Raw genomic sequence first — 72089 nt, forward strand, 5'->3', positions numbered from 1 at the left:
TAATGTATTCCTTGTATAAGTTGCAAAGTTTCCTGTAATTATAATGAAGTGTAAAAGTTTTAATCAGTTCAGTTATTGAGCAATGTTTCCTTATGCCATGGCCATGTAACATACATGTTCATAAAGACATTTATGAAGAGTACTTAAATTGGCTTATAATATATTTCTTTAATTTTTAAGTATTGCTTGCACTAACACATAAGTAGTTAAATATGTTGAAATTTGAAATATTAGTGAGAATAAAGAAATGTCCTTATTATTTGAGTGACAGGAATGAAATAACGTAACTTAATATGTTTACTAATAGTGCAGTATAGTAGGGTATGAGTAATAGTTTTTTTTTCCAGGTCTGCCACCATGTTCAACACCGGAAACTATAACACTTATGAGGGTACTCATCCTGTTGTGCTTTATGGTGCTTCTTTGTTCTTGCGTGGGCGTGCTTATCAACGTCACTAGCCTTAATAGTAAAGTAATCAAGATGTTGAGAAGGAATGCAGTCCCGAGCATAATGTGCGTGTTTTGGGTCATAGCTATTGTGGGAGTTTGTTACTACACAACTGTGGTATTGGGGATGGCAAACAACAACGATCCCAATACTATACAAGTGGATTACGAGTATGGTTTTTACACAATCACTGGAGCAGGTAAGTCAACCAACTGTTTGACTCATTGCATGAAAGTGTAATGAATGGTTACTCATAATTTGTAACTGGAAATAAAATAAAAATGTTACCTAAGTTAAAACATGTATTGTAACAAAAAAAATATTTTTTCCTCATTACAGGTGCTCTGGCTCTGTTAGCATCGGCTGCTAATTTGTGGGGAGCACCTTTATCTAACGAGGAGGATATTCAGCGGCGAAATTTAATGGAGGACTGGGATGGTTATGAGGCCCATAGTGTGGGGCCTACGCCGGCTGTGCCAACCCTGCCGCCTTATACGCCGAGCGCGGACTACGTCCCTTCAGCGAACCCTACATACGCGCCCCCAATCCTCGGCGCGCAACAATATTTTCCGTTTGATGACCTTTCCATACTTCCACCACCACCGCCTTATACCCCTTAAATTAATCGTTACATTACCCGTCTTGTCTCTGTTCTTAACATCTGGTATGATACTACTTATGAAAAGTTTTAAATAACAGTTTGCTTAATTTTGATATGGTATCAATTCTCAGTTATAAAACATTTTGTAAACATACTTTGTTGCTCTCTTGTAAACTGCAAAACATTTCGAACGACCTAACGTTAGTCTGCAGGGCTACTACGAAATTCGAAAGTCGAAGTTCGTATCGTACCGTCCCGCCGACGCTTATATTATTTAATACGAGAGTGAGAGGAACGGTACGATACGAACTTCGAATTTCGTAGTAGTCCTGTTGTCTTGTCTACGAAAGTGATGAGAAGTTACTTTTGCCTTAGTTACGATATAACTAAACTACATAATATTATACTCTATAATTGTAGCTAGATATCTGTAAAGTATGCCCCCAAAAACTAGAAAAGTTTGAAAATATGTATTATATACCACTAGACTAGCAGTCCAGGTCGAAGAAAATATGAAATAAAAGTAGTTTTAATGTTATAATTAAAGATAGTTATAGTTTATTTCTAAAACGTGCGTTAAATCTGCATCAGATCTCAAAGATGTGAGTCTCCATTTAGATAATGAAAAAAAATTGTTCCAAACAGACTTCACCGTTTTTGATGCAAGGCAAATAAATATTACAATATAAAAATTAAATGTTATTTATGTGTAGGAGAAAGCATAATACAATATTGTTCTCTTTTTGTATATGTATATGTGGTTGTGAGTTGATTACTCTTCACTTCAAATATGTGATTTGCCATTTTAGTGCCTATTCATGTCGTACTTCTTGAAATGCTTTAAAAATTATATTTAAAATGATTATCAATTTGGTTTTTTGTGTACATATAGGTAGCATATATACTCAGCGGCACAAAATTTGGCCCACCCTTCATACAAAATTACCTATTTTGCATACATTTGAGGGCCAGATTTTTTGCCGCTCAGCATATTTTAACCCTATTGTAATTAAGTATCTAAATTTTTATTTTTTAGCGTAAGTTGTGACGAAACAAGCATTTTCTCATAGTATAGCTCTGCTGTGTATTTGAATAGTATTGTGTTAGCATGTATTTGACAGTAATTATTGGTGTCGTATGATTGGAACTCTGTTTATGTGTTATACATGCAAGAAGTTTCAAGGCGTCTGCTACTATAAGCGGGTGCATGGCGCGGACGCCCGCACAGCGAGCTGTTTAATGTCATCTAATATAGCAGCGCTGCATAAGGCAGGTCATCGCAACGCAGCGCTGCTCTATTAGATGACATAAACAGCACACAGCGCTCAAAGCAGTGGACGTCCTTATACCTATAAATTTTAAGATGTCCTGATAATAGTTCATTCAACATATCTAAAAGCTATATGGATTGTTTTAGGAACTGTATCTTAATTATTAGCAAAATAACGCTACTGATGTCTTGGTTATTTTACCATCAGCAGACTGCTGCAGTTACTTATGGATGAAGACCAAAAAGTTTGACCAAGATAAAAGGTAGCTATCCAAATAACAACTGACTGGGAAATTAATCTGTTCTGACACGAAAATTACCTGATTTTTTAGTTAATTTTCATGTCACAACAGAATTTTTATACAAATATTAACTATCGGCGTTAAGGCATCGAACTTTTTGAACTCCACCCTTAGGTATGTGTCTACTGGTTGTAACTGGGTCTGTAACAAGTCATTAAATTCTCGCATTGCCAATCATTAATATTGTTGGACCTTGCAATCACATTCAGTCTTGTTCTATTATGTATTTTTGTTTAATGTAAGTGTTGTCGGAATCGGGTAGAATCGATGGAGTTACATTTCCAAAAATCGAATTGAGTTGAAATAATTTGACTATTTGAATCTGGTTTCACAATGTGTTTGCTGTGTGATTGGATTTCTAAGAGCTTCTAGAATAAGTATCTATTAAATTATGCTCCTGTCACAGATTCATCTGCATAAATTAATAAATCATTAAGCACCACAGCAATTCATTGTAGGGCCGTTCCTATATTAGGCAAGTATTAAAATAATATGTTTGTTAAGGGAGTTCAAATTTTAATTAATTACTGTCATAAAATTACATTAAAAATAACAGGATATGTAATGTAGCGCAGGTAGTGTTGGCAGTATGATATTCCATGTTACCAAAAATATATAATTGTTATTAGTTTAATTAATTGTTAATGTATAGATTTATTTTAGGTGTAAGGTATAGTTATTCCTGGTTACACAGTCAGGAAGTTTATTTTTACATGTAAAGCAAAAGTAAGATTTTATTTTTGTGTAAGACCAATATGCAATACATATCTATAAAACACTGGGGTTTTTATTTACATAAAATATTCCACATTATGATAGAAAAAAACTTCAGTAAGATGATAATAAAATTTTCAAAAATAAATAACCAGAAATTAATTATAACAACTAAGACTTTTTCGGTATCAGAGTAATTAGTTTATCGTTCAATTCTTGTTTCGTCTCTTTCTGTATTCCTCATACATTCTTTTTTCGTCTTGTTCGTTATCTGTCCCTATCTTCCTAAGTCCAATTCTGTGACTTTTTTTTCGTCACCGTCTTCCTAGGGCTATGTTTTTGTTTGTCGCTCTCGTTTTTAGTGTCATTCGCACTTTGTCTTTAGTCACATTCTTTTTTTGGCGTTTTTGGCAACTCGTCTTGTTCTTTTTTTGGCACTTTCGCTACTCGTCCCGTTCGATATACGTCTTTTCTTGGTCTTTTCGCTGTTCATATATTTTTGGACCGAATCGGCTATTCATATTTCATACTTAATAAACCAATTGAATTTTTGGATTTTTGAATTTGCCTATTTATGAAAAACCCGGGTGGTACAACCCGGGGGTCATAATTAATTTGTTTGTTTTTATCACGTCTTAACCACTGAACCGATTTAGATGAAATTCAGTATACAGATAGTTTGAGCCCTGGAGAAGGACATAGGATAGCTTTTATCCCGGGTAATAATTGCATAGATCGCGCGGGATAGGCATAAACGAATTCTACGCGGATGGAGCCGCGGGTAGCGGTTAGTACAAATGTAAAAAAATAAATTTAGTCATGATTGTATGTTGCACTCTGGTAACCTATCTACTTGGTAAATTTTCTTTTTAATGTTTACACATCCACACAAGATGAATAAAGAATGAGTGACAAATACAGAATGAGACAAAACAAGAATTGAACAAAAAACAAATGAGACAAATAATAATAAATTACTCTGATACCACTTTTTCTTCATCTCAAAAATATGGGTGCTGTTAAAGTAGGAGACAACCAAGAATGAATGCCAATGATACTTCACAATTGCATGAGGGTTAGAATTATCTTAGTTCATTCCAGGTTGATAGTTACAAGTTGTACTTTAACCACACTTAGAAATACTTTTATACATCTTGGGGCTGGGGCATGTGACTACAGCCATAGGCCAAAAAAACACCATGTTTTTATTGATTTCCATTGACTTCAACAGACAGCTCAGTTCATTGATTGAAACAATGTGATAGTTAACTTTTGGGACACATGGATTCTTTTTGCATAGGTGCATAATAATAATAAAGTTCACAATCATTGTAAAGATGAAATGAGGGCTATCGTTTTTTGTCTCACTAGATGGCGCACTGTTGCGTGAGGTTTTTAAGTGTCGCTTTCAGAGTCTGTTAATACGGACGTTAAAACAAAGTTTAGATTAAAATCATATTGAATACACCTTATAACCGTACCATAAAAATATCCAGCAACCACAGTGTTGCTTAGTCCCGTTTTGTTCGGAAAAAAAGGGAGGACAAAAGTTTCCGAAAGACAAAACTGTCTCAAAACACAGACATTCATTGCCCCGTAACGCATAATTGCCATAATTAATTTCAGGTAATGCAAAATATTCACAAAATTATTCTAATTATAAATAAACCCGCCCACCCAAAAACTATGAGATTTGACATTTCGGAGACCTCACGCTACACTAGCGCCTCTAGCGGCGAATTCATTCGCGATAGCCCTCATTGCAATAGTCACAAACTTGCCAAGTGACATATATGTGAATAAACTCACTTCTTTGGCTAAATATGTATCTTTGCATTAAAATCTTTTAGTTAGACTTGAATAAAGAAGCTATTACACTTCATTATCTTTTGAACAGTAAGAGCCAGGTCACTAGTGTAATATTCTTAGTAGTTAACTACTTTTGACATATATGTTTGGTTTAGCTAGTCTCAAAAATATGTACAAACACAACTACTCACAAAAAACTCAAGGTCACAAAAATGTGGTAAATATATAGAAAACACATTTTCTAACATTAGGTGGATCTATGTATATTGTTGCTTTTAGCTACACATTATTTAGGAATATTACTTTAGCTCGGGCAATTCAGTGAATCGTTCTTTTAATGCAGTAAGATCGAAGTTTGCATCCATCTTTGCTGCTGAGGTGGTTTGTGTTGGTGCTACAGGAGCCCTTTGGGCAGACTCTTTAGGGAAGCTCTCTGTGGCCATACTTAGAGTAGAGAAGTTATTTTCATGAATTAAATCACTGCTTGTCGGAAGATTTAAGTACCTCACTCTTTCTTTTTCTAAATAATTGACTCGCTCTTTAAGTGTCATGTTTTCATCCTTAAGTACTTCCACTTGCAGCACCAACTGATCTACAAGAGAGTGCAGGTTTTGGCTAAGAATCTGCAATTCTTCTACAACAGTTTGTTGTGATTTTTCAGTTTTTAAACCATCTGTAACATCTCCCTTAGATACTATATCTTTTAACAATCCTTGACCCACCGGACTATTATCATTATGTGTTAAAAAGTGTAAAAGAGAGTCCGTTTCATTAATAGCTCTGTAGATGGCTACTTGCAATTTTGCATATTCATGACCCTGGAGGTTTGTAAATGGGTCTTTACCAAGCCATTTTATGTTGTCCATGGCTTTTTTAACTCGTGCATATTGCTCTTTCTTATTCTTTATGAGGTCTTTTTGCTTGAGGTGATAACTATGTTGCAGTGTGATGGACTCTAGTGCCACTGTAGAAGTGGTCGATTTCATAGCGTCCAGTAATAACTCTGCTGCGTGGTGGTGGCATTGCATGGCCTCGTCATATCTATTGCTAATGAGGTGAGCGTCTGCGCGGCGATGTTGCTGGTGTGCCTATAATTAAAAACCAATATAATAGAAACAATATTGCACATTGCACATAATATTTCGCATTTGCTAATTTAGAAAATATTGTTTAGTTTACTTACCAAATTGAGGGGGTGTGATTCCATTTCAACTAAATTAAATAAAGTTCAAGTTTCTGGTTGCCTAAAATGATATAACAGTATAACTTTAAATGGCCATTATATATTTCAAATTAAGTTTTTCTTATAACAAAAACAAGGTACTTTTCAAGCGAACGTCACGTCATACAATTTTAGGGTGACACTTTTTCCCGGCCCGGATAATACCGGGATGGAAATACCGACCCTGTTGTTCGTGTACACGCCCATAGAAGCTCCTGTCAGTTTCTATGGGCGTGTACACAAAAAACAGAGCCGGTATTTCCATGTCGGTGTTATCCGGGCCGGGAAAGAGTGTCACCACAATTTTATTCTGCTCTGCTGTCATGCTGTCATGGTCTTGTCTGTCATGGTACTATAACTACTAAGCTGTCATGGCTGGCATGTTGTCTGTCATCTCATTGTCCATTAAGCTACCGTTACATATGCTCGATACTAGCATGCCACTAATGAGCATACTCATGGATTGTTTACATTATTTTTCTAGTAATAAGCATGCTAGTTTTGAGTATGCTCCTAAATTGTTCCTATTGCATAAATTTTGACTTAGATTTAAGTAAGTATATTCTTCTTTTGCTTTCAATTATTATTATTGAATTGAATTCTACTTTGACATTCTAAATTTATTTTTTTATTTTTTATTCTGTCTGACAATTTATTGTAATAAGTTTTTTATTTTTGTATACATTTGACGATCCTTTTGTGAATTTCTTGTAATTAACTGACATGTGTTTATAATGTATTTTTTCAAAAGGTAATAAATAAATCTAATCTAATCTAATCTAATAAGCATGCTCAAAACAAACACTCCGATAGAAAAAGGGCGGGAAATCTCGAACTGAGCGCGCGTGTTTTTTCTAGCTCTTCATTTTTTACATTAATTAGTGGTCAGCGTAGTGTAAATACGGTGTATATTTTTAATTATTTATTGTAAATACCTTTATTTGTGTACATTTCTTCTTTTTTGGTAAGTTTTTTAATATATTTCGATGGAGGAGCCCGATGACCCTGGGGGCGGTGTCCCCCAGGTTCATCACACCGTAACTATTAGTTCAATTAATAAACCAGAACCAGATAACGGTATGGATACTGACCATACAGATAGTTCCGTAACATCGGATAAAAATAGAAAACGAGTTTGCCCGTCAAGGAAAATATGCCGCCATTGCAATAAAAAAAGGCGCAGAAATAAAAATAAAAATCCGGACTATATTTTGACTGAAAATGATTGTAATTGCACTAATGATTCTGTAAACAAAGTTGATATTCAACCAATACCTACAACAACTATTAACAACTCTACCACAAATATGAACTCTCCATCTCCACCTCAGCCCACAGACACATTCAGAAAAGTTTATGTAAATACTGATTGCTCACCATTTGTAGTGCATGTACAGAGAATGCAAGATGCACCGAATGACGGTACCTCTATTCATCCCATTTCCTTTGGAAATTTCTTAAAGAAAAAGTCATTTAAGAACATCATTAATGGTAGTGTGAAAAGAATTGGGAGGAATAGAGTCACATTGTCATTTTCTCATCTTGACGATGCTAACAAATTTTTGAATGATAAAACCCTCACTGATAATAAATATAAAGCTTTTATCCCATCCTTCAGTGTAATGAGAATGGGAATAGTTAAGGGTGTTCCGGCTGAGTGGTCCCTAGAGGAGATCCTGTTGAACGTTTCTGTACCTTTAGGTACAGGAAAAGTAATTAAAGCAAGAAGACTGAATTACAAAACAATAGTAGATGGTTCAGCAGTTTGGAAACCATCCCAAACAGTGGTGTTAACATTTGATGGTCAAGTTTTGCCTAAAAGAATATTCATCTGTTATAATGCTCTACCCGTAGATCTGTACATATTTCCAACAATCCAATGTTACAATTGTTGCCGATATGGTCACACAAAAACACAATGCCGATCCAAACCATGCTGCTACAAGTGTGGCCAGGGTCACTCTGGGTCTACATGTGATGTTGAGGAGGACTGTGTTTCTTGCTTTTTATGTACTGGACACCATTTTGCAATAAGTAAACAGTGTCCAGAATTTGAAAGACAAAAAAATATTAAATTATCTATGGCACAAAGTTGTTTGTCTTACGCTGAGGCATCAAAGCTGCATCATCCAGTCAGCAAACCTTATGCAGATGTTCTATTATCTCCTCCACCACATCAAATTAATCAGTCTCAAATTAAACAGCCCAATCATCAGACTAACACACCAACATCATCATATTCATACAAAAAACAGTTTTTCTCAAGCCTCGAGATAAACCTCAATATCAAAAAGGTTATGATAAAAGTGCTCATAATGATCTCATTAAAGAATATGATATGCCTTCTACATCTGGCAATGGTACTGCCATTCAGAAAGAAAAACCCAACAACAACCAACCCTCCATTAGTGAGCTCATCCTTGAGCTTATCAAATTACTATCTTCTTCAAACATAATACCGAACAACGTTGCAGATATAATTAGTTTTATTTCAAATATTATAAATGTCAATAATGGCCAACAGCAGCCACATTCTGCAGTGGAACTGTCGCAGCATAAAGAATAAAAAATCAGATTTACTATATTTAATAAATAAACTAAATCCTTTTCTTATAGCATTAAGTGAAACATGGCTCAGAGCAGACTCATGTTTCAAAATTCCTGGCTATGCATGCCTCCGTGAAGATAGGTCAGACGGACATGGCGGTGTAGCTATTCTTGTAAAAAATTCATTTCATTTTACATATCATCCAATACCATCCCATAGCAGCAATTTCTCTATAATTGCTGCAATTGTAAATAATATCTGTATAGTTTCATTGTATATTCCTCATCCATCATTAGTTATACTTAGGGAAATAAAATCCATCTTAGTTTCACTTCCTTCTCCTCTTGTCATCCTAGGAGATTTTAATTGTCATCATCAAGCATGGGGATGTAGCGATTCAAGTGACTTCGGTGATGAAATTTTAGACATTGTTGACTCTCTTAATCTCTGCATACTGAACACTGGTGCACCCACACGCCAAACAGCTCCACATGAAAATACAAGTGCTATTGACTTATCAATAAGTAGTTCCTCAATCGCCAGTACATTGTCTTGGGATGTACTTCCATGTACCTATGGCAGTGACCATTTTCCAGTGATAGTTTCATTCCCTTTCAAAAATAAACCGTTCTTAAAAAGGACTTCTATGTTAAAGCATGTAATAATTAAAAATAAATGGGATGATTTTAAAAAACAATTGGACGATAAATTCAGTATCTTGCCAGATTTAAGACATCCTAGCCAAATTATAGAATCCTCCAATGCATTTGCCAAATTACTGACTGAAGCAGCAACTGAAGTTTTCCCAGTTAAAAAATCTTCTGGTGCTAGGATTCCCTGTCCACCATGGTGGGATTCTGAATGCAGTACAGCTGTAAAAAGGCGAAAAGAAATGGAGTTAAGATATAGGGCTAACATGAACGAGGAAAACTACAACGATTTAGTGACCATAATAAAAGAAACTAAAAAGCTTTTGAAGAAAAAGAAAGTAGATAGCTGGAGAAATTTTTGCGCTTCCCTATCTCCTAATACACACACCTCTGAAATCTGGAGGAAAATAAGGATGTTTAGAGGGGCTTTTGTTGATAACACTGCAACTAAAATAGAGCCTTCAGTAGTTGAAAAATTCTTAGATAAACTCGCTCCTCCATTTGTCACAACAATCCCATTGAAAATAGAGTCAGTTTCTTGCGACAGCGATAGCCAACATTTAAACAGTCTATTTTCACTATCTGAGCTGAAAAGTGTACTATCGTATGTAATTGACTCTGCACCGGGATGCGATGGCATTCCGTATTCATTTTTAGCAAATTCCAGCGACCAAATCCTAACCTATTACTTAAACCTTCTTAACTTCATTTTCATTTCAGGCAATATTCCTCCAGAATGGAAAACACAGTTGGTGTTGCCATTACCTAAACCAAATAAACCCGGAATGATCATAATTCACTCCGGCCAATAGCTTTATCGACCGTTTTACTTAAAATATTGGAACATATGGTTAAAAACCGCCTAGAGTGGTTATTTGAAACAAAAAAAACTCTACCGGACAACCAATTCGGTTTCCGCAAAAATAAAAGCACATCAGATTGCGTTGGTTTACTGGTTTCGGATATATTATTAGCTTTTTCTCAGAATAAATCGGTAGTAGCATGTTTTCTGGACATAAATTCGGCATATGACAATGTAAATATAGAGATACTTATAAATAAATTGGTAAAATTGGGTGTTCCGACACGCCTCATTAATATAATTTCAGCAATGTTTCACGAAAGGATTATAAAATTAGTCTTAGATTCTGATACTTTATACAGAACTGTTTGGAAAGGTTTACCACAAGGTTCCGTTTTAAGCCCATTACTCTTTAATGTATATACTCATGATTTTCCGTCTATTCTAGTAAACCCTGTATTATCCATACAATACGCTGATGATTTGGTACTGTACTGTGCAGATAGCAGTGTCAGTGACGCTTGCGCAGTATTAAATACCAATCTTAAGCAACTGAAGTGCTACTTAGATACAAATGGTCTGGAGCTATCCATCACTAAAACAACAGCGGTCTTATTCTCAACCAGAACAAGGAAGTGTGATTTGAATCTAGTTTATGATGGTGCATTTATTCCACTTAACAACGAAGCTAAATATTTAGGTGTAGTTTTTGACAGTAGACTCTCGGCCAAAGCTCATTGCACATATGTAAAGATTAGATGTGAACGGTCCCTAAATATTTTAAGATGTCTGGCTGGAGTTTGGTGGGGTAGTCATCCATTTTACCTAAAACTAGTGTACAATGCTGTCATTAGAAGTGTATTGGATTACGGGTCTTTTTTGCTTCGTCCAGGTACAGATACCGCATTTGAAATTCTTAATAAAATCCAAAACAAGGCATTAAGAATAATACTGGGAGCCATGAAAACTAGCCCTGTTAATGCGATGCAGGTGGAATGTGTCGATCCACCGTTACATTTACGACAGCAATTCCTAGCAGATAGGTTTATTTTCCGTTCCATGCAATTCTCAAATCATCCCATTATACCTAAATTATCTTCTCTTCAAAAAGAAATAGAAACATCTTCACACTGGCGCAATAAGAGTCCTCCTTTTATCATCAACAGTTACTTAAAATTTCTACCTCTGTCAAGTTCTACCCATCGATACACAACTCTTCCTTTATATAGTGTTAAATTTGAAGTTTTATTACTTAAGCCAGCGGTATTTCTTGATTTGGGTCTTATAAAGAATACTTCAAGTGCAAAGTCATTATTCAACCATTTCCTTGATGTCCGTTGGTCTGGGTGGCATTATATATACACAGATGCATCCAAACCTACATTATCTAGCTGTGTGGGAGTTGGAGTGTATCACCACCAGTTCAATATTGTGCAAAAAATTAAACTTCCCCCAGAATCCTCAGTTTTTACTGGTGAAGCTTATGGGCTTTTTAAAGCTATTGAATATATTCATTTGATGAAATTAGGAAAATCCGTAATTTTTTCAGACTCAAAAAGTAGCTTACAAGCATTACTACATCCTCCATTTAAACTAAAAAATATATATCCCATATTTTTTGATATTAGAGCTCTGTTACACGAGTGCAGTATCAAAGGTCTCGAGATTCAGTTTGTCTGGGTGCCAAGTCATTCTGGGATTTATGGAAATGAGAAAGCTGACAATCTGGCTCTCGAGGCCGTTCATTCCGGGGATCTTTTCCCCTATAAAAATTACACCCATGATCTCCTAGCCCTTCCTAAAAGGTATTTACGGAACTCCTGGGAGTTCTTTTGGTTTTGGAGTTCTCTAGAGACCGGAAATTATTATTATAATTTACAACAAAAAATTCCACTGAGACCATGGTTTTATAATTCAAAATTAGGCAGAAGAGAAACATCCATATTGACTCGTATGAGACTGGGCCATACGTGCGCCCCTTCTCATCTGTTTAGATTCAACATAATCAATAGTGAAGCATGTGAATGTGGAGCCGCGGTGGCTGACCTAAATCACATCTTTCTATCCTGTCCATTATATGACAGAACTTCGTTTTTGGAATCATTAGTATCCCACAATATACCTCTACCTACAAGCATATTTTCCTTGCTCACCTTTCCCAATATATATAATATAATTGCATCCTTTATTTCTAAAAATGGTATTAAAGTATAGTATTTACAAATTTATGTAATTTATTTTGCCTTTGTGTTCTACCTACCCTGACCTTCTATATTCCAAATTCCGTCTACCAAACTACCCCTTTCCCGCGTCCAATTTCCCTAACTTGAAAATGGCTAAGGGCAACACTAAAGCCCAAGTCCAGTAACAAAAAAAAAAAAAAAAAAAAACACTCCGATACACATACCTTTGGATAGCATGCTCCTGTCAGTAGAGATGGGTAAATCCGGAGAGAGCATGCCACTAAAAATCATGCTCGATAGTAGCATGTCCTGTTCACACATGCTAGTAGGTAGCATTTCTTCGATAGTAGCATGCTCTCGTGCTACTAACGAGCATGTGTAACAGTGGCTTTAGAAAAAATAATTAAGTTTCAGAAATTTAATGGTGTATTTGACTCAACCCGAGATCTTATTTTAACTGCCTGAACAGTCCAATAAGACATTCTCACATGGTCGCGCCAATCGTCAAAGAACAAAAAAAACGACAACTTCAAATTAAGGTAGACACATTATTGAAACGCGACACCATGCCACGCCACCAGTCGCCAGGGTCATATCAAAATTTAGGTATCTTTATCTCTATCTTCTTTAATCCCAATCTTTTCGATCCACTGGGATCATTATTTGTGTACTTATTTACCTCTCCTTCTCAAATAGTCCGTGTCCATTGGTGGTATGAACACTATCCTCTTTGTCTTAGCAATTTAACAAAAATTATCTCAACTGTCAATGTCATGTCGACTGGAAGTGGAAGAAAATCAAAATGTTGTCGATTCGATTTGTCGTCTGTGCATGGCATGGCATATTGGCATAAGGGCATTTTTACGGAATCACCAGACAAAAATATGACTTTTGTGATGGAACATTCGCTAAATGTGCATTGTGATTTTCCTCTCGTAATGAAGCAACATAGCAGGTATATTTGGAACTATTTTAACTCAAATTATGATAATAAATTCACTGAGTATGAAAGTTACCATTCTGTCAATAATTATCTTCTTGTTTCAGTAAATAAAATCATCGGTTCGTACGCGCAAAACGAGTGTGTTAATTGAAACATAAATAGTGTTCCGTAATAGTTATCATTATGGCGCGTCATCGAAACATTCGCAACAGGAGTTATTCCGACGACTACGACTATGATGATGTTTATGGTCATTCGGTGGAAGAAGACAGCTGTTTGTCACCAAACGATGCATCCCAGTTTCTGTATGATCGCTCTCGAAACCAGCAAGCCATATCTAGCTTCCTAGAAAGCCATGACAATATTGAGGAAGAAAATGAGGATGGTGCTGATTCTCAACAGTCTGTGTTCGAACGCCGTGAGTCCGTCGACTTACGCGCTTTGAATCTCACTGAGATTGATGAAGCCAGGCTAATGTCTTGCTTGGATGAATTAAGGAATGTTCTAGATGATACAGTACCAGAAAATATTCTTGTACAATCGGTTTTGAAGCACAATTTCGATTATAACACAGCTTTGGATGAAATATTAAATAGTACAAAGAAAAATGATCCTCCTAAACCAAAAGATTCAACAAGACAACCTGTAACTCTTAGTAATCTTAAGGCTCCAGTTCTTCCCATAGCTGATGTGATTCCTAAGGTTATTACTACAAATATAGAACCTAAGGCTATTGGTGCTATAAAAGGCTTTAAAGTTGAACAAAACCTTAGCTCTGAGATTTTCCCAAAATCTCCACGATCACAGTCACCTGCAACTGCAGCTGAGAAGAGTACTAAAAATGACATATTAGATGAAAACAAAGTTATTGGGAAGTCAAAAGAGAACAAAATTGATCCTCGTACCCTATATTCCAATGAAAGGGGTTCTGATAAAGATCACCTGTATATTGTTGTAATTGGTCATGTGGATGCAGGAAAGTCAACTCTAATGGGGCGCCTACTCTGTGACTTGGGAGAAGTGAGTCAAAGAACTTTGCACAAATATGAACAAGAGAGTAAAAAAATTGGCAAACAAAGTTTCATGTATGCTTGGGTCTTGGATGAGACTGGCGAGGAAAGAGTCAGAGGCATCACTATGGATGTTGGGCGAGCACAGTTTGTAACTAAGACCAAAAGAGTTACTATCCTGGATGCTCCAGGCCATGCTGATTTCATTCCGAACATGATAACAGGTGCTGCTCAGGCAGATGTTGCATTGTTGGTCATAGATGCTACCAGAGGCGAGTTTGAATCAGGGTTTGATCTTGGAGGTCAAACTCGTGAACATGCACTGCTTGTGCGATCACTTGGAGTGAGCCAACTTGCTGTTGCTGTAAATAAACTTGATACCACTAATTGGTCGCAAGAAAGATTTAATGAAATATCTAAGAAACTCAAAGCCTTTTTAAAACAAGCTGGTTTTAAAGAATCTGATGTTACATATGTGCCATGCTCAGGACTCACTGGCGAAAATCTAGTAAAGCCATCAGCTGAACCTGAGTTGCTTAAATGGTATAATGGCCCTTGTCTTCTGGATGTAATAGACAAATTTAATGTGCCAGATAGGCCAGTGTCAAAGCCTCTGCGTATGTCTATAAATGATATTTTTAAAGGAACTGGCTCTGGATTTTGTGTTGCTGGGCGTATTGAAAATGGAGTTCTAAACAAAGGTGAAAAAGTGCTAGTTTGTCCTATAAAGGAACTTGCAGAAATCAGGAGCATTAGTGTTAATGATATCCAGAATAATGTAGCTTTTGCTGGTGATCAAGCAAGTGTCACTTTATCTGGAGTAGATATGCAGAATGTTTCCATTGGTTACATATTAAGTGATCCCAATCAACAAGTCCCAATTGCTGCCAGATTTGAAGCAAGGCTTGTTGTGTTCAATGTAAAGACCCCAATAACTAAAGGCTACCCGGTGCTCTTACACCACCAATCTTTAGTGGAATCTGCTCATATTATCAAATTGAAAGCCCTGTTAAATAAAAGCTCTGGAGAAATAATCAAGAAAAAGCCCCGTTGCTTGGGAAATAATTCGGTAGCAATTGTTGATATCGAAGTGAGTAGACCAATTTGTATTGAGCGCTACAAAGATGTAAAAGAGCTTGGACGCGTCATGCTGCGAGTGGCGGGTGTGACTGTAGCTGCAGGCCTGGTTACAGATGTGTTTACTATGTAATGTAGTATATGTTTTGTTAAAAATATCTTGTAAAATTGTTATTAATGAAATTATAATCTTACTATGTAATTATAGAAACACAAATTTATCTGACCTTGTAGCTCAAACTAGTATGTATGCATTCATCATCCCAGCCTATATACGTCCCACTGCAGGCCTCCTCTCAGAATGAAAGGGCTTGGGCAGTAGTTCCCATGCGGGCCCAGTGCGGATTGGGAACTTCACACACACCATTGAACTGCTTCACAGGTTTGTGCAGGTTTCCTCACGATGTTTTCCTTCACCGTAAAAGCTCGTGATAAATTTCAAATGTAATTCCGCACATGAATTTCGAAAAACTTAGAAGTACAAGCCGGGGTTTCAACCCACGATCCTCTGCTTGAGAGGCCATAGGTCAAACCACTGGGCCACCACAGTATGTATGCATTAAAATTAAAAATGCATGTATCATAAGTAAGATAAAGTTTATGTACAAAGCTTTATTAGCGACATGGAAAACAATAAGATGCCTTCTTTTCTTCCTCTAGCGACTTATCACACTGGCGATTTGTGGGCGAGTCAAAAGTGAAGCGAGCGCGCGTTGATTTAATCGCAAGTGTACAATAGGTGTATGGTCCTGGTTGTTATACGCAGCTCAGCTAACTCGCTGCGCGCTCGCGGTCAACTCGTTGCACGCTCGCTTCGCTCTCAACTCTCCCGCAAATCGCCAGTGTGATACGCTCTTAGCTTTATCCTCTCTTTGCCATCATAGAAGAATAGAAAATAGAAAAACCCCTTCTTAGGCACATCTATGATGATTGATGGGGTATTTCAAGTCTCCATTTCCAGTGGCATAGGCCAAAGAGAATATAACCACTATGTTTTAGGTACATATGTATAGGCTGTGCACATACAAATGTCAGTCAGCCAGTCACAATTGTGTTTTATATAAAATAAATAAATAATAAATATCATGGAGCTCTTGACACCAATTGACCTAGTCCCAAACTAAGCAAAGCTTGTTCTATGAATACTAGACAACAGATAAACATACTATGTAGATAAATACATACTTAAATACATATTAAACATCCAGGACCCGAGAGCAAAAATTCGTATTATTCATATAAATATCTGCCTCAGTCGGGAATCGAACCCGGGACCTCAAGCTTCGTAGTCAGGTTCTCTGACCACTTGGCCATGCGGTCGGCTAAATAAATAATGTGCGGACCTGCACTGTGCTAATGTAATTACTATAATTAAATTATCAGTACAATTGTATTAGGGTAGGCTTAGACCAAATAACTATGGAGTTCTGCGAACGGCACAGTGAGATCAGCAAAGCTGCACATAGTCGTGCCGAGAGCGTACAGTTGCATGAGCTGCGCTGCGTGCACCTCAAACAAATAAATAATATCACGGGCACTCAACATCTGGGACAACCTCGCCAAGCAGACTAGTTAGCTTGCGTGAGAATATTAAGTGCAACCAAAGTACCATTTTCTTACTGTCTTTACTGTTAATTGTGTCTGAGGCTACAGGGTCAGTTAAGCTTGTGTATGTGTAGGTAATCGCCTAGGCTTTGATGTACATGCTGCTGTTTGTTCAATGACATTCAATCTGTATAAATATAATTACAAATATTTTGACGCCTTGTTTTTTACCCGACTGTGAAGATATGTATGTATGTATGTCTATTCCTATGTCCTCTCGTAACTACTTAACGGCTGAAACGATTTTGATAAATGATACGTCATTGGATTCGCCTTAATGACGCGAGTGACACTGGGTACATGAAATTCTTGAAATATCAAAATGGCGGATTTTTGGCGCCAAATTGTGTTTTCAGTAAAATAATATTCAATCCTATCGAGTAGGGTATCAAATGAAAGCTAATAATTAGCCCATTTTAAATATGTATGGGCTATAATTGTTTTAATCTACCATTTTTACACAAATATCGAAAAAGTGTGAAGTAAAACAATAAATTAAAAAAATTGAAAAACCTGACTGCCAATACTAAAAAGAAGAAAATAAGTTACTTAACAAAGTTCTAGCCGACTAGACTTGTTTTCTTCTTTTTAGTAAGTATCTTTTAAGGCAGTCGGGTTTTTTGATTACCTACCTACAGCCCTACTACCCTTACCTACAGCCTAGCTAAAGGGTCAGCAGTTAATTGTTATCATGTGTAAATTATACTGACCTCAATATAGCACATTTTATCGAAATCGTTACCTAAAAAACTTTTTTGAGATGAAATGCTTTGATTATTTACAAAGATCCAGGCGTTACTTTGCGGTAGTCCATATCTATGAACTGCAACCTTTTTAGGGTTCCGTAGCCAAAACGGCAAAAACAGAACCCTTATAGTTTCTCATGTCTGTCTGTCCGTCTGTCAGCGGCTTTTCTCCGAGACTATCAAGGCTTGCACGAACTACTTATGCCGACAAAATGGTACCAAAAAATATAAATAGGTATATATTTTTAGGGTACTTCCTCTGGACCTGTGCTCTGGACGTAAAGTGGAACCATGTATGCTAATAAATTATACAATTTTCTAGAATAAAAACTATCTTATGCCCTTCCCAGGGACTCAAACTATCTCTACTTATACCAAATTTCATCTAAGTTGATTCAGCAGTTTTAGCGTGAAGATGTAGCAGACAGACAGTTATGAACTACATTAATTTACCTTGCTTCTACGCTAAAACCATGAACCACAAGCTGTGCTCGTTGTCTGTCTGCTCTGCACGAGCTAAGTTCGCATTTGAAATATTAGTATGGATTTGTGGTATGGATGCAATTATAAAATTTGTCTTACGCATTTTGTGTACCCCTACATAGCGCTATAGACTGACGTGCACAACAGTAACAACTAAGTATGACTCAGCGGCACAAAATTTGGCCCACACTACATAGTAGGTAGGTATACAGAGTTACCTATTTGTTATTGCATAAGTACCTACTTTACATTTAATTTTGAGGGCCAGATGTTTTGCCGCTCATAGTACACGTATTTTTTTTCTCTGCAGCTGACTGGTTGGTTTTTTAGAAAAATATGGCTCTGTCCATTGGAGGATAATTTTGCCAGTGTCTAGTAGGTTTTGCCGTTGTACGGTAAAAAAAATCTATAAAACGAAATATGAGAGGTAATGGTGGATGAACGATGACAGCGCGAATCTCTGCAGCTGACTGATAGTCGCGTTAGTTCCGTTTTTTGCCACATTCATTAACATCTTTGTCGAACTCTTAGTCGAACTGCATTTTAGCAAATAGGTAGGTTAGAGGTAGAGGTACATTGAGCATAAAAACCAAACTTATCAAAATTATCTGTTTATGGATTTGAAAGCCTGAACATAGCCCAAAGTCATAGCACAGTATAACAAGTTTCCCTACAGTAATCCGACGGAGACGTCTAGACAGAGCAATCGTGCGGGGCGTGAGGGGTGACACGCGGATGGGAGGAGCCCCAGCTGGATACTTCGCCGTTCTTAGTACTTAGCTTGGGACAAGTCTTTTAGGGCTGTCGCGTTTTTTTAACATTTAAATTTAAAATAAAAAATATTATGGTGCATACGACATGTACTGTGAGTGCGTGCAAACCTTTATCTCGCATAAAATAAGGAACTAAGATGTCATCTATTTATATAATAATATGTATTTATTTGTTATATAATTAAATTCAATAATAGGAACTTTAAGTCCGTTAAGTCTAGAAACCGGAAGTATTTCGGTAAAGTAAATCGGTTACTAATCTATGAAAGTATATTTTGTAGAAAAAAAGTTTTTTATTTAAAAAATAGTATATTTTGATACTTCTTACCCCTAGTAAGTATGCCACTCCTAATTCAGTTATTTTTATAAAATTTCGCAATACCAATATGTACCGATTCGTAAAAGACATCTACCTTCCAAATTTAAAATTTGTGACATCCCTTCCTTACTTGCGTAAATACCTATACAGGCTGCGGTGTCGCTCAACTTCAAAGGCGTTGGCCTACTGTAGGGAAAACTTGTTATACTGTGGCCATAGCCTGATTTGCGCATAAACTGGTAATCTGCCAATGACTTATTTATAATGGCATGTCACTTGTCATTGGCTACCTTGCAACAAAGGATTCACGATTTGTTAATTTCTTAGAAAGCAAATCTCAATGTCTAACACAGCGTTTGTGAAGAAATGGAATAAGTTAAGAAATAACATCTTAAAATCGCAAATATCAAAAGCTAAAAAAATATTGGCTTACAAAGTGTTTTTGAGACCAATGCTCATATATGGATGGTTTACAAGCAGTAGCAGATTATTAAAGAGTTTAGAAGTTCAAGCTTTGAAAGACATATTTGGTAAAAGAAATGAGAAATTTCTGTACGAGAAGTTTTCTGATTGTAACATTGGAAATTACCAAAGAATTGAAGAGATCAGATGGAAGAGAAGTACTAAAATGAGCCCACAAAGTGCGCAGAACATGCTAACGCGCGCTCTGCCTGAAGATCCCACCCCGTATTTTACCAGGAGTCTGAAGCATACACATGGTCGACGAAGATTCGTAGATGTTACTTGTGAATCCGATAGTTCCGAGGTAGAATCTGAATCTACTCTATCTAGAGCCAGAATACGAGATTCTGAAATCGACATAAGTAATCACGATCATTATTTCCGGTGCAATGATTGTCTGACTAGGATCCGTTTACAGCACGCCTGTAATTCTTCATACTCTGAAAGTTCGGAATCTGACGACGAGTTTCCGACATGATATTAGTTGCAAACTGAAAATGGCATTCACTATACTTTTGTCTTTACGACGAAATATTGCTGACATGAACATGAGGTTTGTTTTCAAGCAGTGGGCAGTAGTAGTAGATAGCTGTTACGCCTCTTATGATAGGTAGATGAAAGTTTATAAAGTACCTGAAAAGCTGACTGAGACCTTACGCAAAGCCTTACGTTAGAAATGGATAAAGCTAAGGTGGCTGAACTACCTAACTCAGATATTCGAAATTAGAAGTAAAATTGTAGCGTGTGCAGGGAAGAGAGAAACCAGCGATACTTATCGATCAATTGTTCAAGGATGCACTTGGGTGGCGTAGTGTGCAATGACATGGCAATGACTGACGTAGCAAAATAAGAGATGTAGCAAATTGTATGTATTTAAGGATAGGAGAATAAAAAATCGATAACACTCGCTTATTTTATTTAACTATGGAAACAATAAGTTTTACTTGAAAAGCATAATATAATTTTATCATCTTATGAATAAGGGCTCTAACGGACGCAACTCAGAGTGCTTATTCTCGAACTTCGAACGGCTTCCACTCGAATCCTTCCAAGATATACATTTTTGATCTGTACGACGTCCATTCAAAGCAGATTCCTCAATACACAGTAGAGTGTCCCAATTTGCACGGTCATTGGTCACGTGCTCCACAATTCCTTTATCTCTAAATATGGCAAACACCCTGAAAGGATTGGGTCTCAATCTCTTTGGGTGTCTGGGTGGGTACTTTGATTTGTAGATCTCGAAAAGTATTGAAGATTCGAAGCGTTGAAGTCGTCTTTTAGTTCGATTATCGAGGGTCCAAACTTCACAGCCATATGTCAGGATAGGCCTCACAAAGGTTTTGTAAAACTGGAATTTCGCACTGCGTCGCAGCGACGGGTCTCTCAGCAGATGCCAGTGGCGCTGACACCACAGACGGGCACAACGGATACGATCAGTCGTTTCCAGATACATCTCGCCTCTATTTAAGGTTCTGAAACGAAGAGTTACTGGTGTAGATGGCATTTTAGTTCACGTAAATCTATGTTGATTAAGTACCTAATAGAACAAGAGCCGTTGAAACAAAGTGTCACAAATGACAAGAAAATAAAGACATAAACTTGACTTTGGCAAGTAGAGATCGCAACACCTAGTAGGTTTGTAATTTAAATAAAGCTGGTCAAATGACATCATCATATCAGCCGTAGGGTCATCTCCATGTAGGGGGGGGACACAACACTCGCCACGCATGGAAGGCGGGCTGGCGACCGTATTATAAGATGCAAAGGTTTCTACAGCGCCCACGAGAGGAGAGGAGGGGGGTACATCATTCTAATACCGGTGCCCCGCGGCACACGCACGGTCCAGGATGTAATCTGTTTATTTAATTAGTATATAGCCGCGATAAACGAACTACACACTAACAGACTGGTAAGCATGATGAAAGGCTCACATACCTACTGGGCAGGGCTGGCGCTACTCGTACTATCAATACTGTCATACACAATATCATACACGATCGCTGCTAGACCCGAGATCGTTGCGAGTCGCGGTGTGCCTTCGCCTGGGCCTCAGGACCTGCGAACCTCATCTTTGCTATCGCTGCGGTGGCTCGGCTGACGCTCTCGGCCGCCACGGCCTACATTGCCAACTTAGTGCCGGCCGTTCCTACAGACACGCGACACTCAACGATCTCGTCCGTCGAGCTCTCGGCTCCGCGTCCATCCCCGCGACCCTAGAGCCTACAGGTCTTTCTGCTGCGGACGGGAAGAGGCCCGACGGCTGTACGTTGGTGCCGTGGCGTCTGGGGCTACCGTTGGCGTGGGATGTTACATGCGTGGATACGTTAGCCCCGTCCCACGTCCAACGGTCTGCGCGGAAGCCAGGCACAGCTGCAGACGATGCCCAAACCGTCAAGTGCCGCAAATATGCCTTTCTTAAGGACAACTACTTTTTTGCGGCACTTGCGGTCGAAACCTTTGGGCCTTGGTCGTCCGACACAAAAAGAATTATGAAAAAAGTGTCGGACAAACTAATCGGCATATCTGGCGACCAAAGAGCAGGCTTTTTCTTCGCCCAAAGACTGAGCCTTGCAGTGCAACGAGGCAACGCCGCTAGCGTCTTAGGTACAATGCCCCGCGCTGCGCTGCCTTTGGAAGAGGAAGCCCGTTTTAGTTAATTTTGTGTTTTTTATTTTAAATTTATATGTAAAAATTCATTGTTTAAATAAATGAATACATAGGTATATCAGTCATGATATATCATACACGATGACACAACGATGGCCCATTATGTAAAAAACTTACCCGCGCAAATTGTGTTTTATCGTCATCCATCCTTAAGAAGATAGACGTCCACGGCTAGACATAGGCGTTAGTGTTCCCCAAATGACGTTACAATGATAGGTCATGCCGCCCACATTCGCGACGTCCCACGAAGTACCTACCAAGTCATCAGTTCACACCGTTGTTGGTTGTCGATATACCCGCGCTAATACAAGTGAACGTGACTGTCACTCAAGAATAGATGTAATTTTTCCCATAATTCCTACTTATCTTAATATTATTATTTATAAATATGAAAGTTTGTGCGTACAATTTGCGTGCGCGCGTGTGTCGTGTCAGAGTATATGTCTATAAATGCGTGTTTGTTTGTTACTCCAATATATAAATAATATAAGGACGAATTTGGATGAAATTTTATTTGTAGATAGTTGAACGTCTGGAATATCAGATAACCTACTTTTACCCCCATTTCCACGGGATCAAGATAAAATCCCGAAATTTCAGCCCAGTGATGACCTCACCATGTTGATTGTTCTATTCAATACATCGTTAATGTACATCATTAATTAAAAATTAACGTATTCACCATTGCTAATTACCAGTACTTTCAAACTCAAACTCAAACACAACATTTATTGACAACAAAAACACACTGTATCAAAACAAAAACACAGTAATAGTACATTGTGTCTTTAGGGCGGTAAATAAGGAATTACGAACGAGAGTCTATTAGAAGCCTGAAGTCAACGACTGAGGGCTTTAATGAGTCGATGTTCGTAATTATAGTACCGCCCGTGCGACATACATTGTTTTTCATCACATTTGCGAGTAAAATTTTATATTTCTAAAAGAAAAAATATAATTCTTCCAAATATTGGCGATATCATAGGCTGCGCTCTTGGCAGCGTCGCCCTCCCCCTGCCTCAGCATGTTGTGCCTGAGCCGCGTGTGCATGTGGTCCTGCAGCTTCGCCATGCGCAGCACCATCAGTACGGGCACTGACTCATTTACCGACCTTGGGTTTCATGACAAGCACATTAAGGTCGAGGGTTTTATTTGGGGGGTTGCAACCAAGGTAGCCTGCATGTTTCGACGCTGTTTACGAGCAAGTGTGATGAAAAAACATAAATAGAAGAAGAGAGAAAAAATAGAGACATTGTGCTGTGGACTTTATGATACATCCATACTATCCATACTAATATAGTCGCTTGAAAAGTAAAGCTAGGTTAGGTGCTTAAAATTACTCGCTGATTTATTAATTCAGAAGACAAATAATTATTAAATTAAATTAATTAATTACAGTTTTAAGAAGCTGCGTTAATTACAACCCATATTATAATTGTGAAAGTAACTCTGTCTGTCTGTCTGTTACGCTTTCAAAATTCTTTGAAAATTCGACCTGTGAGGGGATGAAATAGGGGATGAAACTTCACGAAGCTTTAAGAGGCTTTATTTATAAATGAATATATTATTATTATTATTATTATTATATGCAAGATCGTCATTGTTGAAGATAAATCTATGGTTCTTTATGAAACTGGGCATTTGGGCACTTACAAGAAATAAATAGATATTTGTTCAAGCGTTTTTGAAATTTTTACCTGCGAGGTGATGTTAGCAGAGGGGATGATGCAGTGTTAGCAGAGCGTTCTAAGCTCAAGCAAAATGTACGCAATGGGGGGTATTCTAGATGGCTTATTGACATAGACAGTCAGACATGTAAAATTATATTTTTCAGATTTTTCTTATTTATTGTGCTATAAGAGTGACCTTTATGCAAAATTACAAGTTTCCAGGACAGCCGGAAGTACCCTATTACTTTTTCTGTTAAGGTGATTTGGATTGAAAACACCTTTTTAATGACTCTAGATTTTGATTGCCTTGACTTAGAACTTATTTTTCACAGCTTTCGAAACTATTGACCTGAGTTTAGGGTTTCAATTTCAACTCGATACCGATTCTCCGCTCGTTTACGAGATGAAGGGTCTTGACAGACAGACGGACGGACGGACAGCAAAGTAAGGTAAGAGACCTAAAAATCATTTATTTGATTAGTTTGAATTGGCAGGGTAGAGTACACGTCGTATTGCTAAAATGTGGCTTCCCGCAAAATATTTGTTTTACCAAAGCATGGATGGATGGATGAAAGAACAAAAAAAAATTGTTTATATTTATAGCAATGTATTAAAATTAATATTTAACGCGGACGAAGTCGCGGGAAAAAGCTAGTAAATAATATTATCTAGGACCCATTTCGTTCACTAAATAAGAATCAGCCACCTGTGTCTACAATGGTTAAAATATTGTTCGTGAAACCATTTCGTTCTGGTTTCTGTGGTAAAAACTTATTCGTGTAGGCCATGATAACAACTAAAATGCGGTACGATAAAGTGTTTAATCTTACTATGCCGAAAATAAGCAACCGAAATTCAAAACTTTTCATTAGGGCGTAGATATTAGACTGATACGATGCATCATACATAAACACGTGATTACTTACCTGTGCCTCTTACAGTTACAGGAACACGATTTGTCAAAATAAAGTCACGTCTTGGCGTTATCAGCCGCGGAACTTCGGTTAATGCCCGACTGAAGTTGTATGCTAAAACGGGACGTAGGTAAGTAATTTCGGCAATTACCCATACAGGGTGACTGGTAATTCGACCTATTCCTGGAAAGGGGTTATTCTGGAGCTTATTTGCAATGGTTTTGGCCTAGTCAACCAGGGGTCAAAATTCATTAGTTTTCGAGTTAAAAACAAATTGTAATAAAAACACAACACACAAAAGGCAATTTTTTTTTCTAGTAGCAAGTGAGCTAAAAATTTCTTTAAAATTGATTAACTGACTTATCCTGGTGGGCCATAGCTAAATGGCTAAATAAAAAAAATACACGAGTGTCATACCTACATTTTTTTTTAATAATCGTCGTTGATTTCAAAAACTTGTAAAAAAATAATGATGATTTGTGATTTATTAACCTTTTATTTCTAAAGGCTTAATACATTTTTGACACAATTTTTTTTGTCAAAGGAATCTTTAGCTCACTGCTACTAGAAAAAAAAAAATTGGCTGTCCTAATGCATTGACTTTTTTTTACAATTGCCACTTTTAGGTCGGAAAGCGTTCTTTCTTCGAAAAAAACTTAAAACTCAATAACTCGAAAAACTACTAAATTTCGACCCCTATGCCCTAGTTGACTGGGACACTGCAAGAAAATAAGCTCTAAAATAACCCCTTTCAAGGAATAAGTCAAATTTCCAGTCACCCTGTATTATTGCTAATAATTGAAACAAGCATGATAACAACAAAACAAAAAACCGGCATGACGGCAAAAAGTATGATAACAATACAACAAAAACTGGAATGATACTAACCATCTTCTTTAGGTACCAAGTACAGTCGAGTGCAAAGATACGGACTTTTATCCAACCCTTCACACATGCGCCACAGAACAGACTCTTATTCCGACGTAATTAGGTCGTGATAACATAATTATATTGGAGTGGTTCCAATAGATACAATTATTGCACTTGCCTGTACTTGAAAAAGATGGTTCCCATCATTCTGGTTTATACATACTAATATTATAAATGCGAAAGTGTGTGTGTTTGTATGTTTGTCTGTCTTTAGCGCTAGTTTATGGGCCACAAAGTGACATAGGGTACTTTTTATTCCGGAAAAATGCGTAGTTCCCGAGGGAATAGCGCGCGATAACCGAATTCCATGCGGGCGAAGGCAAAAGCAAGTACTACCTATTATAATCCAGTTTTCATACGTAGTTTTCATCGATAGATAGAGTTATTTAAGAAGTTTTATATATACCTATGTACCTATATAAAAATATCGATACCGATATATATATTACAACTATGATAAACCGGGGGGGGGAAAACGAGCGAAACCGGAGTGGGTTACTACACTAGTAGTATTCAATAAATTACGTGACACAAGATACAAAATAGCTATCGACAAGTCACTACTAACATCACACCACACATCACTACTCTCTGCACTTATACAGTATGTGCGTAGTATAAAAAGTGTCAGTTTCGGGTTATTACCTTTAATATTATTGGTGGCCAGCAACTAATAGGTAGACAAATATCTAATTTCAAAATGAATTTGATGTTTGTTTTCTTGCTCCTTAGTTCTGTTTATGTAGAGTCACAATGTTGTTCGGTTACGGAGGTTTCGACGCTCCTAAAAGGCTGCAAATACCTGAAAGGACTAAGCGAGACAAGCTCTGGTGGTACCACCATTAACGACGACAACTGCGGCCTGTTGGTGCCCGTGCTTGAGTTCCTGACAGAACCACTCTTTCAGTACCCTCAAGCCGATTTGGTAAGTTATAAACTACTTTAATTTTATATATTTTTGCATGATCAAGTTGAAGTTACCATAAAAAATTTAGCTGAAGCCATATGTTTTTTACAATATTTTCTTTTTCTAAAATCTTTATCTGGTCACCCAGTTCGATATACAGCCTTCCATGTTTGAACAGACTATATAAACTATAAGTACAAACACTTTGAAACTTTTTTTTTACAAATAATTATTTTTCACCACAAACTTAAATAAAATGAGGCATTTGTAACAACTTATCATCATTTCACAAAGTTATCATATGGATAATCTTTATTATTTTTTAATTTATCCTTATTAAATATTTGTTTTTGTGATGCGGCCGCATAATCCATTGGAACTCTTCGTGTAGCCGTTTAAAGTAAAACTTTATCAGAAATATAAATAACCGGTATAAATAACCGGTGAAATCGGCAAGGCCTGGTTGGCAGATTTTATCTCTTACCATCAGGAGACCCACTTGCTCGCTTGCCATCCAGTAGGACCAAGTGTGAATTTGACTCGCGCACCGAGGGTTCCGTATAAATTTGTAGATATTTCAAAATGTACCTACGCTATAAACGATCGTAGCCATAATAAAATAATAATCCAGTGTTAGCAGTATTTACGCAGGGGACATTTCATGTTGGCTGTTTTCAAGGTTGTCCCCCTTAATTTATAACTTAATTTTATTTTTATTGCAATCAAAACACGTATTATGTAAAAAAATCAGCTGTGCATCTGTTATGGTTTTTGAGATATAGCCGTGTGACAGACAGACGGACAGCAAAGCGACGTAAATAGGATACCGCTTGTCAGCCTTCAGATAAAGCGACCCTAAAACAGTGATTCTGTAAGGATTCTTGGTCTTCTGGGATATGTACCTACCTATCTATTCTACAAAACATAAATACATCATGGGATTATTTAAATAATGTATTGCATCAGGCATTTCTTTACGAGTACGGTCCATTATCCATGAACTTGCTATTTCACGACACACATATTCCTTCCACTTTCACCATTAATCAACATACATGTGTCACACAGATACAAATATACAAATATCACGGGACAATTCACACCAATTGACCTAGTCCCAAAGTAAGCTTAGCAAAGCTTGTGTTACGGGTACTAAGCAACGGGTAAATAATTATATAGATAGATACATACTTAAATACATAATTATTAAACACCCATGACCCGAGAACAAACATTCGTATTTTTCATACAAATATCTGCCCGACACGGGAATCGAACCCAGGACCTCAAGCTTCGTAGTCAGGATCTCTAACACTAGGCCATCTGGTCTGGTCTGGTCGTCGATGTAGCTACTTCACACGGGCATGGATTAAATGTTATAATAACATATAATATTGGTAAGAATGTGGTAAGAATAAAATAAACATCAGACTTACTGCTTTTAATAAGATTTGGCGATTTGCTTTTTTAACCGACTTCAAAAAAGGAGGACGTTCTATGTTCCAATGTTTGTATTTTTTTTTAATGTATGTTCACCGATTACTCAGTCAATTGTGGACCGATTTTCAAAATTTTTTTTTTAATCCAAAGGGTATTCTTCTGAGGTGGTCCCATTGTCACCAAGTCAAGATCTGATGATGGGATCCTAAGGAAATCCAGGGCAAACTTCAAATTTTATAGGCACATCTATGGCGATTTTGGCATTTTTAACCTACTTCAAAAAAGGACGAAGTTCTATGTTCCAATGTTTGTATTTTTTTTATGTTTGTTCACCAATTACTCAGTCAATTGTGGACCGATTTTCAAAATACTTTTTTTATTCTTCTGAGGTGGTCCCATTGTCACCAAGTCAAGATCTGATGATAAGATCCGAGGGAAAATCGAGGGCAAACCTCAAATTTTATAGGCACATCTATGGCGATTTTGGAATTTTTAGCATTAAGGTGAGCATTTACATTCAGAAAGTATCATTTGGTAACCTGGACCTGATGAAGAAGACCGTGATGACCAATGGAACTCATCAAAGCTAAGTAATGCTCGCTCGTCTTATAACGATCATGATTAATATACCTAGATAAGCGACTAAGAAGAAGCTTTAAGTTAATGATTCTTTCTAACTGATCTGATGCTGAAGCCAGAAGGTAGGCAACGGAACTCTGTTATAAAACAAAGCAACTAAGTCGTGTTTGGGCTTAATGGAATCGTTGTGAGATGTACTTTGGCTAAGAATCACTAAAAAGTGAGAAATAAAGAATTTTTTTAATAAAAATGGATTAAAACCCATAGCATGTAGGTGAAGTAGACGACTATTGTTCTATTCCTGCTGGCTCGTGCTGAGGCACCGACTTCGAGCTAGTAGGTACCTAGAAAAATATTTTCAAGGGTTTTGTAGTCGGTTTAAATTTTTTATTTTTTTGGAGGTGGTTTTACTTTTTTGTTAATTGGGTGACAGCGTTTCTGATAATTAAATGTACTCTGGACATTATGCTACATGAATATAGGTAATGCCACCAGACTTGAGGTCACGCACACAAGAACAAGTCATGTAATGACAGCGGGATTTTGACATTCACTCACTCATTTCATTCATTCTCCTGGAGCTGTGTGTGTGTGTGTGATTCACTTAAACTCTCGTGGCACTACATATAATTGCTATTTTGATGTTTTCCATTATGAATGTTATGAGACTGACATTGCTACATAGACGATGCGAACCTTATAGGCTCATTACAGCTCCTCCTCGCCTCGAGCGGTTAGTATTCTTCATATGGATTTGTATGGGTATGCGCTCACTACATCAACTCGGTTGCCACGCGCGGACGGCGAGTGGACCACTCGGTGACAGCCCACTGCTCGCCGCCATAGTGACTACTTACTAGGGAATTTAGACCACGCGAGGTCCACTCGTTGTCAACGCGGCGTCCACCTGTGGACCACCCGTCGACGAGTGGACGCCGAAAGGCGAGGCGGTGCTTGTCGGGTGCCGGGTGGCTCTAATGAGTTGTAACCTTATCGCCTCCTCGCGTCGATGCCACATTTGCCCAGGCAATAAAAAGGAATGAAATGTTACAGTTGTATCAAAAGTTGCTACCCATATCGATTATTTTAATACTCATATTGCTTAAATACCTAAACGCAGATAATTGGTACACTTCATGGTATTTTTTGCAGAACAAGTTTTATACGCTGATCATGGTTGAAACGGACATACCTCTACACACAAAAGAACAGTTCTTCCTGCACATAGTTAAAACCAATATCCGTGTAAGTGCGAGTTTTATAACCTAAGTAGGTACACATTCAATTTGAAAAGTTTATTATTTTCCATTGCAGGGTTCAGCTCTAAGAAGTAATTCTAGCAAAACAACGGAAGGCGATGACTTAAAATGTAAGTCTCTTAAAAAAATCTGATGTAGATAAATCAAAGTTTGATGTACTTACGCTACCTAGTACCTACATAAGAATAATACTTCACCTGCTTAAAAGAAACAGATCAAGGAAATATTTTAACATACCTGTGTAGACACATTAATCAAATTTGTATGAAGGGTAGGCCAAATCTTGTGCCGCTGAGTATATTATAATATACACACTATGTATGTACACTTTTGTCAGACAGAAACATTCCGTTCGCACGATGTAGGTTACAGTACTCAGTACTCTATTAACTGCAATGTACTTATATACCTACTCAGCGACACAAAATTAGGCTCACTCTACATACAAAATTACCTATTACTGAATACTGAGGACCAGATTTTTTCCGCTCAGTACATGAAGTAATAGGAATAGGTCACAAAATAAAGCTGTCTCGGCGCCCAATATAATTTCTTTGCTTTCGGCGTCGAGACTCTAGGTCCTTGGGGTAAGGGTGCGCTGGAGCTACACAGGGAGCTCAGCAACAGGTTAAGAGAGGCAACAGGCAACCCTCGCGCAAAGAATCTCAATCGCAGTTCAACGCGGGAATGCTGCCTGCGTGATGGGCACCATGCCAAGAGGCCCACCTCTCTTTTTTAGTTAAATTTTTAGTTTTAGTTATTTTAATTTAATAGTAGTTTTAGTCCTATAGATATTTTGTATTTTCTTAATATTTTCTTAATAAATAATTGGTAGGTATTTTGCCTAAATAAAAATATGAAGTAATACAGAAATTTATAAATTACTAGCTGTGCCCGCGACTCCGTCCGGGTAGAATTCGTTTATCGATATCCCACGGACACCAAGCTATGTTACGGCATAAAAACTATTCTATGTCCTTTCCCGGGACTTAAAACTATCTGTATACTGAATTTCATCTAAATCGGTTCAGCGGTTTAGACGTGAAGAGGTAGCAAACAAACAGACTTACTAATTTTTGCATTTATTAGTGGAAAGTGGGATGGCTCTGACATTTTTCGACGCCTCAGCAGGGGACTCAAGGAAAAGTAGGTAGGTACATATCCCAGCAGATCACCCTTGTTTGAAAATGTCGCGAATGCCGGGAGTAGGACAGGGAAAAATCTCATTTTTACTCACCATTATCAGACACAACAAAGTCTGCAAAAATATCTGATTCGAACGACTCAATTTCTAGGGCTATTAGGACGTGTCAGACATTTTGCACGCTCTGCTTTAACGTTAATGCCGGTGACTCTACACACACTCTACATCATATTTTATTGTTTGTGACCCATTCAAACAGCATGAGAACATACAAAGGACATTTTACCCCTGTATTTTTAAGTCAGTTAAAAAAAAGTAAATACTTGTTAAATACTTGTTTTTTTCAGCTTACTTCCCCCCAACACCTCCGCCGGGCACGGGCACCTATCGTTACATCAGCGCCTTGTATGAGCAACCAGATGGCAACTTCTTCCCTGACGTCCCATTCTTCCGTGTTTTCTTCAATCTCGGCGAGTGGCTGAGCGACAAAAACATATGTGGCCCGGTTGCGGCCACGCAGTTCCGCACACAAAGCGCCATCTTGCCAGACCTCGGCATACCTAATAAACTTTTATTAAAAGATCAATAAATTTCACGAAGTTTGAATTATGTAATTTATTTCATTACTTGTTGAAAGTCCTCGAGTGGCGACCACGAACAAGAAGCCGAACCATCCTACCAATGTAGGCGGTGGGAGCACTAAATAGACTGACGACATCGTGAGAAGTGCGAGTAACCGGTGGATGCAAGTGGCCAGTTATCGTTCATTGAGGCGTTCTAGGGGTTTTTGTTTTTATTTGTTCAGCAATGAACATCTTCCGGCTGTTGTTGATGACATATTTAACTGTATAATCATTTTATTAATAATAAACTGTATAATTATTATTTATGTTCCACTTCTTTGCTCTTTGTTAATATTGTCAAACAATTGTAGGTTGCCGTTTCCGAAACACACGTTGATTATATCTACAGAATGATCCCTAAGCGGTGAACAATAATTATAATTTTTAAAGCAGCAGTTCTTGAAAAATTTAGCGCATTACTTAAAGCAACCAATTAAACTGTAGTAAATTCGTGTTAGTTCATTTTAATTCGTAAAAATTACTAATAATAATGGTCACCCTATTTTATCTACGTGACAAGAAGAAGATTAAATAAAGTACTCAAATTTGATATTGTCATTTTCGGTTGTATTCTTTATTAACTTTTCCATCCCGCAAATACAAAAAGGTTGATTCAAAACATACGGTGTCCGTTCACCATAAGAAGTAGGGTAACCACGAGATAACGTAAATTTAAAATTAATTACAACAAAAATATTGACAGATCCCGTCTATCCCACTAGTCCCATATCTTTGCTACCTATCTATTCTTACGAACAAGTATAAACTCTTGCGGTACAGAGTAAGAGAAAAATATTTCTGTTCACCACTAAGGAGTCACTGCATATTGCTTCTTCGGATAATGCCCTGCCTCATTTTGGTAGAAAATTCTTGGTCTTCGCTCGTATTTTAGGATCACCGATGTACCGTTTGGGAAGTGACTTATCTTTTTTTTTTTCAGAATACATTTTACACGCTATTTCTGTTAGATCCAGACGTGCCCTTACATTCAGAGGGAGAGTTCTTCGTTCACATGCTAAAATCTAACATTCCGGTAAGTGCTACATACCTATTACCTAAAGCTCACGAATTATCATGGCCTGTTAAAAATACTAAAGTCTTTTCTTTTCATTCAAGGGTTCAGCTTTGGCAGCTAAGAAGAATCACACTACTGGCGATGTTTACATTCGTAAGTAGTGTACTGTACTGATGAGCAAATATAATATACGTATAATGGAACTCGTTATTTTTGTTAGTCAGTAGGTATAGTTTAAATTTATAGTTGTATGTAACTGAGTGAAAAATATTTGAAATTCGCAGACAAGATAGAATGGAAGGAATGATTGAAGAGACAATGTAAGCTTTAAAGGTATTATATTTAGTAAGCATTAGCTTGCGCTTGCGACTTTGATCCCGTTGCAGAACTCCTTAACCCATGGGCATTTCCAAAAAACCGTTCTATTGGGCCTAAATGGCGCCGACAAGTCAGCTTTTATATGCAAAAAATTCTTTACCTGCATGGAAAGGACGCTGAATCCTTCGAAAAATAAAGTACTAGTAAAGTAAAAACCTATTCTTTGTTGTGGGCATTCCTCAGACCGTTCGATGTGCCAGAAGTTTTAAAATACTTGTGTCATTTTTAGGGTTCCGGAGCCAAAATGGCAAAAACGGAACCCTTATAGTTTCGTCAAGTCTGTCTGTCTGTCTGTCTGTCTGTCTGTCTGTCTGTCCGTCCGTCCGTCCGTCCGTATATCACAGGCATTTTACTCGAAAACTACAAGATGTATATCAATGCAATTTGGAGTACAGATGTCTTGTTTTCGAGTTTACTAGCGTGTGAAAAGTGATTCCATCCTGCTTTTTATTTTTGGATGGATAGTTTTTACATCCTTTCACGACACAATTTGGCATTAGTAGTTATATTTGTCGAAGTTTAAGATACGTCATGCTCCACGGGAATGCGTTGCTAAGTGATAAGGTTTTGGTGTAGTTTGGTTGCAAGTGTGTGCGTGCCACTGTGTAAGCACACGGATTGGTGAAGTTTGATCGGCCTCACTCGGCTGTTCATCGCTCTCCATCTTTACTTTTTTATTTAATCTGAGCTGTTGACCATCTGTTTTCAAATGTAACTATCGGACGAATAGCGGGTTATCTGGCCGTCGAAGGGACAGATAAATTTATTCCTCAGTTAGTCGACTTATTCGTCGAATAAACCCTATCTGACGATGGAAAAATACAATTCTTTGCTATCTGTCGAATAAATCCTATCTGATTGTTTAACTGAGGATTAAAAAATCGGCCCTAAAAGTAAATAGCAGCTTAAGGTATAAAATATACCTAAACTATGGAAGATTCCGTATAAAATACGAAATCCTTAGAAAAATATTACTTAATTTTTTCGTTATGAACCCTATTTCGGGAGTGTCCGACACGCTCTTGGCCGGTTTTTTTTAATATTCTATTTTGGTGTATTGCTGCTGAACTAAACAACTCCCTATTTATTTAGTACCAGCCTAGTCTTTTAGTATATTTGTCACCTTCTCCCAACATTTACCTCTCTTGCGCTGGTCTCTGAGCAGCTGTCATTATACATAAGTGCTAAGTCGTTTTTTTTATTTTCCTCTCGATATCAAATAAACAAGATAGGTTAGGGAACCGAAGGGAAAGAAACTCCCCTTTCCTATCATCATGTACATATGCTAACTAAGGAAGGAAAATACGTTTAGGTAATAAAAAAATATCTTAGTGGGTCTGAGCTCCAAAGTAAAGTCGGAAAGCAGAGTAGAGCAGAGTAGAGGTTATATTTATGTTTGTTACGTTTAGTGTAGTAGTATTCATACCACAACATTTTCCACGTGAGTTTTATACAGCAAATTGAGTAAATCAAAAAATTTTTTTAGTTTCTTAGTTAGCAAATAGTAATTGGTGGGTGACGGAGCTAACATACGCTAACATAACAATTATTTATGGGTTATTAATAATCCGAAATTAAAATGGAAAAAGATGGACTGAAGCTAGTTTTTATTTTCAGCATTCATTCCCCCTACGCCGCCTCCTGCCTTAGGGCCACATCGCTACATCAGCCTACTTTACGAACAAGCCAATGACAGTTTCCGACCTGATGACGTGCCGGTACGCCGTGCCAAGTTCGTACTAGGAAATTGGCTTGAAGACAAAGACCTATGCGGGCCAGTGGCAGCCACGCAATTTCTTACGCAAACAGAGCCAGATACCATTGTGTAGCCACCTGTTCTTATTTGCATAACAATTGAATTGAATATGCTCCTAAAATAATCGTATAACAATTCGAATATTATATATTTATATGTACAAGTGTTCACAGAATACAATAGCCCTAAAAATTAAGTTATGACAGTATAACATTTCATGTGCCAATTAATACTTATTTTCTTTATCCAAGAATTTGTGTTTTGTTTTTAATAAGAGAATAAATTGTGTAAACCACAAACATGGTTTAATTATACTGCACCTATGATCCTACAAGCGTATGTATGTACAAATACGAGCACGATTTTTTGCAGTGAAATTTGAATTTTGTGTGCAAACTGCATTTAAATACATCGTTAATAATTCGTGTCTGTTCTGTGCGCATAAATGCAAGTGTTGTGGCAAAGACAAAATAAAGTAGTACCTAATCGATACCTAAATGGATCGTCATTCAACTCTTCCTGAACATTTCCAAAGGTTCTTGGGTAACTTTGACTGAAAAGTCCCAGGTCCTCAGCATTCCTTGCTGCGTGCTATAACCCCTACACCACTACTGGACAGGAATCTAGACACGATTTTTTCCTATACATACATATCTCAGGTTGCTTATTTCTATTTTGCTACTTAAGCAGCAGCACTTGAAAAATACAAAAAGAGTCCAAAAACCAATCATAATTTGATTGCTTTGAGGACGCTCGATTTTAATGAAAATGTGCACTTTAAAGTTGAATATTTCGCAAACAGATCACTGAATAGAAAAATACCTATCCAACGATACCCAACACTATAGGGTTGGTCGAGAAAAACACCCCCTCTTTACGTCTATGGAAGGTACCGTAAAAAAAAATTTAGTTTTTTATTTTACCACTTTGTCGGCGTGACTAATATGTAGGTATATTCATGCCAAATTACAGCGTTCTATTACTAACGGTCTCTGAGCATAGCCGCGGACAGACAGACAGACAAGACAGACGAACAGACATGGCGAAACTATAAGATTTCCTAGTTGACTACGGAACCCTAAAAATGGGCGATTGACATGATTCGTCCATAAAAGAGTAGTCAAATCTTACAAGCATTTTAGCTACAATCTGCCTTTTTTAAACGTGTGCACGGTTGATTGAAATTCATTAAAGAAAACGAGGCATATTTAGAATCCGCTTATTAATAACCATCGAATCCTATACAAATCACGCAAACTATTACAAATTAGGTGCTGTAGGTACCTTGACTTTTTAATTGCTACTGTTACTATCAATGGCGTGGATTGAACACATTTGTTAGGCAAACCAGGAGAGTGGGAAAAGCGTGAGTTAAGTACCTAGTTAGGTAGGTATATCTTCGGATCAAGTACCTTGCAGTTATTTACACCAGCTTTGCAATCCTCGTCATCGCTGACGTCACTTTAAAATAATGATATTGCGATGGAAATCGCGTTGTAACGCTTAGTACCACGCTACTGGTAGCTATGCCTACGTACTTTTCGCGTGCTAATCGATAGAGGTCGATCTATTATAAATACGAATTCACTATATCGTGCCTCATTCGTGCACGCTATAAAACTACTTACTTAAATACTTACACGTATTACAATACATATATCTGTTTCAGCATTTGCTTTGCAAGGGTAACCTTTGAAATGAATGCGGTGGTGTTTTATTGGTTGGCTATCCCCGTATGCCAGTCTCCTGCCACACAAGCGGACAGACTCTTGGAAGGCTGCTCTTACTTAAGAGGGCTGAGTGAGACGAGTGTTGGAGGAACACGAGTTGATGACTACAACTGCGGATTGGTAGTGCCAGTAACGGAGTTTGCTTCGGAACCTCTCTTCCAATATCCATGGGCGGTTCCGGTAAGTACTTATAAGTATTATAATCCGAAACCTGCTCGGGCAAGGTCCTGGTTCTTTTTACGACCTTGTTTTTCTTTTTGCTCAGGGCATCAACAGTTATTCTGAATATTGAGCCGATCCCAGTGCTTCCTTAAACACTAAAAATTAATAGATAGCTTTTCAATGGGGGCCTTCTAAAGGAGTCTATTGTTAAAAAATCTAAAACAAAACTGTTCTCAAATCGCACTTAGAGCACGTTAAAAGTGCGTCTTAATGCGCCTAAAAATACGCTGTGTGCATAAGCCCTTAAGTGCGAAAGCATCTTATTATGAACAGCTGCCGATTTTCTGAAAAATATGATCTTCTATTTTCCAGGAAAAATTCTACACACTATTTGTGGTAGATCCAGATGTACCTAATTATGCAGTAGGAGAGTTCTTTTTGCACATGTTAAAATCCAACATCCCTGTAAGTGACATTATGATTCGTTAGCACAGTAGATACCTATGTTTGCACAGTATGAAAATCCTTAAGGTTTCGCGTTTTTTTTAGGGTTCAGAATTGAAATTTAAGAACAACGGGACAATAAAGGGTGACGAATATCAGCGTAAGTACCTGGCGAGTGGAATTAAAGGGTCACTTTCTATGAAGCTTGCCAATTGCCATACAAATTCTTTTATTTTGATCGGCAATATACATTCAATTACATAAGCCGTGGTGGCCGAGTGGTTTGACCTATGGCCTCTCAAGAAGAGGATCGCGGGTTCAAACCCCGGCTCGCAGCTCTGACTTTTTCGAAATTCATGTACGGAATTACATTTGAAATTTACCATGAGCTTTGCGGTGAAGGAAAACATGGTGAGGAAACCAGCACAAACCTGCGAAGCAATTCACCGGTGTGTGTAAAGTTCCCAATCCGCACTGGGCCCGCGTGGGAACTACTGCCCAAGCCCTCTCATTCTGAGAGGAGGCCTGTGCCCAGCAGTGGGACGTATATAGGCTGGGATGATGATGATTGGAAATAATTCGATATAAGGCTAATTTTTTGTATACGGCTTTTATGTGTAAAGTAGCTTTTGCCCGCGGCTTCGCTCGCGTTAAATTAAGTGTCATCATGTGCAAAAAAATTTAAAAGCAGTGCCAAAGTTGAATTTACTTATTTCTATCCCGCGGGAATTTTTCATTTTCCCGGAAAAACGTCAATCAGGAATACTGTAGTTTACTTTTGGCGAAAGAACTTTTAAAATCAGACCCGAAGTTGAATTCACTTATTTCTATCCCGCGGGAATTTTGCATTTTCCCGAAGAAGAGTAGTCTATACTAATGAGGAATAGTGTAGCTTTCTATTGGTGAAAGATTTTTTTAAATCATCCCAGAAGTTGCATTCAGTTTTTTCTATCCCATGGGAATTTTGTAATTTCCCGAAGAAAAAGTAGCCTTTGTCATTTGGAGATAGTCATATCACATAATATGTAGGATTTTTAAATCAGCTCCGAAATTGAATTAATTTATTTCTGAACAAGAAACTACCGTGAGACTCACTCATATTAAATGATATTGTAACGGATAACTCACGTCTTAATCGTCGTGTTGCGGCAGCCGCCGAGTCGCGTGCTCCTGAGAGGAAGGGCTACGTTAAGTATACACAAAGTTCTAAAAACTATGTCTTTACATGGAGGAACAAAGACATTTATTAAATTCTGCGTTAAATCGCCAGAGGGCGACAGTGACTTTGTCTCATTGGTGCGTTTCTTTGGTGTATGTTGCACGACAAAATCTTATTGGCCAGTGGCCCGACAGCCCGCGAGTGAAGAGATCGTTTGCTGGAGCAACGAGGGCGTAAAGATAAATATGCCTTTTGTTATTTACATTTTTGGAAAAAGAAAGTCACATTTGATGCACTTTTGCCTATAAAATGGCCACGCATTTGGAGATACAAAGTCGCTCAAGCAATTTTGACTTTGTACTTCCAATAACCTTAAAACTTTATAGTCTTAAATTCAAATGCGGCCTTGTTATTCCATTCCATTAAAAAAAAACTGAATCATTCAAACATGTCATGTAAACAATTATGACCTTATTATTCAAACTTTTGCTTGCTATAAAATAAATAATGACTATTAATGACGTTGTCGTTCCAATTATATTTTTATTTGAACAGTCATAATTTACATTTATAAGTACTTCATTTAATTTAAGGTTTGAATTTCAAATTGTAACACACGTTTCTCGGTATTTCGAACACAAATGGACTAAAAATACCTACATTTACATTTATTAGCGGTATTTATTATGTTTGCATTATAGAAGTTAACACAATTACTCTCATGTGGCCTAACCCTTACTTTTATAAACTCACCGGCAAAAAACTTGGCCCACAGTCCACCTTTCATACAAACGAGGCTACTTTGATGTCTTATTTCTACACCAGGTAGTGCCCCGGTTGAGATCTGATGATGGATATCCAGAGCATCGATAATGGTGGAGTATGCGGCGTCCACACAGCACGATCAGCAGTTTACAATTTTAGAATGAGAATGAATAACGCAACAACTAGGTATGTGGGTAGGTGGGTATCTTAGGAATTCTGAATGTCCTTTATCAATGCTCGGAGTAGCCATCATCAGACCACAGCCAAAGCACCGCCTAGTGAAGAACCAAGACATCAGTGACCTCGTTTGTATGAAAGGTGGACTGTGGGCCATATTTTTTGCCGGTGAGTGTACAAACCTGCGAAGCAATTCAATGGTGTGTGTGAAGTTCCCAATCCGCACTGGGCCCGCGTGGGAACTATGGCCCAAGCCCTCTTGTTCTGAGAGGAGGCCTGTGCCCAGCAGTGGGACGTATATAGGCTGGGGGATGATGATGAGTGTATTAAGTTTTTTTTTCTATGAATCTATATATTTTTTTCTTTTTAATTAAAATATTTTATTTGTTTTTAAATAACTTTATTGTAATAAAAAAATGTAAAATCTACTAAGCATCGTTGCTTTATTATAGTAGACAAGATTGTTGATTCCAAAGACTATTTCTATTGATTACTTGACTAAAGTAAACACAAAGTTCCTAGATTTAATGTAAGTAATAAAAAATAAATATTTAATGAAAATAAACGAGTTTTTTTAACGAATAATTAGTGGTAGTTTTAGTTTTACAAATTAAATTAATTACAAATTAAATTAAATTTTGGTAGAAAAAAGGCATAATATGTATGTACACCTTAGTTTTAAAAAAAATATAATAAATTAATGAAGGGTTCCTAATTCCTATAAGCAATAATTCAAGATTCACAAAAGTATAAGGCTTGTTCCATGCGAAGATAAATTACTTCAAAGCTATACGAGCAAAACAATACAACATTGAACACAAAAAAAATCTTTAAAATGTCTCTCCTGTAAAATCATAAAAAGTGTAGTAATGCCCTTGTCTCACCGAAGGTGAGATAAAAATATAGATTTGAGAACTAAACCTATATTTCTGAATCCACCAAAATTTGGTTAGGTAATTTTTATGAGCTAAAATGTTATCAGTAAATTTACTGTCAAAATATGTTTGCATAATTCAGTTTTTAGACCCGCAAGCTGAATCCACCAATATATCTAACAAGAAATTAGAAGAAAAAAAAAACACTTAAGTGATTATATCGTAATACGTCTAATTTCTATTAGGAAAAAATAAAATAATATTTTTTAGGTCACTGATTATCAAGAAATTGGATTTTAAATAATTATCATTTAAAATCCAAATATAAATATAATTGGAAATTAGGTATTTTGTTAAACCGATATAACATTAGCAGCAATAATAAGTACAAAAAGTCTCAAAGCACGTTAAAAATACATACCTACATATACTAACCTTTTATGCCACTATCGTAATTAATTTTTAATTTTTACTTTTGAAAATATGAGGCTTTTTTTGTTCCTTTAAAAAAAGAGGATTTTTCATGTGTTACAAAGACCATAAATAAAACTAGTAAATTATGAATTAAAATAGGCTTAAGTATAGCAATTTCACCTGATTTGTACAGAATTATTATTGATTATTTACCTAATTTTTAATGCAAAAAAATCTTTATTTGAATTAATGTTGATTTTACTTAGAGCGAAGATGTTAGGTGACTGGGGTATAATGCTGTGCCTCCTGTGATAAGTGATACAAGTGCAAAAACGTCATTTTACAGGAGAGCAAAAATAAGATTTAAAAAATTCTTGTTTGTGAGCCAAGGGGGCTAGCAAATGCTAAATGGTAAATGGTAAATACCGAAGCAGTTTTTTTATACTTACAAAAAAATTTATTTTATAAACGTGCATTTATCGTTTTTCGGTAAATATTGTAAGTTCGAAGAAAATCGCGAAAAACCTGCGAGTTGTACCTATTGAAATGTCTAATATGAGTAAATAATATGTGTTAGATGATACAAGTTCACTTATATCATGGTGCACCCCTGGAGCACCCATAATATCTCTTGGTGTAAACTGATATGATATACATAAACTTGTAAAACACACCCACTCACTCACTCACTGAGCGTAAATGTTTCTAGCTCAATGTTGCTTAAAGTAAAACATAAAACCCTGAAAAATTGTTTTTTTGACTTTGTACCCCGTTACAAATAAAATTTACCTAACTTATATTAGTTTGCAAAAAGTAAAGTAAATTTTATCAGTTTACAGCGACACAGGCGAGCAGGTCCCGCGCACCCCCGATCCCGCGTCTCCGCACCCCCGCGCACTCCCACCACACTCTTTATGCTCGCACTTGTATCACTTAGCACAACTGTTATTGCATAAATATTTTACGGGAATAGTTTGACTTTTAGATATAATTCAATTCGTATACCTTTACGCTTAAAAATGTGTTTGTGAAAGTGATTCATGCCGAGATGTATCACTTATCACAAAAAAATGTATACAATTTGTCTCTCAATGGTAGTAGTACATGTTGAGTTGTACCCTGGTCTGGTTTTAGAAAAGTTGGTCTAAAGTGGTATAATTGTAGATATATCAATATGGCGAAAAAAAATACCGAAAAATAAAATGTGAAAATAAATTCAATTTCACTTATACCACAAAGCATGAAAATAAGCTTTAGAGCAATTACATAAAGGGGTTACAACTTGACTTGTATCACTTTTCACAAAATTATCTCCGAAACTATAGCACCTAAAGGTACGTGAGATAGACCCAAAAAATCGTTATTTTTTTCTGATTATTTCTAAATAAAAACACACAAAAGGGTACAAGTCGAGTTACATCACTGATCACAGGAGGCACAGAATGATATTTGATAGCAACATGTCAAATGTCACTTCTGAGAGTTTTTATTTGGTTTTTATTTAAATTAGCAATCATTGTAATCAAATAAATAGATGAGGTAATAGACACGTACGTCTTCGCATAGGTTCGCGAGAGAACAAATCAATTGCAGTAATGCTAGGTAACTGCCGAATGTGCTATGTGAAGGACAATTTTTATTGTTCATGAAAATTGTTCAATGCATAAAGAACTTTAAATAATTATGCTGAAATAATTTTCAAACCTGCGCAAATTAGTTATTCTAGTAGATCTTGAGCACTACATCTGTTGAAACAAGGTAGAGTTCACGAGGATAGTCCTACAAAAAACAAAAACCCAAGACGAAAATAATCTGGGCAAAAATCTCACAAAAAAACAATGCATGAGTTGCCAATAAAACCGGAATAGATAACAATTAAAATCGCCAACTTATAACAAAAAATATATGCCAAAGCAAGTATAAGAAGATCCAAAACAAAAAAGGCAGGCTTATGAATGACTTTAAATACAATAAGTAACAGTTATGACGATTACCATCGTTTTCCAGCCTACTTCCCTCCAATGCCGCCTGCTGGTTCGGGACTACATCGCTACATCAGTGTCCTGTATCAGCAAGCTGATGGAAACTTCCGTCCTGATGTGCCTTTGGAACGTACTAAATTCAGGCTTGGAGACTGGCTTGTCGACAAGAATCTATGTGGTCCAGTGGCGGGGACGCAGTTCCTCACACAAAATGCTCAGGACCAATTGCTTTTTAGATATTCATCATCATCATCATCATTTTCATCAGCCGGTATAGGACGTCCCCTGTTGGACATAGTAGGCCTACCCCATAGACCTCCAGTTGCTTCGGTTGAAAGTGGCCTGGATAAACTGTGAACCCGCGGCTTTACCAGGTCACAAAAATACCATAGCGACATCGCATTTGTGGACAATAAAAACATTATGACCATAAATGTGAGAACGTTTGTAAAAAAAACAATATTTTAAATCGGTATTAACGGTTTTTTTTGTAAATATGTTTTACACTATATGTTAACCAATCAAACAAAATACAGAAAAATTAAAACAGCATGCATATGCTATATTAATTTTTTAATCACTTCATGTCTTTTTACCCCCTTATTCATAAATGTTTGTTAAATTAAATTATTGTTATGTTATTAATGTTGAGTACATTTGTTATTTTTCACTGTCACTTTAAGACTTGCCTTTGCCAGAAGCACAAAATGAAATACCGTAAACTCAGGTTTCTATGTATAGTCCCAAGCGTTCATCAATAGTCCAAACGGACTTGTTAACATTTCGCACAATTACAGAACTGCTAACGTTTAGGAGGTTCATCGTGCATTTTCTATTGGATTATGCTGCGAGTTTAAGGTATGAATTATTCTATAACAGCTGTACCTATTTACTTTTTACGAATATGATTTAAGGTATAAGGATTCATTGGTTACCTACATAGGAAATAAATAAGTACCTAACCTACTTAACATCTATACATAGATGGTATACATTATCGGAATAAAGCGATCAAAATACTGTATATCTTTAATAGAGCATTCTATTATAGTTTTTATTTATTCACAACACAAGATACAACAATATAATAGGACTGAAACAAAATAAATAAAAACTACATAAAGATACCTAACTATTTTATTCATTTATATCGGGGATATTGGAAACGGCTCTAACGATTTCGACGAAATTTAACATGGGAGCAGCAGTTAATGAACTGACTGGCAGAGAGATTAATTTCGGTTCCTTCATCAGTAACTTAAAGAAAAAAATCGGCCAAGAGCGTGTCTAACACGCCCAGGATAGGGTTCCGTAGCCATTACGAAAAAATAAAAAATATTTTTTTCTAAGGCTTCGTATTGTGTACTGAATTTTCCATGTTTAGGTATATTTTATACCTTAGGCTGCTATTTACCTACTCAAAAACTACTAATAATTCTTAAGCAATCTTAGCCGCTATAATTTTCCTCGTAAAGGCTATACCCGTGTAAGGGAACAAAATATGCCCTGACGTTAGCCAATGAATATATCCTATGTATTGGTAATAATGCTAGTTATTAATCTGCCAAGTTTTATCTCATAATTATTGACAGTTTCCTTGCAATGTCACTTGAAAGTTTTTTTTACTTTTCTAAATATCTTGAAAACTACTGGTCCGTTTCTTTTGTGATTAACGTATGTTGTTATAATGGAAGACGAATAAATTCGCAAAACACAAGACGTCTCTAGGTCAACATTAACTTGGTCATTTTTGATGTCAAATATTTCAAACTTTTTTTTGACACTTGTGAGTCAGCGACACCCACCATTTTTTTTACACTGATGTGACATCTCTTTCCGTACAAATATATATTGGTCTGAAATCAATCGGCTTGGAGCAACATGGTGATTTTTTTCGGCCTAGTACTTCACCAAGGTATACACGTACTACGATTATATTGATATTTTATATAAATCTTCATCATTCTACAGATTATTTAAGCGTACCTATAGTCCGTTATGGAGTACATTCTATAGGGATTGATGATTAGGCACCTAAAGTATATTATTGCGTCTGTTGGAGCCATCGAACAACTGCTGGCTACTTGTGAGACGTATGCCCGGGTGTGTACAACCCCACTAAAAATGAGGTCATGGTGTTTACGGCGGGCAAATTAAGCCATACCATGTACCGCCAATTTGGCTAAGCGGTAGTCAGCTGTCGGTCGTGAACAAGGTCAAGTACCTGGGTCATATCATAACGTCTGATCTAAAAGGTGATCTTGATATTGAGAGGGAGCGCAGGGCGTTAGCGGTTCGTAGTAATATGCTTGCTCGCAGGTTTGGTCGATGTTCATACGAAGTAAAAATAACGCATTTTAAAGCTTATACACAATCTTTTTACTCGAGCAGCTTGTGGGTTAGGTATACGAAGCGAGCCTATGACGCCCTGCGCGTCCAATACAATAATGCGTTTAGAATGCTGTTGGGGCTGCCGAGAAGGTGTAGTGTCTCGGGCATGTTTGCTGAACCCAGTGTAGATGGCTTTCAGGCAATCATGCGCAAAAAGATAGCCTCAATATTAGGCAGAGTGAGAGCAAGCACCAACAGCATTCTAAAGGCAACAGCGGGTAGATATGATTGTCCAATTCAATATTTCTGGATTGGACAGATCAAGGGCGTTGCCCAATTAATTATTTAAAAAATACATGTTTTCGTTGTTAGTCAGTACGTGTTACTAATTTAGATATAAGTCAACGGCTACTAACATATTATGGATCTGTACGGTCTGAAATAAATACATTTTATTATTATTAAAAAAAAACATCATGTTGCTCCAAGCCGATTGATTTCAGACCAATATATCATCATCATCATGTCAGCCGAAAGACGTCCACTGCTGGACATAGGCCTCCCCCAAGGCTCTCCACTCAGATCGGTCTTGTGCTTTCCGCATCCACCGCGATCCCAATATATATTCGTACGGAAAGAGATGTCACGTCAGCGTAAAAAAATGGTGGGTGTCGCTGACTCACAAGTGTCAAAAAAGGCCCCTAAAAGTCATTTTTGGGTTATTTATTATCATCTGCAGTGTTAAGTTGCACGGTGGTATAGAATAACTTTAAGGTTTTTTTTTGAAATACCGCCTATTGCGAATAGGGCAGTACCTAATACGCAGTTCCGATTTTTTCAAGGTTTCAAATTTCGATGCCAAACTTCATGCCTAATTGCCTATTAGCTGTTCTCGCATTGTTTACAACCTTTATCAACGCCTAACTGGTGATATAAGAGTTTTCATAACAAGTTGGAATTTGCTTCAATATTGGCAAAGTTTAGCAGTCGACTGCTCGGTTGAATGTTATAAGTTGAAGATGGATTTGATATTTGTTTTTTTGTTTTTAAGCAGTACTGTGTACGGAGAAACGTTGCAATGTTCGGTGACAGAGGTGAAGAGTCTCTTAGAAGGCTGTGACCGTTTGACAGGGTTAAATGTGACCAGCGTCGGAGGGACGATAGTCAATGACCATAACTGCGATGTACTGCTACCCAAACAGGTGTTTTTTGAAGAACCTCTGTTCCAATACGCGCTGGCTGATGCTGTAAGACTTTTAAACAGTATTTTTAAATTATTGTTTTTTGGAAATCTTCGTTTTTGGCAGGTATCATGACATGATCGTTAGTCACAAATACTTTATACTTAAATAAACACTGCAGCAGTGAATGATACAATGAGGGCTACCGCGTTTGAATTCGCTTCCGAAAAGTCAAATCTCACTGTTTTTGGGTGAGCTACGCGAGTTTATTTATAATTAGAATAATTTTGTGAATATTTTGCAATAAGTACCTGAAATTAATTATGGCACATATGCGTTATGGGGCAGTGAATGTCTGTGTTTTGGGACAGTTTTGTCTTTTGGAACTGGTGAGCGCGAAAACGGTAGCCCTCATTGGTCACATTCTCCGCCCCGCTTCAGTATAATTGAATTGATAGATTGATTTTATTGTAATGTGGTTAAGTTTTTCATAGATTTTATATTTACAAACTTGTGTTTTACAGAAAAAGTTCTACACGCTTCTGATGATAGATCCTGATGCGCCACCGCAGTTAGATGGAGAGTTCTTTCTACACATGTTGAAGTCCAACATTCCTGTAAGAACAACTCAAGCTAGTCGTTTAGGTTTTTTGAACAATGTTATATTGATTATCATTTCATTGCGGAACTGGTTTAATTCCATTCCATTTTTTTTAAATAGCTTATTAGGTGTCCCACTGCAGGGCAAAAGCCTCCCCTTTCTTATTCCACTCGTCTCTACTCTTGGCCAGCTCTTGCTAATCTGACTGAAAACGGTCCAGGTCGTCCCGCCATCTCCTCCTAGGTCTGCCTCTGCTCCGGTGCCCGTCGCATGGAACCCAATCGGTGATTACTTACCCAGTCCCATTTTAATTCCATTCCATTACAAGATATTAAACTCACATAATCTTCCATTGCAGGGCTTAAGTCTCAGTGCCAAAGAGATCAGTAAAACAATGGGCATCGATTATCGACGTAAGTATTTTGTGATACTTATTTAGCAGACAGGTCTTTATTTTGCATAAATCTATTAGGTATTGAACGTACTAATTATAAAGTTAAATAATTTCCTGTGTCTATGCGGTATTTAGGGCCGGATACACCTACCAATTATGATAAAGACAAAATTTGGAATATCGCAACGTATACGTACAGTCGAACCATTTGATTCCTGCTGGCCCACCATAGAACGTTCTTGAATTCCCTTGTCAAGCAATATGATGTCACTATGATTTTTTCTACGTAAAGGTTTCACAGTAGGACACGATTCACGTGGTCCATTAGTAGATATTTACATATACCAATCAATGCCAATCTATTTTCTTCAAATAGGAAAGGATGATAAATAATCATCTCAGTATTACACTGTTCTGATTCTGATTATGTTATTGTTGAAAATAGAAAGAAAGAAGGAAAGAAATAAAGAAAGGTTTATTTTGGCTCCATAAGTACCACCTAAAACTAAGACTCAAACTAGCACTAAAACTTTGTTATTTGGTGACACGGCAGGATACCCAAGTGTGCCAAGTAGTCAAAATGGTTCCCATACATTGACCATAAGTACCCCAAGCTGCGGCATGCTGACAAATGCAACGCCATCTTTTTTAGCGTACAAACCTCCAACGCCACCTCACGGCACAGGCGCGCACCGCTACATCAGCCTGCTCTACGAACAAGCGGATGGTAACAACTTCCTGCCCGCCGTGCCGCAGTCGCGAAGCCGCTTCGAGCTCGCTGACTGGCTGCGAGGCAAGAACCTTTGTGGCCCTGTCGCGTCCACACTGTTCCGATCGCAGTACTAGATGGCGCCACAAGTAGTGTTTTTAGGTTTTTATTGTTAGTAAATAAAAAATAGATACAGTCGAACATACAATCTCCTCCTTTTTTGAAGTAGGATATAAATAAATATCACGGGACACTTAACACCAATTGTCCTAGCCCCACAGTAAGTTAAGCTTGTTATAAGGGTACTAGACAACAGACAAACATGCCTACTAAAATACAGACAGACAGACAGAATCACTTTTGCATTTATATATTAAGAATGATATAGAACACATAGGCGCCCACACATACCTTTGTATTGTATATTTCAGGTTTTCGACTAAGTACTCAGAGGTATAGGTAGAGTCATTCACGATGACACGTGCCGTGGTTCTTATTACAATGTCTTTAATGTCTAATTTTGACAAAATCACCCGTCTTCGTGGATAGCGCTAGGTATAACCTTACTTAAGTTTGAAGAGCTTATTTTAAAAACTTTAATTTTAAAACCGGTAAATATTTAATGTGAAACGTATTTCATTGTTACATTGCTATTGCATATACATACCAAATAAGACTAAATCTTAGCACAGAAATTAAACATTCAATCCAATACATTGGATTGTCCCTATACATAGGGACAAAATTAAATATCGGTGAGTAGTGGCGTAGGCTTTGGGTCACTATAGTCCATACAGTAAGTATAAGTAATCCCTTAGCTTTTAAAATTAATGCTAGTATCTCAGTCTCGACAAGGTTGATTCGACTAAAAGGTAGGTAGGTAGGTACACTGTTTCGTTAGGTCCGTCTGAGCCATTATAATAATCTAATTCTCCTCCATCAATTCATGAAAATAAAAGTAATCGTTTGACCTGTGCTTTAAACAGACGTTATAAAAATAAATTGCCTATCTGTGGACCCCTCGGGGTGCCATAATATCGAGTTATTAGTGAGCAAGTGGACACAAATCGACCGTCCTGTCTAATAGGTCTGTCAGGTGACGCAAGCGGCTCATCAGGTCTCCACCTCAGGGTAATTGAGCCACGTAGCCAATGTATGGCTATTTTTATTTTATGACTATGGTAAGTCGTTGATTTGTTATGCTCAGAAAAACGACAAAATTTTAGGAGGAAAACATGGTAAATGGGCCAATCAACTATTTTACCGACACTTTGGCGTCTCCTGCGTTACCAAAATTGTCTCTGGCGTTACCGAAAATCGTACTTCCATTCCAACAAGATATTTCACGGTTTAATAGGTCGAACTTACGTAGGATGGCATGTATTCATGTACACCATCTATTAGATTACAGAAAAAAACATGTTTATTTACAAAAATTTGCAATTGTTTGAAAAATGTCGCTTGTTTCATTTCTATAAATTATTTATAGCGTTTTGCTAAGAAAAACATAGTTTCATTTCCACAATACGAGTCAAACGCCAGTCAAATATTGTGGAAATGAAACTATTATGTATTTCTTAGCAAGACGCTATAAATAATTTATAGGAATGGAAATTGGGCTATAACTAAATAATCGTAACTAGGTACATAAGTTACTTCTTATAAAAACAGTGCACCCATAAAAGTAAAACCAATTAGTTTCCAAAACTTTTTCTTTTATTACGTCAAAGGTTTCCTAGAACCAATTTAGGAGGCGCCATATGGACAGTTCGCCGATAGCTAAAGTTACTTAACATATTGAAATCTCTGAATGGGTAATTAAACCAACACTTACGGGGCTCATGTCAAAACAAGTATCTTTTGTTTTTCTCCGGGCCGTCGTAAAATACTGGCACGAGCGGGCGTAGGCCGCGCACGCGACGCTTCCTCAGCCTCTCACCTCCAACCCACGCGTCCAACCTTTCCTAATTTATATTAACAAATTATTTTCCCATCTTATACCAACTACTGGTTTTTTATCGTGATTTATTCTTGACTGACCCAAAAGAAAACCGCTTACGGCCATCCCTTTGCTGACCGGCGTTTTCTGTTAATCATACTTTCATGCTTATTGCTTACCTACATGGACGTTGCCAAAATAATGCCTCTGTCTCGTTGAGACATTTCTTGGAATTGCTGTGGCTCGGGTCGGGTGGTCTCTGCCGTTTTATAGGCGTACTTGCTGTAAAGTATTATGACATTTTGCGCGCAATCTGCAAATATCGACTGCTTTAAAATAACTTAGCATTGACTTATTTGGGTAGTATAAGGTTTGTTCCACTTATATTTTTCATGAAAGATTTATAATTTTTTCCCCGTAATTTTTGGTAATAATTAAATTGTGTAACTCCTGTAACTCCGTTTTTAAACTATCTATTTAGAGAGAAAGAAAGAAAGAAGACATTTATTCACATTCACAAAGAAACACAAACACACTACAAAGACACACATTTATGCGCACCCCTGTACCTTAAGTTACTTACCTTGCGGCAACTTTCAACATGAGTTTCCGCCATGCACGTATGGTAAGTAAAGATAAATAGTACCTAGATGTTAATATGTATATACATTTGTTGATCATTATAGAGGTTTCTGGCGGTTAAAAGACCAAATAGGGTCATGTGTCCAACAATGAAACTTAGGTACACAGTGAAACATTGCGATATTTCTAAAGTGGCACTTGCCAGATCGTCCACTATATCGCGCAAGGACACCCTTAAGAACCCCCCACTGTACCCCAGTTTACATTGGCGTCACGTAGAGGAACACGTGTCTACGGAGCTTTTTCAGTATTATTGACACAAAAGTAAGGATTATAAGCATTTTTTGTAGATTTTTCATTAAATTATGGTTATAAATTCAATATATTTGATACTTTTTTAATATTAAACGTATTTCGTAGATTATCGTGGACTAGATCACGTGTTAAAGTAGCACAATTTATTAGGCTAAAATTCAAAGTTGATATAAAATACCTAAGGTAATCAACAATGAAACATTTACGCATGGGTGGGACACACCTAATAAGACTGATTAAAGTATGTGTATGTGTTGTATGATTATATCCACTCAGCTGCTCGCGTGAAAAAAAAAACGGCCATGAATTGCTCTTGCCTTGCGCTTCCTTCATTGTTAAATATGTAGTGTTTCATTCTGTACACCATTGTGGACACAGTGAAAAATTTCACATTTTTTACTTTTTATTTTTTTTGATGACTTACTACACACTCTCAAAGAGTACTGTATATGTCACGCGATACCTAATAAAATTACCTAAGTACAGTAAAAAATTCAGACTTCTATCTGTCAAAACAAAAGATTTATGAGATTTTGAATTTTATGTGTTTCATTGGTGGACACTTGACCCTATATGTTTATAAGTACAGTCCAGGGCAAAGATATCGACACGGCCAAAGTTGCAAAAATATGTATACACGGCCTTAATGTTCAGTGCATAAAGTCCTGTATACATATTTTTGTAACTTTGGCCGTGTCGATATCTTTGCCCTTGACTGTAGGTATTACTTCTTTGTTATTACAAGACGTGATGTGATACAAGATGGAAAAAATTGATGAGCCCTGGAGGAAAACTGCTTTAAAACATTAAGTTAGCTCAGTTTACAAGGAAACATTTTTTATTTCTAAAATAAATAAAACTGCTTTCAAACATTTTCTAAAATTAACTTGTCTCAACCGGGAAATAAGCAGCTAAAATTTCCAAAAATAAACATTTGCCTTTTTGTTATACTGATCGATAGGATTATTGTTCAGGATAAATTTCTTTATAAGTAATAAACATTTGGCATTTCAAATCAAAAAAGTTAAATGTCACATTAGTTTATTTTATTATCAATTCTAATATGAAAAACACGTAAACATGAAAGAATAATTGTTAATTTTCTTTTATTTTTTTGAAAATAAAAGAATGTTTCCTATAAGTAAAATGAGCTACTAATGGATTTAATTGAATAATTAAAGCAGTTTCCCAACAGAGTCCACCAATTTTTTCTACCCTGTCTATGTGTGTGCTTATGTAGGCTTTAACGAGTATTTTTATAGACAGGAAATATTATTAGTCTACCGACTAATGATATTTCCTGTCATAGGTATGTCGATTTTCCTCATCTATATATATGTACTAACGTAGAATATAAGTCAATGATTTTCCTATAATGTTAATGCAGAATTACAAAAATAAATTATTGATTTGTCGGAAGGCATCACGCTTTGCACAAACAATGACTAAGTGAGTAGGTAGATACTTTTATTTATACATAAAATAGGTACATAAATATTCATAAACGTAAAATTATACTATGATGTCATTTTTGGCTTAGCGCCGCTGTGTCCAATCACTACTGACACAACACTGATTGTTAACCGCAAGTTAATTCATACCTTTATATAACTACTAACCTGTTTTTGTAAAATACGTTTTTTATTCCGGGAATAAACTTCGTGCTTTATGTTTTAGCTTCGAACAGCTCGTCGCGTCCAACTGGCATATAAAAAATATTAATTTAAAAATATGAATATGCCCATTTAGAGGTAATTATATACGCGTGAGAATTTTATACACAATACATAATTAATATTAACACTTAACTAGTTTATAACGAAATTAAAACCCTGTATTGCAAGTGTATCTTCCATTTTTAAACAATATTATAAAAATGAATGTTCACACCGTTTAAAATTGTTACAAAATAATACTTTTACCTCCCTCAACTTAAATCAAGAAAAAGTTTCCGGCTTTTTTTTCTTTAATCGAGGGTCAAATTTTTCCTCATTACCATATATGTCAGTAACTTACACACCATTCATTATAATAAAATATATCATAAAAAAACGACACTAGCCATCACCGACATGTCGTCACATTGATCAGTTTAATTAACATAAACGAATGTTGGGTAATGGCTGAAATTGTCATATCATATATTAAAAAGTGGCGTCGTCTTTTTGACAGGAAGCCTATCTATCGTAAATTAATCGACATGGCTATCCAGAAACACCAAATTACTGGACCGGTTTGGCGTGTGCGCGCGCCGACCGGAAATACTAGCGGGACTAGACGAGACCAACTAAAACCGCTTTTTTGAAACCTAACCTTCATGGTTTTTTCGTGTGTTACATATTGATGGTTGTCCTGGGGCTGTCATAAAAATATTTGTATGATTATAATTTACGTTTTAATGTTACCTGTAAGATCTGCTATGAAAGAAGTTAAGTATTAGTTCGCCGTTTGAAGGTCTTGGATATTATAGGGAGGTATTGAATAGGTAAAGTAAACGTCCGAGTGCTCATACTTACCGATATTTTAAAATATAACTATTTAAAAAAACATTTCAAAATAAATATTACTGCGATAATTCTGGGAGTATACTCCCAATTCCAATACCTACACATACCTAGTCGCAAATAAGTAAACAACAATCACCCATAAGTAATTTTGGGTGCAATTTATTAGTGCCCTCACACATTAAGGCCCTTCTAAAGAAAGCTAATAATCTTCCAAACTACATCACTATAAATGAGCTTACCCTCTTTAGCAACTGGGGATATTGACTTCTAGCCGATTAAGCTAGACATATACCAGTGGAGCCTATCGAGTCGACTAACAAGTTGGTCGGATTCCAGTTACTAGGCCATTTGAAAATCTATTTTGATATATAGAGTAAACGGTTTGAATGAATGAAAGAGGTAAACGATAATGATATTTATGTTTTTTAAATGTATTAAGTACCTAATATCCGTTGGCCGTAACTTTGTCTGCCAAGAATTTGTTTATACTTATTTCACATTCCGGTGTACAAAGGCCCCTTCCACTATTTATTATTTATTTATTTCGGCCATTACACATTACATGTAAAGTAAAAACCTGCAAAGGTGTCGCAATATAGGTATATTTATTTACTTATGTATCTAATTATAGGTAATATCAACATTGGTTTGCATATCTTTCATTTTGCTTTTTTATTCTGTTGCAGTTGCAAAATAAATGATAAACGTAGTAGCAATTTGTTCTGACAAAGACGTCGTTAGACTAACAACGTCCTTTATAAAACTTAACAAAGTTGCTATTCAACCAGTTAAAGCTCTGTAAACAATGTAAACGTGTAAGTTCAGACAATATTTGGACCCATAAAAGTTAAGTTAGCTAATTCAATGTCAAACATGTTTACGAGACTGCAGCTGCAGCTCGGTCGTGGAAAGCGAATAGGTTTCCTTCCGGTCGCCCACTCGCCGCCTGCGCACGCCAACACCAAATCATTGAACTAAACGAAAACGATTCCTATGATAATAAGCATAATGGCCATGGTATCTCGACTTTGGCACCAATTCGCGCTAACGCAGTACAGTTAGACAATTAAGGACTAAAATACTGTAACTGTTGCTTGATTGGCCTTTGTTCCTTTTAAATTATTTGTCATAAACAAATGACACCAGTTATTTAGTTATTTAAATATTAAATAGTTGATTAGTCGTAGTGTTTCTTCTTAGTTTTGTTATTTCAGTAAAAATCAAAGTTATCTGGCCGATTTATACAAAACATAATTGTTACTTCAGTTATAAACAATTCATGTTTGAATAAAGATACAAAACCCTGCTGATAAACAAGTTAAATTAACTAAGACTTTGTTGCAATTCAATTTGGTAAGTTTTTTTTTGTGGAATAGGAGCATACGAGCAAACGGATCGCCTGATGGTAAGCAATTACCGTCGCCCATGGACACTGCAAAACACCAAAAGAGTCCCAAGTGCGTTGCCGCGCCTTTGAAGATCCGCAAACATCAACCAATCTTCTGTCCAGATGACTGGGGGATGGAGGCGTTAAAGTGTAGTTGCATCAAGTTACTACATGGATAACTAATGTCATAAACCAGTCGGTGCTGGTGGGTATAACTTAGTGCAAATCACACTTAAATAAACTTGATAAAAAGCACTGAATTTCTACATATAAAGCAAGTACATTATCCCACATTTAACCATGGAAACTTAGGTACTTATTGGTTTAATTGACCACCTTTTATAAATTTAAACTTAAAACCAACAGACAGTTGGTGCGAGAATGTCAACATATACCTACATAAAATTAAATATTGTGGTTTAAATAGCTAAAAAAACACGTTTAATGGTATCTACCTAACTGCTCAGTCATCAAATCACTTCCTTACTTCAATCAAATAAGCCCAAACACGACTAGGCTTCGTCGTTTCATCTTGGAGTTCCAGTGCCCGCCGAACTGCTTCATCATCAGACCCTGATTACCATCCATAGTTAAAATACATCCCAAGACTATTCTAACAAGTCCAATCATACTCGTAGTTAGGTTACATTGTACCGTCTTCTTGAATTGCTAGTGTCTAGCCTGCGACTCCATCATCAGAACAGCTCGATGGTACGTCGATGTGTTGTGATCAGAACCACGCATAATTGTCTAATTTGTATCAATACAACAATCAAAAGTGAGTGAAAATCATGTTGAAAGATTCCGTCATATTCATAGATAAGTATATAGATACGTATTTACATAGATTCTTACATAGTTACAAGCGCAGCTAGCATAAGCGTGTTAAAAATAGATGTAGACCTGCAGCAACGTAGTGGACACTATAGCAGTCATTATCATTACAAAACATCCATCAGTTGCAATTTGCTTATGCCGAGTCGAGGTAACGTCAGGTGCGTTGTATAAAGTTAAGTACATTGAGAGAGTTTCTAATGCAGTCATCGCCTAATACAGCGAGTCGTTTGTCAGTGCCTAAGCTAACTGCGGGTACGTCATACTTAAATTCGATCGAAGGCTGACTGGAGGCGTTTGAGGCAGAGCAATTAAGATTAAGTAATACCATTCAAATCTTACTTTGGCAAAATTCAATCGTTCACCCACACATAGAACGTGTAGAGCTTATTACAGATAAAAATAAGAAAAATAGTCGCCATATTTTAAAGATACTTGGTGATTGTAACTTTTGAATCATGTTTGTTTCAAAAGATTTAGAAACTACGTTCTATATACAAAAAAACAATAGCTTGAACTTGAGCTGAACATTTTTACTAAATAGAAATTACTTTAGAAATAAGGGAAAAAGTTATAGTAGTTACGAGTACAGCAAAATGATCTGTGATCTTGAGATCTTTGATTGAAACCTTGGTATCACGTATACTGTAAATAAGAGTATTAATCAAAATAACAATAACCATGCCACTGCCACAGTCATGAACCTGTTTTGTCACACAGAGGCTCCAATACTCACACGTTGCCACTCCAAACTGCCGAGCTGTCATTTAAAAGCCCTCGGACTCTGACTCTATCATCTTATGAACGAAACTTACGCAACCTTTGTCTACGAATTTGTGTCGCTATTGACAGTTTTGGTTAGCACTAGCAAGCGTAGCGCGGCAGCCACGGCCGTGACACGTTGGTGCGTACGCCGCAAATTCGCCGGCCATTCATAAAAACACCCACTGGGCTCCATTCACCGGCGCCGAGTGTTGCGCAACGCGCCCTGATCTCCCCACCTAACAGACCTTCGACGGACCTTCCGCTGCCGTCATGTAACCTTTAGGATGACACTTGATATCGTATTTGCTCTAAAAGCCACTTCATCTTCACAGATAGGTTAATAACGAAACGAAACTTTAGATTTCAACGTCGTAACAATAGAACAATTATTTTATGTCCTCAGCAGCGTATACGTCTCTAGATCACACGTAGCTCTCAGATTTAAAAATACATCGCAATGATATTCTCTATAAAATATAAATATTTACAGAGCCGCCCATAAGTGAACAAAAGAGATGTCAATCATAAAAATATGAAAAGTGTCGAATACAACTTGTTTACTTGTAATAACAGCATATCATAGGCGGCTTATCACAGTCTCAGAGCACAGGATTAAAACTACTTTACAGATGTAAAATGCCGTATTATCATCTTTATATGGCACTATTATTGAGAAGGTGCTTACTATATTATACTTAATAGGTCTTTTCAAGAATATCGATTCAGATTATAGATTTAGTACGCATGAAAATTCTCACAATAAAACACTGATATCGGTGCCACATGAGTAAAAAAAAAACAAAACTCCTTGTAGTAAATACCTCCAGGATTCTTCATGTAGAGTATGTAAAATTGATGTATCAATACTAAATAATGAAGGTCTAGTAACTACTTCATAATCATCTCATCATCACATCAGTCCACTGTTGGACATAGGCCTCACCTATAGACCTTCTGCAACTGGTGCCTCGATTGGAAGCGGCTTGCATCCACCGTGAACCCGCGACTTTAACCAGGTCATCCGTCCATCTCGTTGGTGGACGTCCAACGCTGCGCTTGCCGATCCGCGGTCTCTACTCGAGTACCTACTTAAATAAACGTAATACCATATTTTTATGATTTAAATTCGGGTTTTGTTCCGCGTTGGTACCTTGATTTTAGAGAAGCTCGATATTTCGGCACAGTTGCATGCGCCATGATCACGAGACGGCTAGAGAATTGTCGTAAAATTAGTAATGATCGAGTAGTCTAAAACATTGTGAAGTAATACCATTTAGCTTATTAGTAGAACTTCACGCTTACACAAATGCTACATTGCTATGGTCCATTTAAATGAAAAAGAAATGCAAATCAGGAACGCGTCTTTAGTTTTATTCGCTTTTGGTTAGCTACTTAAGTTAATTAACGCGCATATAATCGACAGGCGGTTGTGTAAATGGAGGTGCACTTAAACGCACCTGAACCAGTTTAGAATTAAGAACACATTTAAATTCATTAAAAAACGTTAAAACTTTCGTCGGGCCCCTGGGACGTTTTATAAGACCGACGTGTTTAAGTGGGCACACCAGTTATAGTGCACGGGCCTCGTAACTGTACTTTATTAGTGACTAAGACGGAAGCGCTTGCTACATATCCATTTCAGCAATATTGTAATAGTAGATTATTGTCGTGGCCTGGAAGTAAGCAATTGCTGGCTGAGTATGAGTATTAAACGGACGAGCTTGCGAGTCCGTTTAACTATACGAAGCCAGCTATTGCTATTCCAGCCGAGACTAATATAAAGCTTTTCTCAAAAATGGTGAATAATTCTGAAAAAGAATAAACTTTTTCTCAAAATATATTAACAAACACATATCATTTAATTTTATTCCAATATTTTTCTTATGCTTTCCCGCCTTTTTTCATTAAAAATAAACTGCAGGTGTATTTTTCCACCGAAAATACCACAAACTGTTTCAGACCCAATAAAAAAAGTCCGGAGTTCCAACAAAATATCTGATACCGGCCATTAGACTTGGCTTTATACGACTTCTGCCAACATTTCCATGGCCTTTTTAACTTAAAAAAAAATGTGACAGATTGCAGGCGCGCTAATTTATTATTGTCGAGCTAGCGCGCCTGCAATCTTTTTAACTTTTTAATTTTTCGCTGACCATAAACTATGCACTTCACCTTCTGATATGTTAAGAATAATGAAAACTTTTACGGTCATTTTTGAGAAAACAAATTTACTAAAGACGGAATGTTACTTAATTAACAATTAAGTTATAAATAGAATGCTTATAACCTTTGAATTACCGCCTACTCCGACTAAACCAAAAAAATATAGAACGAGCTTACAGCGCTAATTCTTCCGAATTTGAATGAGGAGCATTTTATATAACACCAGCTGCCCTACCTACCCAGCCTACTAAAAAAATTGGGTGTCTACTCACTCATTTACAATTTAATACAAAATTTTCAATCTAAAATTCTCATTATTTCGTCCGATTTATCAAACATTTTCTTTTCTATAAATCTTGTCTTGACAGTCATAAATAGGTGTAAATAAACACATTACCCTCCATTGTGTCGCGCAGTCGGGTAAAAAATAATGAGCCAAAAATGTGGAGCCCTTCTGAAGTGATGCGCTTACGTAGGTATCTGCTTACTTACATTCGGTAATTTGATTTAATTTAGATAGACACTATTACAGGTAGATAACAACTTTCTGTGAACCTGTTAAAACAACATAAGTATAAAGTTTTCAAGAGAACACTGACGCTGCTTTAGGTTCAATTCATGGCAAGAAGAAGCCGTTATTAGTTCTGCAGTCTTTGGTACTACCTACCTATGAAGCAAGAAATAGAAATAGAAATATTTTTATCTACAACTACAAAAGCTACAGGTCAGTCTGTACTTAGAAGAGCTTCTCGCTACTTTCTTTAGGTAACTATAATCTCTGGAGAGCTAGTGATGTGATACCCCGGATATACGACCACTTATTTACAGTCAAAGTTGTACTAAGTACAGTCAAGGTCATAAATATATATACGTTACCAAGACGTCAAAAATATATATACTTACACTTTTATGCCACTAAACATAAGGTCGATGTATACATATTTTGACGCTACATATGGCTGTTTATATATTTTTGCATTCGACTGTACCTATCAGAATTAGCAATTTTTATTTTTCTTTTAGCTTTTATTCACATAAATACAGGAATTTAAGAAAAAATAACCATATAAAACTTAACTATAAACTAACTACCTAACTTAAAAACTTAGTACCTACTAAATTAAATCTAAAAAAGGCCCCCGTGGCGTCTACTTAATTAGTTACACGCACGCACCGACACTTGGTATTTAGTAATATTCCTTTAACTCCAAACCTAATAAAGGTCACACACACAACACAATTTATCCATCCCACTCTTTAGTCCCAGGATCATCCCATACGGTAAACATACACAGTAAACAACATTTTTCACTACATTACATTAATCTAGTGCTGCCCGTGATTTCATTTGTGAATAATTAATTTAAAAATTTCCACTATAAAAAGAATCGTTTATCCACATCCACATCCATATATTTATAAGATGTGTGACAAATTTCATCCGAGTGGCTGGTCTGTCATTTTAGCGTAAAATAGTAAAATACATCCAGACAATTTTCACATTTCTAGTAATACTTATTTAGTAGTAAGTAAGATTAGGATGTTAGAAAAAAAATACTTTTCATGTTATTAAAATAAATTCTGTTTTGATAACTATCGTCTACCATAAATATCTAAATTTGCGCTAGTTTTAATTGTTTCGCTGTTTAGTAAACTAAATACCTGTACCTATGACGTGGGGGTCGCCACAAAGAGAGATTTGGGTATGATGTGAACTAGTTTCAAAGGCCGTATTGCCTAACGTTTCTGCCGCTCGCGATCGCAATCAAATGACAGATTTCGCATACAAAAACTGTCATTTGATTGCGATTGCGAGCGTCAGCGACGTTAGGCAATACGGCCTCTGGTGGCTTCAATATATTTCCATATATCGCTTATGACTCTAAATAATTAAGTTTTACTAGTTCGGCTTCACGTCTACAGTCTACATAGCCTTGATTATGTTTTTTACGTTGTAGCGTAATGGTCGCGTCCTGCGCTCCTAAAAGCCTCGATTAGCATCTGACGTATGATTCATTAAGACATAAGGCCTGATGTCGCACTCAAGTGTCAAGGCCCCATAATAGCCGCTGAAGATATTAACTCAAGTTTGAAATAGTAATCGTCTTGAGCGAAATGTATATGCATTTAAAACTTATTATTTACCCTTTGAGGATAAATGAGGAGTATATGGGTACTAAGAATTAAAGGTATTTTTAAAAATAGAGAGCGAACTATTTTATATTCTTGTACGGGAGCAAAGTTACGGGATAAAGCGAGTGAGTCAGTTAATTATAAAGATTGCTGTGAAATATAACAGACCAGACCCTACTCGGTGAGAGGTGAAGTGTCGAAAAACGACGTATCAAGATAATAATTTTACAAGTAAATTCTAGTTTTACAAAAAGAGATTGTCAGCATTAGAGCCAGGGTTACTGGAGGCATTCTATCAGTCAAAGTACTCTCACAATAAAACAGACATTACTGACGCAAGGCACTGGTTAACTATGCCACAAGCCCTCTATTTCAAATTTCACGATTTGAGAAGGAAATCCGTAATGATCTGTGTATAATAATTTATTACAAACGATGTTTGCCCATAAATCAGGTCTTAGGTACTTCATAAAACGGTATTAAATGCAAATACCTTCATAGAGACAAACATTGAAAAGATTATTGGATATTAATAACTAATAACACTAAGCTGGTTTTCATGTTAGTGTCACAATAATACGACAATATCTAATCATTATAGTGACTATGAATAGTTAAATAGGTGTCGGATGAGACATTAAGTTGAATGCAATGAGCTGAGTATCGTAGGCAGGAAGTGAGAGGCAGTCGATGGAGATCAAACAATACTGCAGCTATTGGCAAATAATGCGTTTGTTAGACGCGTGCGCCGCGGGGGCGTCGTTCATGAATGGACGCGCGTGATTCACTTGAGCCCATTCACAGCCAACGCTGCGCGCAAGTTGATAAACAGAATAATCGAAAAATAAAGGATTTGTTTATGACTACAGTATTTCAACCTATTTTAATTGAACTGTAATTAAAAAATATATTTTTTTTTTCGATGTTATTGTATTTTTTTACACGACTGCCCGAAAGAGGGTTATTAGTTTTATTGATTTATTTTTAGTTTTATATGTATAATTACTTAAAATATAATAAATAAAATGCTTCCTTGTATTCATTTAAAAATTATGGGTAAATAAATGTATACTTGTTCGTTTGCCATCCACTGCTAAGGAATACAAAAAAATCTAATTTGCAAATTAATTCGCCTAATTTGAAAAAATCCAAAAATAATTGAATGAAATTTTAACGATAAGTAGTTTGAGCAAAGGTATCTTTGAAATCTGATCTAATCTTATTCAATTTTGCAAACCGTTTTCGCCGCAATCGCTAGGTGTAAGCAACCGCCAGCGCGGTCAGTCCAGCGAGCCTCAATACGGTTGGTTTGTCTCGAAGGCAAAAGGTTATGAGATTTCCACCCATAGATTTGCTGATAGCATTTAACTTGACGGGTAATTGTTTGGTGAACGGGCTATTAATTTTGTATAATGGTTTAAGTCCACATTTAAAGTTACCTAACGGAAATTATGGCAACAGGCCATACAAGACGCTATTGAAAAGTTTTTTAATGCTCTGCATGAAGCGCTGGCGAGTTGTTTTGTTTGTTCGTGCCTTGGAAACCATTCATATCGACCGTTTATTACTTGTTCAACGTAATAAATATAAATAGAGCCTCGGTTTATTTGGTATCAATTCTTTCCACTACACTAACTATAAGTTATTGTGTGTATTCTACAAGTCTTTACCCCTTTAGGGGCTTAGCTCGAGTAAAAAGCTGATTAATTTTTGGAATAAACGTAAATTAGTTTTTATTAAGTACTTACTAGTGTTTACCCGCGGCTGCGCACACGTAAATCATTAGATCCAGCAGCTGAATTGAAATTTCGGTATTTTTAAAATTCCCGTGGCCATTCCCGAAAATTAAATCGTGGTTTTCGTTGACGTTACTTAAAAACAATCATGTCAAATTTCATGACTCTAAGCCCAGCGATTGTTGTTTCGAGATTTAATCCCTATCCTGTGGGCATATCTTAATAAAAAGTAACCTATGTTTTATTCCAGATGGCCAGCTATCTACATACCAAATTTAATCTAAATCCGTCCAACCGTTTCAGCGTGAAGGAACAAACATAATCACTCACTCATAAACTTTCGCATTTATAATATTAGTAGGATTTTAACTCAACAGAGCAGCTTTACTTCTCCTTTTTTGAAGGATTACATGTCGAATCGTTGCATTATCACGTCTGCAAAGTCTGACAATTAAACAAACAAACACACTTTTGCATTTCTAACGATTAAGAATTAGACATTAGCATATCTATCGCAAGTTTACAGTCTGGACAAAGAAACATGTAAACTACATTAAAATTGATTCCATATTCGTTCACGTAGTTAAAAGCGATAAATGGAAATAGTACCAGATACCTAATCTGACAACATGCGATATATTTACAACCGGCTATTTGCATTCAAAAACAATCATAGGTTGCACAAATTGAAGATATTCTGCAGAAATCAGCCTAACAAGGACTGTCGTATATAAAGTCGAGTTAGATAAGCGGTATAATAGGTTAACAATAAATATATAAGTCGGTCCAGTATGTTTGTACTTTAAATAGTACAGATAATCAGTGGCCGCGCCGCTGCTTGAATATCTTTCCCAATGTAAACACGATCCGATTAGATCTGTCCGCGGATACCTAATCAGTACTTATTTATTACCAAACACCTGTCGAGGCAAACCGATCCAATCTTCATATTTCATTCTATCTTACAAAATATATATAAATACTAAACTTTTAGTTACAACTTTCCTCAGGGGCTATGTTGTCATATCGTTTTAAAATAATCATTAATATTTTTCAATTGTAACACTTAAATTAACTCTGTTAGAACTTAACACCTTCTAAATTACTCTATGAGCTATTAATTATTTAAATGGAATATAAACCAATATTGTAAGAACGACTTTTAAGTTTGGGAGTAAGAACTGAATGTAAAATAAATATAAATTATGTTTCTACGCCATTAATGGAACTAAAATAAGTTTATATATGAATTACCAATCAAAATATGACTGATTGTTAAAATTTGGAGTATTTATTAGTAAGTTAGAGGTATATCACAGGCTTAAAACAATTTTGCTAGTGTTTTATCAAGTTTTTTTTATTGTGAAATAAATTAAAGGTTGCTGAATCAAATTGCAGTTAAATTATCCTTAGCACGTCAAACTGAGGGGGTAGCATTTGAAGGGACATAATAAATATATTAACACCCCTTTGGGTAAGAGTACTTGCTATTTCTGACGCATATGCACTTATTTTATATGCATGTGTTATATGCTGGGCTGTGATGGTAAATACATTGGGATTTACGGTAATCAAAAAAGTTTTGGGACGTATTAATTTAATTTAAACATGCCTTACGTAGGCTTTTAATAAAGGAAGAAATTGTGCTATGCTTGTAAATACGACATTTAACGGCTTGGATGACCAAGTTAGCTCCCGGTAAGGCTCCGTACACCATTTTGAAGGCTAGCCACACGATAAACTGCGACCATAATCCCGGTATTTTATTAACGGCCCGCTCCACTCGTTCCTTAACGCGCTTACCTAAAATTACAATCTTAGCTAAATTAGTTTAACTCATATATCGTTGGGAATTATGAAAGTGAGCAGCTTCATAAAGAACTTGGGCTGTGCTGAGATGGTTATCGGCTAACTAGCAGTCGCGGGTTCGAGCGCGTCGCGCTCAGCTGTATTCTCCAATGACACTCCGTTTCCGTTACCTTTTATGGTTTTTCATTCCACATGTAAATGTCATCCTCAGTTTTAATCATTTCTCAACTAAACGCCACTGCAAAGTTACTAGAGCAGTAAATTGAATCCTCAAATTTAATTTAATTTTGTAAATTCACACGTCAATTACATACCAGGTAGGTCTAGCGTAGGAGCCAGTCATATAATATTAATTTTGAAAATGTTATTGCACGTTAAGTACTTCGTATTGCATTATAATAATATTAATTCATTTATTTATCAGATAACATATAATTGATCCAGCTTTGTTAGTACCGTTAAAATAATAAAATATTAACCGCCTAGCAGTCATAGTGCCTCATAATAGGGGAGTCGTACCTGGCCGCCACAGTGCTCAGGATGGGGTTGGGGCTGGCCCACGCCCTGCACAGCAGAGATGAGTCTTATTCGCATTATTGCGAAAAAGTCGTCTGTGCAAACATGCCCGAAGCACTGCAGAATCGTTATACCTTGTTTTCCTTACTCATTATATTTGAGGTCAAAGGCACAGTATATAAATATTCATAAGCTTTAGCTTCTATATATATAGATATTGTGTTAAAGGTTATCAGTTGTCACAGGCGTTTGGTTTGATATTAGGACCTTTTGAATGATCACTAAATTGTTTAAATGTGTGCTCGTAACGTAGCTAGTTTATTTAATCTACATCTTACGCTCGCCTATAAAAGTTATATATTTTGTACCCTTCCTAGTTTATAGAAGTGTTATCTAAAGTCCTTAGAAATTACTTTTGAAATGTAGCAGTTTTCTTGCGCAATACCTGCATTAGTCCAGTAAGTAATTCGTATTTTTTTCCTTGAAACCTATTGGAGACAATACCTAGATAAAATGTCAATCATCAAAACTTGTACACTGAATCTAGATTAGCGGAAGTATAATTATAAGTAGCATAAGTATTAGAACATCGCGTACGTTCCACCAGTCGGCGACACGCAGGTGACGCGCTTCAACCAAGACTCAGTTCAGATCAGTGCAACCTGGTGCACTCGACATCATAAATATTGGAGCTGTCGAGGTGCACATAGCATCTGAGCACGACTGTATTACAATGTCGCAAGTGCACGTTTCAATATTGACCACCTAGACAGGTTCAATGTTTATGACGGTGAATTACCTGATAAATAAGTAGTTTTTGAGAAAAACTGTGTTCTTTTTATTTTACTTTTATTTTATTTTATTGTAGTTTTACATTTACGATGTATTGGGTTATACCTGAATAAAAAAAAAAGAAATTATTATTATTATTATAAAAAAATCGGCGTCGTTATGTGCTGTGCATTGGACCTATGCTTTAAGCCCTTAAGCAGCGTTTCCGCCAATAATGTGCGAGGATGCGTAGCGAGGGATGTGTTTTTCATTAACCAATAGAAACGCTTCATTTATATATCCTCGTACAGCACATCTCTGGTCTGGTGGGAGCGGAGCGAGGCGAGGTAAATGAAGCGTTTCTATTGGTTAATGAAAAACATATTCCTCGCAACACATCCTCGCACATCTCTGCTCTGGTGGAAACGCTGATTTGGTGGAGACGAATCCAACCCACCAACCAAAGGGTACAAAAAATCGGAAGAAAAGTGTTTGAAGCATAAAATCATCTATTTTTTTACTAAAATTGTACATACTTACAAAATTACAATTTTGTAAAAGCACGTACTTCAAGACCTTAAGATACGATAGTCGAAGATTTTGTGAATGGATCAATTCACTAGTTCGGACGCGGTGCTTGCAGCAAGTCGCCTACGTAATTATTGGAGGCCGCCAACTTTCATTCATGCTGAATAGATGCCGAAAATTATTCATTGATTTTATTTCAATGTCTGATCGAGGAAGCAATAAACGGAATAATACGAGTAGGTACAATAATGTCTGGTGAGGTTGAGGGTCCATGTTAATTCATAAAAACCCAAATGAATATGAATGTTTTCTGTATTCACTATATAGTCAAATTGATCATCCTCACTATTACAGGGTTATTCTGGTCTGAAGACATGATGCCGATCAAACCTACACAATTTTTTAAATGTACATAAGTCGTTTACCACGTATTTATTTATTTGAAACATTCACCTTTTGGGAACTATGGCCCAAGCCCTCTTGTTCTGAGAGGAGGCCTGTGCCCAGCAGTGGGACATATATAGGCTGAGATGATGATGATGATGATTCACCCTTTTCTGTTTTATAATGAAAAAGTCGGATACTGCCTTTTCGCAACGTAACGTTTGGCAACCTGTTTCATTTCGCAAACTCTAAAACTGTAAATATTTCAGGATTTCTTTCAGAGCCATCGTGAAGAACCCTTTAGGTTAGGTTAGGTTAATTTTATAAAAATCCTGAAATATTTACAGTTTCAGAAATATTAAACATTTGGGATATGAAAAGTTGCGAAATGAAACTGGTTGCCAAACGTTATTCGCCGAAATATTAGTAAACCTGAAAAAGTATTACTGGTTTTAACTAATAACAAAAGGATAGTAATCTCACTAATCAGGTATAAGTAAAAAACTTCCTTAGACCTTGACACGTTACTACTAGGTACAGTCAAAGGTATAAATATCTATGCAATCAAAGCGCCAAATATATCTAAACATCGACCTTATGGTCAGTAGCATAATACACATATTTGTCCAACGTACAATCGGCTACAAAGCGGTGTATGATTACAATTATTCAATTAATGCGGTAAAAAGTGGATATATATCTTTGTAGTCGATTGTACAAAGTTTCATTTTGCCGTGGCAAACATGACATTGTGTGTAGAAGTGGTGTAAATTATGCTAACAAGTTGACATCAATAACACAATCATTTTAGCACTTTGATATTCATTGTTGAACGAAGCTACTGTGTTATTCATGAACGAAATAAGAGTTTTGGAGTCTGATTGAGGTCAAAAAATAGTTGGAGTGGGTCGCGTACCAATACATGATGCTAGATCTGGATGAAGCCGGCATTAAATGACACAGATACGTACTATTTATTAGTTTAATAAAACTAAGAGGGACCCTGAAGGACATGGGAAATAATAATACCTACTAGAGACACACACATTACATTACTTAGATCAAACGGTATTCCGTTCAACGGCAAGGCAATCATGTCAAACAATAATAATCAATATTCATAATAAAAATAACGGAATCGTTAATAATTAAGCTATTGTAAAACAAACAAGTTGATTATTTCGGTTTCAAAACTCCTCACAATAATTATAGGGAATTGAAAGTTAAAAAAATATTTCTAATTATAATTGACACAAAATAAGTATTCAAACGAGCGTCTATTAAACCGTTTAAATCATCCAGCCCGACGACTCGGCGCGGCGTCCAAAATATTCCCGCCGTTCATTGACACGTGCCAAACCTGTTTTCGGGCAAGTTTTTCTGAATGGCCGCTTCCTTTGTGAGAGTAAACATATTCAAAGGTTGCGATTAATTCATGGCTAGATAGTGCGTTGCTTTTATGAATGGAAACTGTCGCTGCAGTGTGCGAGCCGCTCTAGTGGCCCCATGAATATTCACACATGCATGGTTGTATTTGCATACTGACTGGAAGGTGCGCCACGTGCCAGCTTCGTTTGCAGCACAGTTACCTCATACATATTAAAAAAATAGTTTTAATTTACTGTCAATACTTAAATATTGACACATCGTTAAAAGCTTGTGGATTTTATTTTGTCGGAAGAGTTTTCTGTAACACGATACGACGACGATAATACTAGACGATAGTGACGGATAGAGTCATTATAAAAGTTTCGAAATTTCGCTTTGCGAGCCTATACTTTATACTGTAGTAATGAGTCTAACTTAGGTACGTCTGTAAACTTTATACCTGTTATTGTGGCTCTATTTTGTAAGCCTAAATCCTTTTTTTATTTGCCTCTTAACTTGTAGTTAATTGTCAATTACTTTTTAAAAATAAGAGTGCGACTTTGCCGTCGCGTTTTTGTAGTCCTTACATTTGACTGCATCTTGTTCTTTACGTTATTCCTCGCAAAACGCAGGTTTACCTACCCTTTTGTGGGTAATGAATTACCGTTTAGGTTTCAGAGCCAATGCTCTGATCCAACAAAGCTGTCAAAAACAACTTCCACTTTTTTATATCTGCTCAAAACGTCCCAGCTACAGCCAAATTTTTCATATGACGTTAGGTAATTTAAATGTAAATGCTAAATACAAACAACTCAAAATAAATGCAGCATTCGAGCCCGGCTCATTTGGGTTCGCAAGTCATACAAGTCATTACGGCTCGACAACGACCAAACGCGACCAGCGGCACAGTCAACGTTTTCTCTGTCGATTGCTTATGCAACTTGGTAAGTATTGTGTGACGAGAGTTTTGGCTGCGCAATGAACAAAGAAAACGCTCGGGGTAGTTAGAATGCTGCAGAAGTCTAAATTGTGTGAGTTTTGCACAAAAGGAGAAGCATCTCGCGTGTGGTAGACACCACCATAATACCTTGTTAGTATGATTTATGACTACTGAATGATACAATGCTCTAACATCCTCAATACTACCAGATATCAGAATCAAGAGGTGAGACCAAACCGCTGCTTAAAAAACGGTGACGGCACGGAATCGCAGTGACGGGCCGTAAACGACAAGAGTTTTGTTCGGTAAAGTCCTGACGTTTACGGCACGTCATTGCGATTCCGTGTTTTAAGCAGCGGTGTGGAGAGCATGCGATAAAAACGGTGCGCATACGGTGCGTCACTGCGATTCTGTGCCGTCACCGTTTTTTTAAGCAGCGGTTTGGTCGCACCTTAACTGCGTATCTGTAAAGCATAACATAATAAGTTACTGACAGTCTACTAGCCGAGATAAATAGCTGGATAACGAGAGCTTATCAAGACTGGAATGAGAGCTTACTACCTACTTTGAAAGTATTAAAGTATTTTTACACAATTTACTATGAGATTTTTTTAGCCTATTGAGTGTCTCACTACGAGTAGGTACTGGGCAAAAACCTCCCTTTTTTCTTACACTCGTTTCTGTCGATTTCATGTGCCTACAGGTCATCCCACCATTACCTCAATAAAAAAAATAGGAGAAATGTGGAATACATTATTATTTTTCATCACACTTGCATGTAAACAATATCGAAACATAAAGGTTAACTTGGCAGTAGTGCCCCCATATAAAACCCTCGACCTTTTTTCTTGTCATAAAACCCAAGGTCGGTAAATGAGTCATTGCCCGTACTAATACTGCTGCGCACGGTGTTGCACACACACCCTCCCGCAGCTCGGGCGCGCAACAGCAGGGGAGGATGCCTAAGGTATCAGCAATTTCGGCAAAAATAATGTTTTTTATCTTACAAATAAACAATTTTACACTTTAATCAATTTTCCTACAATTACGAACACCGACTCTTCAAATGGACTCTCGTTCGTTATTCCTTATTTATCTCCCTTAAGGCACAATGTATTACGTGTGTTGCGTAGTCGAACAGACTTATTTATTCGTCTCGAATAAATCGAATTATATTAAATGGTATATTTTATCAAATTTACCATTTAATAAAATTCTAGCATAATATACTTGTAGCTGTACAGACTATTCTATTCAATATCTTTAGTTAAACAATACCTATCACCAACTTTTCTTTGCCTATTTAAACATCTCTTGAATCTGAACTTTCAATTGCAACGATCGAATGACTGATGATGTCCGTTCCGTTACATTAAATCCGATATATAAACATAATACCTATTTTAACTTTATTTATAGCTGTCCTAAAATTCTGAATCTTTTGTTACCTTTAACTACCGTCTCAGAGGTATGGATATTAAACATTAACATTTCAAAACTCCATAAACGCGTTCAGCGTGCTGTCTTTTATTACGACCAGCTATAGAACTATTGTTTGCATGTCTGCTGGTAACGATGCTTATGTACGAGCACATAAGCTGAATAGATGAGATCGCGTGCTCAGAAGGCTCTTGAATGAGCAAGCCTCGAGTCATTTCCGGCGAGCCGCGCGGCGCTAAGGCTGGGTCGCCACTTGGAGCGGAGCGGAAGCTGAGCATGGTTGTTTTTAACCTATCGGGGACTCTGTGTTTAAAATATAATTTGAATAATTTATTGAATCAGGCGTTACTTTGCGGAGGTCCATATCAATGAACTAAAATAATTTCCTTGCTCACCCGCGACCTCACGATAGCTAAGCTTATGCAAAATATGCGTGTTCAGGCAGTTCCTCCACCTCCACACTGTAAGAACACACACAAATCACACAAACCCATCTATCACCACCACCACACTACACTGACGCGTTTCGAACTCAAACAGAGCTCATCTTCAGAGTGACACAACCGTACACCATGCTACCAGTTGTTAGACTAACACCATGCTACCAGTTGTATCATATTTTTCATGCCTAGTAGGACTGAAGGGTTCAAGAAACCGTTGTGCTTCGCGCGCAATGTCCACGCTTGAGACTTCATCCACCAAAGCGTAAAAGCTAAGGCCACATCCACTGCCGGCGCGTGGCGCAACCAAGAAGAATCGCTACTAATTTATAATCGTCACTTTCATAAAGGATGACTCAGAACAAAGTGTTGGCGGATTAAAGTAACGCAATCCGCGGATTTGCGTAATTTTTCATTCGAATAACTGATGTACGGCGATAATTAAATGGCGCCTACATTATTTTTGGTGTTGCCTATGCTTTGGGTGTGTGGGTCGGGTTCAAGGATAATATTGCTGCAATGAGAAAACTGGCTTAATACCTAAATAGGTAAATATGTGTTTATGTCATTTAAGAAGATACTAAAGTTAACCCCTTGGACTTCTGATTAGTTAAAAAAATTTTTTTAACCCCCGACGCAAAAAGAAGGGTGTTATAAGTTTGACCGCTGTGTGTCGGTGTGTCTGTGTGTTTGTGGCATCGTAACTCTTAAACGGGTGGACCGATTAGGATGCGTTTTTTTTATTTGAAAGCAGGTTTTCTAGCAATGGTTTTTAGACATGTTTTATCAAAATCGGTTCAGCCGCTTCTGAGATATTGAACTTTGAAGTAACAAAATTGGGGGCTTTCCAACTTTTTGGTGGTTAGGTTACAGCTAAAATATATATCTAAGTACTACTTGCGAAACAAGAAATAGTTTTTGCTAACTTTTTGAAACGATAAGATCCCATTTTTAACATAATTGCAATATAGGTATATGAACGTAACAGGAGGATTTTTTTTTTGCATTTGTGAAAAACATAGCTACCACTAACGACCGGATAACATATTTCATGACTTCGGTAAAATCTTCGTGTTTATCAAACAAAGCTGCTCCTACCAGGATTTGAAACCACGGCACTAGCGGCTTACGGCACGGGTCTAGTTCCATAATCAGGGGCTCCAACCATTATGACATGGTGGTTATTTGATGAACACGCGGATTTATACCTGAGTCATGGGTATTCTATGTATTTATCTAGGCAGCTATCCGTTTTTATCCGTTGCTCAGTACCTACACTTGGTACCTACCTAAGCTTGCACCTACAAGCTTAGCCTAGTTTGGGACAGGTCAGTTAGTGTAAATAGTTCTATGACA

The 72089-nt window shown here is 36.9% G+C and overlaps 7 protein-coding genes and 1 long non-coding RNA gene across 10 annotated transcripts; 6 read left to right on the top strand and 2 right to left on the bottom strand.

Moving 5' to 3' along the window:
• Window positions 1-347: 347 nt before the first annotated feature.
• Window positions 348-3399, top strand: LOC141436030 (transmembrane protein 127-like; the record flags this gene model as incomplete). The annotated part of the gene is given in 2 exon segments (XM_074098866.1): window positions 348-647; window positions 788-3399. Coding segments are annotated over 2 exon segments (581 nt in total), but the record flags the coding sequence as incomplete, so codon positions are not given.
• On the bottom strand, window positions 2019-6673 carry LOC141436031 (nuclear receptor-binding factor 2). The gene is made up of 2 exons (XM_074098867.1): window positions 6328-6673; window positions 2019-6232 (listed from the first exon to the last, which is right to left on the bottom strand). Exons 1-2 carry the CDS (start codon window positions 6349-6351, stop codon window positions 5444-5446), a joined length of 813 nt encoding a protein of 270 aa, XP_073954968.1. The 5' UTR covers window positions 6352-6673; the 3' UTR covers window positions 2019-5443.
• A 584-nt stretch (window positions 6674-7257) lies between these two features.
• On the top strand, window positions 7258-8924 carry LOC141436004 (uncharacterized). The gene has a single exon (XM_074098832.1). It carries the CDS (start codon window positions 7353-7355, stop codon window positions 8820-8822), a length of 1470 nt encoding a protein of 489 aa, XP_073954933.1. The 5' UTR covers window positions 7258-7352; the 3' UTR covers window positions 8823-8924.
• A 655-nt stretch (window positions 8925-9579) lies between these two features.
• On the bottom strand, window positions 9580-10184 carry LOC141436006 (uncharacterized). The gene is made up of 2 exons (XR_012452246.1): window positions 9953-10184; window positions 9580-9786 (listed from the first exon to the last, which is right to left on the bottom strand). It is a non-coding gene; the product is annotated as an uncharacterized lncRNA (long non-coding RNA).
• Window positions 10185-13330: 3146 nt separating this feature from the next.
• Window positions 13331-17340, top strand: HBS1 (translation elongation factor EF-1alpha (GTPase) HBS1). The gene is made up of 2 exons (XM_074099072.1): window positions 13331-13504; window positions 13597-17340. Exon 2 carries the CDS (start codon window positions 13676-13678, stop codon window positions 15710-15712), a length of 2037 nt encoding a protein of 678 aa, XP_073955173.1. The 5' UTR covers window positions 13331-13504; window positions 13597-13675; the 3' UTR covers window positions 15713-17340.
• A 9411-nt stretch (window positions 17341-26751) lies between these two features.
• On the top strand, window positions 26752-35529 carry LOC141436022 (uncharacterized). Of its 3 annotated transcripts, XM_074098856.1 has the most exons (5): window positions 26752-27076; window positions 28888-29001; window positions 30230-30322; window positions 30392-30446; window positions 31828-32350. In XM_074098856.1, the coding sequence occupies exons 1-5, from the start codon at window positions 26852-26854 to the stop codon at window positions 32067-32069; spliced, it is 729 nt and encodes a 242-aa protein (XP_073954957.1). In that variant the 5' UTR covers window positions 26752-26851; the 3' UTR covers window positions 32070-32350. The 3 variants fall into 3 exon arrangements, with proteins under 3 accessions (XP_073954957.1, XP_073954959.1, XP_073954958.1); XM_074098858.1 differs by lacking the exons at window positions 28888-29001; window positions 30230-30322; window positions 30392-30446; window positions 31828-32350 and adding exons at window positions 33044-33136; window positions 33220-33271; window positions 35114-35529 and having other exon boundaries at window positions 26755-27076; XM_074098857.1 differs by lacking the exon at window positions 28888-29001 and having other exon boundaries at window positions 26755-27076; window positions 31828-32344.
• Window positions 35530-36916: 1387 nt separating this feature from the next.
• On the top strand, window positions 36917-43463 carry LOC141436366 (protein D3-like). Its single transcript, XM_074099305.1, has 4 exons — window positions 36917-37162; window positions 37517-37609; window positions 37694-37748; window positions 42986-43463. Exons 1-4 carry the CDS (start codon window positions 36950-36952, stop codon window positions 43315-43317), a joined length of 693 nt encoding a protein of 230 aa, XP_073955406.1. The 5' UTR covers window positions 36917-36949; the 3' UTR covers window positions 43318-43463.
• Window positions 43464-46208: 2745 nt separating this feature from the next.
• LOC141436055 (protein D2-like) lies at window positions 46209-48401 on the top strand. The gene is made up of 4 exons (XM_074098893.1): window positions 46209-46538; window positions 46997-47089; window positions 47432-47486; window positions 48120-48401. Exons 1-4 carry the CDS (start codon window positions 46311-46313, stop codon window positions 48311-48313), a joined length of 570 nt encoding a protein of 189 aa, XP_073954994.1. The 5' UTR covers window positions 46209-46310; the 3' UTR covers window positions 48314-48401.
• The last annotated feature ends 23688 nt before the right edge of the window (window positions 48402-72089 follow it).

The sequence above is a fragment of the Choristoneura fumiferana genome, chromosome 16, assembly GCF_025370935.1.
Source record: "Choristoneura fumiferana chromosome 16, NRCan_CFum_1, whole genome shotgun sequence".
NCBI classification, from domain to species: domain Eukaryota; kingdom Metazoa; phylum Arthropoda; class Insecta; order Lepidoptera; family Tortricidae; genus Choristoneura; species Choristoneura fumiferana.

Coding starts and splice junctions, on each gene's coding strand:
- LOC141436031 (XM_074098867.1), bottom strand. CDS start 6,351: ATGGAATCACACCCCCTCAATTTG. Junction 6,233..6,327: donor AATCACACCCCCTCAATTTG/GTAAGTAAACTA, acceptor TTTTAATTATAG/GCACACCAGCAACATCGCCG.
- LOC141436004 (XM_074098832.1), top strand. CDS start 7,353: ATGGAGGAGCCCGATGACCCTGGGGGCGGTGTCCCCCAGGTTCATCAC.
- HBS1 (XM_074099072.1), top strand. CDS start 13,676: ATGGCGCGTCATCGAAACATTCGCAACAGGAGTTATTCCGACGACTAC.
- LOC141436022 (XM_074098856.1), top strand. CDS start 26,852: ATGAATTTGATGTTTGTTTTCTTGCTCCTTAGTTCTGTTTATGTAGAG. Junction 29,002..30,229: donor TTGGAATTTTTAGCATTAAG/GTGAGCATTTAC, acceptor TATTTTTTGCAG/AACAAGTTTTATACGCTGAT. Junction 30,447..31,827: donor GGAAGGCGATGACTTAAAAT/GTAAGTCTCTTA, acceptor TGTTTTTTTCAG/CTTACTTCCCCCCAACACCT.
- LOC141436366 (XM_074099305.1), top strand. CDS start 36,950: ATGAATGCGGTGGTGTTTTATTGGTTGGCTATCCCCGTATGCCAGTCT. Junction 37,163..37,516: donor AATATCCATGGGCGGTTCCG/GTAAGTACTTAT, acceptor TCTATTTTCCAG/GAAAAATTCTACACACTATT. Junction 37,610..37,693: donor TGTTAAAATCCAACATCCCT/GTAAGTGACATT, acceptor CGTTTTTTTTAG/GGTTCAGAATTGAAATTTAA.
- LOC141436055 (XM_074098893.1), top strand. CDS start 46,311: ATGGATTTGATATTTGTTTTTTTGTTTTTAAGCAGTACTGTGTACGGA. Junction 46,539..46,996: donor AATACGCGCTGGCTGATGCT/GTAAGACTTTTA, acceptor TGTGTTTTACAG/AAAAAGTTCTACACGCTTCT. Junction 47,090..47,431: donor TGTTGAAGTCCAACATTCCT/GTAAGAACAACT, acceptor CTTCCATTGCAG/GGCTTAAGTCTCAGTGCCAA.